Here is a 72,089-nt window from a genome sequence, read left to right on the forward strand (position 1 = left end):
TTTGTTCCTTGTTTTCCTATTTCTTGTACCCTTTCTTATAGTATTAAGAATTGACTTCTAGTGTTGACTTTTATACTTTGTTAGACATGTCCAATATAGCTCCAACAAAGTTCTTACCATTTTATTTATGTTGAATATTCTTTTTCAACTAGATGATCTTACTAGAAGCTTCTAAAGTGCTCTAAGCATCGATCTATTCGAATGTCTAGGGACTAGACTCATTCGAGAATTAAATGGAAAAAGATATTAGGTTGTTAACCATTGGTAAAGCTGAGCGTTTAAACTCAATGCTTTATGATCTCAAAACTACATTGTATTTTGAATTCACAAACTCCAATCGGTTTGCCATTCGACTTTGAACTCGAAAACAACCATAAAAGTCGCTAAAAGAAACGTACATTTTAAATTGCTCACTTTCTCTCATTTCCGTGAATCGTTCTTGGATTCACTACCAATCGAGGAAATTTACTGTTACCCTTCTAAAAGGATTTACTGCAGCGCAAGATATTTAATTATAAACAATAATTAAAACATATATTGAAGCATGCAAAGTCTAAACATTTATCATGAGTAATAACTTGAGAATTAAAGAAATCATGCAATTTAAACAAGTCATTGGCATTTTATTCGAATTTATTGTTCCGGAAGGTGTGAATAAAATGAATCCAAGATCCTTAAATCATTGAAGAATTAAGCACATTATGTATTTAGACTCAATTCTAAAATATTTTAGGTAAGCAAATCCTTTATTAATAGTCTAGAAACTACTCTTGGTTGATAGGTACGTCTAAGAGCTTATTAGGTAAACCTATCTCATTTGCCACGACATCAAAGGACTACTTACTTATATCGTTGAGTTTCACCAAAACTAACATGTACTCACAATTATTTGTGTACCTTACCCCTTTAGGATCAATAAGTAACACCTCGCTATGGCGGAAAACTATTACTAAGATTGATGTAAAGGTTATCCAAGTAAGTGTTATTTTGGCATGGCACCTTTTAACTCAATTTTTAAAGGGGGATGTGGCAAATAAGCCCCATAACTTAAGTCTAGTGTGCAAATAAGCCCCATAACTTTTAATAGTAGCAAATCAGTCCCATACCTTCATAAATTAGTGCAATCAACCTCCACATGACATTTTCCGGGCAAATTAAACCTGAAAACCGCTCCTCTTTATAATTTCGCCGAGAAACAGCCACAAATTACCACTATACAATTTTTATACACCCCAAATACCAAATAAATACTTAATATATAAAATATTAATAATTACAATTCATTAAATCCATATTGAGAAAAAAAAATCAAGAGAAACGAGAGAACTGCAGTCTGCAAATACAACGTTCAAGGCTCTCCATAACTGTTATCTACCATGTCTTCCTCATCAGGTAATTTGTTTTCTTCTTCATTGAAACCAAAAGTATTGTTGACAGACTAATTAATATTGTCGGCTAAGTCTGAATCTTGATTGAAACCAAACCCTAATTATTATCTGCAAAATGAAATCAGCATGTTATATGATTGGATAAACCTAATTGTAAAACTTATAATAATTAGTATACATGTAAAGTAATTTGTTAATGGATTTGAACAATGGATACAGAATCCGACAACCAGAAGACTTTGGCAGACATACATAATCTTCCAGTAGCAAGCATATGAACTTCTTCACCAATTTGAGTTCATTTGTTTCATTTATATACTGATAAAAATTCATTATTTGATGATGCAGAACCTCCGAATGTTGTTAACCTCAAATGTTTTCATGGAGGAACATTAATTGATGGAAGTGATGATGTAATATACAAGGGTGGTTCATACATAGAAGGAGAAATAGACATATGTACATTCAATTTTAAGAGGGTAAAAATATTGATTGAGTGGTTGGGTTACTCTCAGAATTGTGTTTCTGTCCTTTATCTAGCCTCCAGATTTTATGTGATGACGAAACAATGGAGGAACTTAAGATTGAAGGGGCTATACATAGGGTTGTGGAGTTGTACCTTTTTCACGAGTTTGAAGAAGGAGAAAACGGAGAGCTTTTATATTAAGTGGATATCAATATTGATTACTCAGAGGAGCTCAATAGAAAAACTGCACAAGTTCTGGTGGAAGTAATAGACTATGATCAGATTGAGGAGGAGAAATATTGGAGCGAACCTGAGAATGTAATAGAAGATGTTGATGCAGGAAGTAGCGATGAAGAATTCATTGACGTGCAAATAAAGAAAAAAGAATGGGTCTCTAAGAGAAATAATTCTGGAAAAAAGAAGGTTGCAGATGAAAAGGAAACAGAGAAGGACAATGTGAATACTGAGGAAGGTGGACAACCAGACAAGTCAATAAGAGTAAAAGATAACTATTGGGGTATAGATGAACATTTTGAAGGAAATAGTGCCCTTGGTCCAAGTATGCATATAATATTAAGTCTAATAAATGCGGTTCAGTATTAATTAACAAGTTAATAATTCAGTGATATCAAGTGAGCTGAATGCCTAGCTAGAGGCCGCTTCAGTTCAAGTGGAATTAATTATATTAATCCACAGCTTACTCTTGACTGAACCCGTAGGGTCACACAAAATAGTACGTGAACGAGATTTGAAGTATTCAAAGGTAAGATTTTTAAGCAAAAATCAGCCAAACATTTGCAACCCAAATAGCCGAAAATCCTAGTAACCTTAAGGGCGATTCTAGTTGGTCAAGCTTAAGGCGGATCCGGACGTACTGTGGACTATCTACGGAGGGACGACACTTGGAGTCCTAAAGACTTGTTCTTGTTCGGTTCGGGCGCAGCTAGGGAGGGCACGCTACAAAGTGTATGCACCTAAATTATGCTATATGATTATGTGTAAATAATATGTTTCCTGGCTTTATGGTTTTTCCGCATGATTTATGTTTATTCATATGTATCATAACCTAACAGTGGTATCACGAGCCTCTTATTATTTTCATAATCTAAATTGCATGAACATGGTTAAATTTTACAAATTTTCAAAGAATTAAAGGGGTGATTAATTTTCGTAATTAATTGCAAATTGCGTTTATTTAATTATATGTACGCAGTTTTTCGGCAGTTTCTTCGTTACTCATCCAAATCGAGTGATTTTTGTGTCAATTCCGCATGTAAAAGGCATTCTAAAATTTTGACAAAAATAGTTATTTTCGGCCGAACCCAAAATTCCCAAATTCGAAGTATAACTATGACTTTTCGGAGGTTTTAGTTTTTCGAACGCAAAAGTTTGTAAATTTAAGATGTTAAATTAAGTATTTGCGATTCTTGTTGATAAATCTTGAGTTTTTGATTGACCTACTGTATATGTTTAACAATTATGAATGCCTAGACTTGTTAATTATACAACCTAGTTTGTAATTATGATTAATTTATTGAAATTCGAATAATTTAGAATTGATTTGATTTTCATGATTAATAAATAATTTAATTAGGTACCAATGATTAAAATCCACCATAAAAATTGTTAATTTATGTTAAATTTTTATGACCTAGATTTGAATCCATGTTAATCGGAAATTAATTGATTAATAAATTTTCGATTTTTCGCCCTAAAATTATGAAATTAATATGATTTATTAATTTGTCATTAATTTTGGAAATAAAAGTTTTAATTTTTATGCAATTCGCTCATAAAACTTGCACGCACAAAGCAATGGACGCTACGTGTTACCCTTAAGGGGTGTTGTATAGTGCGGGCATGCGACGACGAGCAAGGGAGCTTGTCGCCCATGCGGTACGATGCAACGAGCAAGAGCCATGGCACACGAGCACAAGGCAGCACGCTGCCCTGTGTCGAGTGCCGTGCGCATATGGGCGAGTGGGCAAGGGCGAAGTGCCAAGGCGCAAGCCTTCGGGCAGACGCGTGTGGGCAGCAAGCGTGCTGCGCCACAGCGCGCGCTGCCAAGCCTAGCAAGCAAGCAGACACAAGGCGACGAGCAAGCAGGCACGCGCAACGTGGCCTGCAGTGCTGCGTTGCGTGTGGCCTGCAGGCGCGACGAGCGAGCAAGCGCGCGCGCAGCGTGGCCTGCAGTGCTGCGTTGCGTGTGGTTGCTTACGTGTTTCTATACGAACAGTCGAGGGGCACTAAGCCTCGTGCACTCGATGGGGTTTGGGCGCAAGCTCAAGTGCCTCGTCGTGTTACGATTGAGTCGTTCTTAAATTTAATATTGAATTTTCAGTTCGGAAACGTTTTAATTAATTTTAAATTAATAATTTAAATTGTTTTCTCGGGTTTTAATTTTGAATATTATAATTATTATAAATTCTATTTATACTAATTATTTTACTAAAATTAAACCTTGAATTAATTTAAATTCATTTAATTCAGCTGAAAATAAATTAAATAAAATGGATTCAATTATAAATTTATATGAGCTTTAAATTTTAATTAAATTTGTATGTTTCCGGTTAGACTAGAAATACATTTTTATGTTTAAAGTTAGTAAAGCATATGAATTTATTGGTTTAAGTGGGAGCAATTTTAGTCATAAACTCTTGATTAGGTCTACAAATCCTTTAAGGTTAAACAACTTGATTAGAATTAATAAGGACTGAATAATTGGTAGATTATTGGTGCCCTTGATTAATTTATGCAAATATTTATGTGATGCATAACGTGTTTTACTAACCAACTATGTGGGACATTCATGATAATGAATGGGTGAATGGTATATATTGTATATGTACTGTTTTGCAGGTTATGAAGTGACTAGTATGGCCCAAATAGGATAGAAAATATGGTCTGCGTACCATTAATTTGAATGTAATTGGTCTAAAGCACCAAATTTGTTTTTCAATTCAAAAATGGTCTGCGTACCATCAAATAGTTGTAATTAGTTTAATTATAGCTTATCCTATTTGAAGAAAATGGCGCCTCCCGCGGAGATTTTCAAGACGGACTTTGAAGTTGAAGTTTCAAGATGAAGTCGGGCCATACTAGATCACATTTATCTTATGCATGCTTTAAGTTAATTATTGCTTTTAAATATGTCTTAAATATGCATGAGATCGAAGCTTGATTATGTTGCATGATTAAGGATTTTAGTTCACTTAAAATCTAACCAACATAATAAGAGCCTTAAGTTCCAAACTTAAAAATTGAGTTAAAAGGTGCCATGCCAATAACACTTACTTGGATATCCTTTTTTCATCGATCTTAGTAATAGTTTTCCGCCATAGCGAGGTGTTACTTATCGATACTAAAGGGGTAAGGTACACAAATAATTGTGAGTACATGTTAGTTTTGGTGAAACTCAACGATATAAGTAAGGAGTCCTTTTATGTCGTGGCAAAATCGATGGGTTTACCTAATAAGTTCTTAGACGTACCTATCAACCAAGAGTAGTTTCTAGACTATTAGCAAAAGGCTTTTGCTTACCTAAAAGATTTTAGAATTGAGTCTAAATACATAATGTGCTTAATTCTTCAATGGGTTTTAGGATCTTGGAATCATTTTATTCTACCTGCCGGAACACATAACTTGAATAAAATGCTAATGACTTGTTTGAATTGCATGATTGCTTTAATATTCAAGTTACTATTCATGATAAATGTTTAGACTTGGCATGCTTCAATATATGTTTTAATTATTGTTTATAATTAAATATCTTGCACTGTAGCAAACCCTTTTAGAAAGGTAACAGTAAATTTCTTCGATTGGTAGTGAATCTAAAAACGATTCACGGGAATTAGAGAAAATGAGCGATTTAAAATGTACGTTTCTTTTAGCGACTTTTATGGTTGTTTTCGAGTATCAAAGTCGAATGGCAAACCGATTGGTGCTTGTGAGTTCAAAATACACTGTAGTTTTGAGATCATAAAGCATTGAGTTTAAACGCTCAGCTTTACCAATGGTTAACAACCTAAAATCTTTTTCCATTTAATTCTCGAATGAGTCTAGACCCTAGACATTCGAATAGATCGATGCTTAGAGAACTTTAGAAGCTTCTGGTAAGATCATCTAGTTGAAACAAAATATTCAACATAAATTAAAATGGTAAAGAACCTTGTTGGAGTGACATTAGACATGTCTAACAAAGTATAAAAGTTAACACTAGAGAATTCAATTCTTAAGACTATAAGAAAGGGTACAATAAATAAGGAAACAAGGAACAAATGAAAGAAATTTACGATTCCGTTTCTACCTATAAGTTTATGTTTAAAGAGAAGTGACCTAGCAATCAAACTTCCTTGGTATCATATACCGCTTGAGGTTCTTACTTCGGTAATAACTCAAACAATGGAAGCTAGGATACACTAATGACCTACAAGTGGGAAATGAAGCATGGCAATGCTACATTAGTTGTAGGGTCTTCGATCTAGTTTGTTTTAAGTCCTTTCAAAGGCTGGAACATAATGGCTATTTTGTTCCATAATCAGCATACCTAAATTTCCGCCTCAAACACAGAAAGACTCACATTCAGAAGAACAAAAACAATGCTTGTTTGTTTGTCTATTTGAATAAAATGGTCAATTACGGGTTGAGTCAATATGCTTGATTAAAAACAAACAACTCTTTAAACTTTACTAGGTTCAAATCAATCTTTTGATATGAGTTCCACTAATCTTTGGCATTGTAGCTTAGACCATATCAACAAGTTAACATTTAAAAACTCTATTTTGATGAACTTTTGAAAGTTGATTGATTTCTAGATCAATTCAAGACAAGCTAGTCTTACTTGTTGAAAGTAACAAAAGATATGAACTATTGTTAGAACGCCTAGACAGTAGAGTTCAAAGTTAAAGAAAGGTTTTATGACTTTATTATTTCACACAGATTTGAGTGAATATTGGTTTATTTACTCAAAGTGATATAAGTTTGAATCCATTTGGCTAGTTCAAAGATTCAAAAGTATAAAATCCACATGGCAAGAAATCATTAAGATCTAGGTTAGATCATGACGATGATTACTTTAAGACCAAATATGATCATCAATGATTGTGTGTTGTAATTTCACAAGCTAGCTCCAGAAGATATGGCATACCTAAGTTAGAATGGTTGAATTCAATTTGTACTTGATTCGATCAATGATGAATCGTAAAAGCTTTCCTATAATTTCTAAAACAAAATGCTCAACTTCCACCAAACTCAACCAAATTCGTCAAAGCTATTGAAAAGTAATTTCAGGATATCTTTTCAATTATATATATCTAAAGAGTTGCTAAACTCAGTGGGAGCTTAGTGTTTGTTATTCAACAAACTAAGGCCCAAGTCTAGATATATGTTTCATTGTGATTTATTCAAATGAGACACAAGGGTATTGTTTATACCACGAATTTTTGAGAACATAATGTTTGTTTGCTCGAAATAATGTCCTTTTGGAGATTCGTTTCCAAAATGACAAGTGGGAGAAAATAGACCTCGAAAGTCTTCGAGGCGAACAACAAACATAAACGGACATTCCGGAGGATTTTCGAACTTCTTTAGAAAATCCGAACACATATTCTTTAAGGACTTTAGAAGTGGCCTTTAAAGAATAGCCATCTCTTAGAAGACTTTACAAGTGCTTCAAGGAGAACAGAATATTCAAAGGACTTTCAAGTGGCTATTGATATTCTATTGTTTGATGTTCTATACCCAAGTAGGCATAGGGTTCAAGTCACTGAAACTATGAGATTCTTCTATTAGATAGTAAAGAAACATGGAGTTCAGGCCACTGAAGCTATGCGATTCTTCTAATTAGATAGTGAAGAAACCTACAACTTGCAGTCAAACTATTATCATGTAGATTAATGAGTTTGTGACCTGTAAGAAAGCTATGACGAAACCCAGATTCCCTAAAATGGTTAGAGGCCATATATAGACTCAAATGTTTTAAATGGTTAGAGGCCATAAAACATACTCAATGTTTTGATGACAAAATTGAAATTTTACTGATTTGCAAGAATAGTTTCACACCTATTGGTTGCAAGTTTGTTTTAAGGATAAAAACCATCAAACATGAAATTGTGTTAACACACAAAGCTAGATTAGTTGCTAAAGGTTACAAGCAAATTCATGGCATGGATTGTTTTGAAACCTCATGCATAATCGTAATGCTCAAATCTATAAATCAAGCAATGATTGCATATTGGTAATTATGGCAATTGGATGACAAAACGTATTCCTCAGTCAAATGTTGGAAGAAACTATGTACATGGTATGTCATAGGATTTGTGGATCCAAATAAATACTTGAAAAGGAAAGCTAGCTTATGAAATCTAAGTACAGATTTAAGCAAGCAATTGTGAATTAGAAATGTATTTTAGTGAAGCTAATAAGTATTTTAGTTTCATAAAATGTACATGACTCTTATAGATATATAAGAAGTTTAGTGGGAGTACGTAAAACATAATTGGTCTTATGTGTATCACACACATATCTCTCTATTGTGAAATAACATTCAAATTCTAATGACTTAAATTTGAAATTATTTATCAATGATGGACCATGGCGAAACTTAGTACATACTGGGTATTAAGAGCTAGTTACAAAGATCTTATAATATTGTTTTGGATTAAGTAATGGCATTTACTAAATCAAACACGAAAGACTCAATTGGAGATATTCGACCCATATGAATAAATCTAAGTAAAAGATGTTTGAACTATGTATAAGCATTTACTAAGTTAAACATCAAAGGATCTAAGTGAGATTCTTAACCTATATTATATGTCAAAGAATTTAGCTGGATTCAGTATCTACTGAAACTAGAATGAGCTAAAGTTACATGATTAGAATTCAATTGGGAATTATTCTGCAAAAGAATTTATCATGTATGATATAATATGAGGATCGCCAAAAACGTATCGTATGACTTTAGGCATGACGAACATATACCAATCTCTATTGATCTAAGTGAAGATCAACTAGATTGAGATCAAGAATACTTATGGTACTTGAAAAGGTACATAGGAATAGTTCTTGATTCAAGGAAATAAAGATATGCTAAATATTGATGCTACACGCATAAACACTAGCAAAGGATCAAGCAAGACCCTTTGGAGTTAACCATTTACAAGGACGAGGTAAAGAGCATCGTGTTTTCGAAATGGCAACATGGATTGGAGACCATGAGTTGTTGCGTGGGAAATTAAAATATTAATTTCTATGTTCTAAGATACAGCTGGAAAGTCTTCAACATATCTGTGAACTGCTTGGATAAGCAAATCCAAACAAAGCATCACTAGCAACCTAAACAGTTGAAGTAAAAGTACTTATTGCCTAAGAAGCAATAAAACAGGGTTGTTTATGTTAAAGAGTTCTTCACTGAACTTGGGAAGATCACCTATCTGCTGGCTTGATGGTTCTTCATTGAAAAAATGCGTAGAACCACTCTTGAAGCAAGAAAAAGGTCTGCTAACTTGATGGTTCTTCATTGAGAAATGCGTAGAACCACCATTGTAGCGAGAAAGACTAGATCACAAAATAAACATACTCAAAAGATCTTATCATCTATCTCGAAGAACATTCGATGAAAAGGATATTAAGATTGGCAAAGCATGATAACTAAACCTATGCAACAAGTGAGAAGCAACACTTACATTGTAGCACTGGAAATCAAGCATAGCTTTGAATTCCATGAACTGTTTTAAAGATGGGTTTAAGGCCCATGGTTATAAAACACTGGGGTTGAAACATTTATCATATATGAAATGTATTTTTCATATTCCATTTAATCTTGGTTTAGTATTAAATGATGAGTCCGTTCAATTTGACGATATATTCAAGATAGACTGTCAGGACCAGTCCTATGACTAAGAAATGTCTATGAAGTGAACTTGAATGTCAAAAGTTGAAAATGGTCCCTGGTCGGAGTTTTCTATAAAATTGGACGCATAGAAAACGTCAGACGACTAGAATGCAAGATGACTAGTAGTTCTGTTTCTTGAACTATGTGGACATGGCAATGTCATAATCATTTGCATAGATACTTACTTTGGGAAGACTAGTATCGGACAGACCTATGAAACTTTACTGTAAGAGATGGAAATCTGTCATAAGTAAATTTCATTAAAATTATTAGACACTAAATCCTCAATACCTAAGTGATTTGAGATTGCTTGTTTGAGAAATGGTTACTTTGACGTTGACCAACCGTCGCACCGTAAAAGGAGGCTATAAAGGCAACGCTCAGGTAATCACCTATCAAACGAAGTCTAATCTCAAGATCGCAAGATTGGGATTGTCCTCCCATAAATCGGGATGAGATGCTTAAAAGTTGTACAAGGCCACTCGGAGAGCTAGAAACTGTAAAATGCATGGTCGTGCTCGGATGAATCATAGGCTATGATTATCTGTTTATTTGATCAGTTGAACTCTGAAACCGAGAAACACCTCTGGACATAATAAGGATGACAACTCTTACCTTATGTTCAAGAGCAAGCATCGAGCGATAAACAAATTAGGAAATGCACACTTGTCCCTAAGGACAAGTGGGAGACTGAAGAAAATATTGCCCTTGGTCCAAGTATGCATATAATATTAAGTCTAATAAATGCGGTTCAGTATTAATTAACAAGTTAATAATTCAGTGAGATCAAGTAAGCTGAATGCCTAGCTAGAGGCCGCTTCAGTTCAAGTGGAATTAATTATATTAGTCCACAGCTTACTCTTGACTGAACCCGTAGGGTCACACAAATAGTACGTGAACGAGATTTGAAGTATTCAAAGGTAAGATTTTTAAGCAAAAATCAACCAAACACTTGCAACCCAAATAGCCGAAAATCTTAGTAACCTTAAGGGCGATTCTAGTTGGTCAAGCTTAAGGCGGATCCGGACGTACTATGGACTATCTACGGAGGGACGACACTTGGAGTCCTAAAGACTTGTTCTTGTTCGGTTCGGGCGCAGCTAGGGAGGGCACGCTACAAAGTGTATGCACCTAAATTATGCTATATGATTATGTGTAAATAATATGTTTCCTGGCTTTATGGTTTTTCCGCATGATTTATGTTTATTTATATGTATCATAACCTAACACATTTTGAGCAAGATGACCAAGGCGAGGAACATAGTGAAGTAGATTCTAAGGATGAATGCCCACTTAGCCGTAGCGATGATGAGGAAGATCCTCAAATTCAATCGAAATGTGATTGGCCTCTCTATGATCCCAATACTCCATTTGGTTCCGTTCAAATAGAGTTGGGGAAATTATTCCAAAATGTCGACGAGTTAAAAAAAGCACTCATCTTATATAGTTGTCAAACACACAGGGCATGGAACTATTGTCATAACGAACCTCAAAGACTACTTGTAAAATGCAAATTTTATGGGAGTGAATGTCGTTGGAAGTTTAGTGCGAGGTACACAAAGGAATTTGGATGCTTAGAGATACGATTTCTAAAAGATGTTCACAGTTGCACACCCACTATGAAAAATAAAAGGGTGCATGCAGACTTTCTTGCCGAGGAATACCAAGAGAAGCTTCTCAAACATCCTACTTGGAAACTGAAGTTGTTCATTAAGGATGTAGAAGACACATATGGTGTCAAGATTAATAGGTGGAAAGCTGTTAGAGCTAAAAAATATGCGTTGTCTGCATGTGCTACGGTTGTGGAAAAGCAATATAAATCTCTTAGAAGTTATATGCATGAGTTGAAAACGTCTAATGTGGGTACTAGTGTGTTCCTAGTTTTGAAACCACACGTTTCACGCACAATTCCTCAATTTCATATGCTCTATATCAATTTTGCAGCTTTGAGACAAGGATTCCTCCATGGATGTAGAAGGGTGCTTGGCCTAGATGGGGCATTCCTTAAAGGATATTGTAAGGGTGAACTACTTAGTGCCACAGCAAGGGATGCCAATAATCAAATATTTCCGGTAGCATGGGCAATTGTAGAGTCTGAATCTAAAGAAAGCTGGTCTTGGTTTCTTAAACATCTTATAGATGATCTTGAAATGCTAGATGGGAAGGGATGGACTTTATTATCAGATCAACAAAAGGTATGTTCTAAATTTAGGTCTTTAATTATATTGTTTAATAAGAAAGAAGCCTTTTTTTAGGAAATTAATACATAGACTAGCTACTATATATAATTAAGTCTTTAATAGCTACTTTAGAACAACTACTGTCAATAGCTAACTGTATATACTTAGGTCTTTAATAGCTACTGTAGAACAACTAACAACTACTGTGAAAAGGCAGACATAATTCATTTTTTACGCCTAACTTGTTCAAAATTATTTGCAGGGATTAGTGCCTGTCATACCTTAACTTCTCCCTAAGGTTGAGCATAGACTATGCGCTAGACACATATTCACAAACTGGACCAAGATTACAAAAGGGGCACCTTTACATAAGCTATATTGGAAGGCAGTGAAAGCATATACTAAAGTTGACTTCGAAGATGCTATGAAAGACTTAAAGCAACAAAGTCCTAAAGCTTATGAAGAGATGTGTGCAAGAAATGTGAATAAATTTTGCAGATGCTTTTATAAGACTTGGGCAAGTACAGATGTTACTTGCAACAATATGGCAGAAACATTCAACTCATGGATCCTTGAAGCTAGGGAGAAACCAATTCTGACAATGCTAGAAGAAATAAGAAGACAACTTATGTCAAGGATGGTGGACAAGAAAACACAAGCCGGTAAATGCATAGGCATTGTTAGCCCTAGAATCCGATTGAAGTTAAATGATTTTAGAGAAGCTATCAGAAATTGGAGGCCGATCGAGGCAAACATTGATGCATATGAGGTACAACACGCGCATAACAACAATTTGTCATATACAGTTCGCTTAGATCAAAGGAAATGTGCATGCAGATATTGGGATTTGAATGGGATCCCATGTGAGCATGCAACTGCTACATTATGTGCTAAAAATGAGACTCCAGAGAATTATGTGGCATTTTGGTACAATAAAGAATGTTATGAAGCTGCTTATTCATCATGTATGGAGCCCGTTAACGGACAAACACTATGGAAGAAAGTTGATGAAGGTCCAATCTTACCAAGTGACGCAAGAGTGAAACATGGAAGGCCCTCGAACAAGAGAAAGAAGCCCTATGGGGAAGTTAAGAGGAAAACACATCTATATAGAGTTGTTAAAAGTGGTCAACAACGTTGTTCTAATTGCAAAGAACTCGGGCATAAAATAAGGACATGCCCACAAAGAGTTAAAAGTGGTTAACATATGTGTCTTATGTTGATGCCATCTTATTTGTTTAGATAGAATTGGGTTGATTCTATTGGACTACAGTTTTTGGTCTTGGTTACCTTTTATTTCTTTTTCATCTACATTTTTAAATGACAATATTTTTAGGGTACTTATTAAGGGTAGACCAATGTAGTTTTGGCATGTATGTAATGGTATTCTACTCCTCTCTAGCACATTTCTTTATATTACATTGTAAATTCAATTCTCTTTTTTAAGTTAAGACAAAGCAAACGAGAATCAAATGAAAAACCGTTATGACTTATGAAGCAATAAGTAAATTGGCAAGGACAAGTATTGCATACCTTCTGAAACACTGTAATCTAGCATCTGTAGGGGGGAAAAAAACAAAAAAAGGATCACGTAAGAATCATATATAAAGCAAACACAATAATAATTTTCAAAAAATCAGACAAGCCAATTGTCAATTTTGGATTTAATGGTTGAAAGACTAACTTAGACAATACATAAATTTAGTACTTGCATTCTAGTTTTAAGTGTTTAACTACCAAAACCCTTAAGTGCAAGAACCCCACTTTCTATTTTATGACTTCCTTTACAATTAGGCATTGCATTCTTAATTCATGGCAGCAGAACAGATACAATGGACAAGATATGGCTTCAGCTTAGATATGAACTAATACAGTAGATAGGATTAAGTTTGGTGATGGTCAAACCTGGAGTAATTAAGTTCTTCCTAGTTAAAGTGTTACTCTAGCTATATAATACGAATATTCATCTAGTTGCAACCATATAATACGAAAAAGACTATAGCTATATAATACGAATATTCATCTAGTTGCAACCATATAATACGAATAAGACTTTAGCTATATAATACAAATATTCATCTAGTTGGAAAAGTATAGTAAGCTTATAGCTAAATAATACAAATGTTCATCTAGTTGCAACAATACAATTTGCAATAATAAAATTAGGATTACGGAGTACTTTATTAAACATTTATATGGGTCAGAGGTGTTAAGATAGAATTGGATTAGGACTTTATCTTATATGTATACTTTGAGTATGCATGGTATTAAAGTAGTACTAGGAGTATGTTATTGGAGTGAACATCTAAGCGTGCTGTTGTAGCAAGTGTGCTTACCTGCATAAATTATAATTCTGAAAACATCATTGATTGTCAGTGGTATAATACCGGGACAACTTTGATGCCCTGTAAATAATAAGAGAAATCAGTCAATGACATTGTTCTGTGACTACGAGTTTGGGTAATACGAAGTATTTGTCAAGAGGATGATTAAACAACTCATGAAAGGAATTCTAGAGACAAAGAAGACCGGTTAAGATGCAAACGTTGAGGAACAAAACACAGAGAAGGCTAAAATGTCTTGTATTACAGCCTTACTAGTGCCTAATAAACTCTGTGAAAGAGATCCTGTTAAAATAAAATTAAGAATTTCAGCAATTAACAACTTCTAAAACTAAAACGGGCACCACACTAAAACTATCAAAGTAAAGGCGTGAACAAATTTCAGCATCACCTAATCTCAATCGAAGATCTGAGCTTTAGTCTCATCAAACTCAAATAATTTAAGAGTTCCACTTACGAGAATTGATTCATTCCTCTCCCTTGATGAGTTGAGCCCATATGTTGTTGTTAAACTTCCTCCAACAACATCAGGTAGTCAATTTTTATCTTCATCGACCTCTTTCTCTCTACTCTAGATAAATCATGCATCCACCGCCTACCTCATCTACCTCATGAAACTGAAGTTCTTCTCTGGATTTTACATCTTACCAACTTTCTAATGGCTATTTTATTTGTGATTTGTATAGATTATTTCAGAAATTGGGTCAGTAATAGTGAGTGGGAGATGGTGATGATTTCAGAAATTGGGTGAGGAAGATGAGAGAGGATGAAAGGTAGGTGAAGGGAACAATGGAGTTGCGTGGTGGTAGGTGGAAGGGGGTTTTCCAGAAGATGGTACATGGAAGAGTACAACAGGTGTCTTAAATTCTAAACTATACGAATTAAAATATATGTATTTCGTATTTTGTGTAAATCTGGTTTTCTGGTAGATTTTAAAGTATTCAGACTAAGAGTAATTGGAATATACTACTTAATAATTAAATTGCACAATTAAAAAAGATATGGGGCTAATTTACTTTAATCAAAAGTAAAGGGGTTTATTTGCACATAAGACCTAAGTTATGGGGTTCTTTTGCCGCATTTCCCATTTTTAAAGTTTGGAACTTAAGGCTCTTACTATGTTGGTTAGATTTTAAGTGAACCAAAATCCTTAATCATGCAACATAATCAAGCCACAATCTCATGCATAATTAAGACATATTTAAAGCAATAAATAACTTAAAGCATGCATAAGATATAATTGTGATCTAGTATGGCCCGACTTCATCTTGAAGCTTCAACTTCAAACTCCGTCTTGAAAATGGATTGGAAACTCCGTCTTGGATTTCACCATGGGAGGCGCCATTTTCTTCAAATAGGATAAGCTATAATTTAATCTAAGTACAACTATTTGATGGTACGCAGACCATATTTAAAGCAATAAAAGTTTGGTACTTTAGACCAATATTACATTCAAATTAATGGTACGTATACCATATTTTCTATCCTAATTGGGCCATACTAGTCACTTTCCATAACCTGCAAAACAGTACATTTACAAAATACCATTCACCCATTCATTTATCAAAGAATGGCCCACATAGCTGGTTAGTAGAACATGTTATGCATCACATAAATATTTGCAGCAATTAATCAAGGCTTCCGATAATCTACCAATTATTCAATCCTTATTAATTCTAATCAAGTTGTTTTAACCTTAAAGGAATGTAGACCTAATCAAGAGTTTATGACTAAAACGCTCCCACTAAAACCAAGAAATTTACATGCTTTACTAATTTTAAACTTAAAATTGTATTTCCTAGCCTAACCGGAAACATACAAATTTAATTAAAATTTAAAGCTCATATAAATTATTATTTGATTCCTTTAATTTATTTTCAGTTTATTAAATTAATTAATTTAAATTTAATTAAGGTTTTAATTTTAGTCAAATAATTAGTATAAATAAAATTTATAATAATTAAATTATACAAAATTAAATTCCGAGAAAAATTAAATTACGAATTTTAAAATTAATTAAAATCGTTCCAACTAAAAATCAAAATTAAATTAAAGCGTATCAATCTAGTCAAGACGAGCCCATGGGCTTGCGCCCATGCCCCGTCGAGTCCACGAGGCAGCATCGCCCCACTCGAGTGATTGCACATCAAGGCACGAGCAGCCACGCGCAAACGCAACAAACCAAGCAAGCCACGCTTGCGCGCAACAGCTTGCTCGCTGCATCGTAGCAGTGTTGGCTGGGCGAGGCAGCGCTCGCTGGTCGAGCCAGCTCTCGCTCCCTGCGCGCGCGCGCCTCGTCTCGCATGGTGCCTTGCCTCTCGCCCCATCCGCCCATGCACGTCGCAGCACTCGACGCAAGGCAGGGCTACTGCCTTGTGCTCACGTGCCACATGCTTGCTCGCTGCATACGTACCGCATGGGCGACGAGCTCCCTTGCTCGTCGTCGCATGCCCGCACTATACAACACCCCTTAAGGGTAACGCTTAGCGTCCATTGCTTTGTGCGTGCAAGATTCATGAGAGGATTTTATAAAAATCAAAACTTTATAATTTAAATTTATAGACTAATTAATAAATCATATTAATTCCATAAATTTAGGGCGAAAAATCAAAAATTTTATTATTCAAATTAATTTCCGATCAAGTTTATTTTCATGGATTCAAATCTAGGTCATAAAATTTTTAAATTTACCAAATTTAACGAATTTCATGGTGGTTTTTATTCATGGATTCCTAATTAAATTGTCAATTAATTATGAAAATCAAATAAAATTCTAAATTATTCGAATTTCAACAAATTAATTACAATTACAAATTAGGTTGTATAATTAACAAGCTTAGGCATTAAAATTGTTAAACATATACAGTAGGTCAATCATAGATTCAAGATTTACAAACAAGAACCGCAAATATTTAATTTAACATCCTAAAAATTATAAATTTTGCGTTCGAAAAACTAAAACCTCCAAAAAGTCATAGTTAGGATTCAAATTTGGGAATTCTGGGTTCGGCATCAAATCTAAGATTTTAGTCAAAATTTTAAAACGCCGTTTACATGCGAAATTCACTATAAAATTATACTTTTCCGACCATTATTCACTAAACTGCCGAAAATTCTGCGAACATATAATTAAATAATCGCACGAATTTGCAATTAATTACAAAAAACGAAATTAATCACCCCTTTAATTCATTGAAAATTTATAATTGTTCGGGAAAAATTGAGGTTGATATTGTAAAATAAAATAAAAGATAGAATGTTGTTTAAAAATTTATTATAAATTTGTCAAACGATACTCGCTACCTCAGACGCTACCAATTTTAACGTTTAACAAAAGCTACCAAACCGCTACCTCTACCGCTAACTAAATCGAACACTTACCAATTTTACGAGTAGCGAATTGATTAGATCAAAACGCTACCCACTACCTCAAACGCTACCGCTGAACACACCCTTCCTCCGTTATCTAATGATATTCCAATTTCCACTTTTCACGTTTGATAATGCAAAATTTATACTGTATCAATTTATCACTAATTTTACAATAGTAAAAATTCTAAACTTTTAATATTATAAAATACTCATTGAAATAGATCAAACAAGACCCAATCACATCCGTTTGAGAATATAGAAACACGTACCTATAGGCTATAATGATGTGATTTAAAACAATGGTCAAAATCTAGATTATCAACATGGTAACAAAAAAATTCAATTCATAATTTCTAGATTTGATAAAATAATAACACATCGTCCTTCTAATTTGAACTTTGATTCTTAGAAAGAAAAATAACTAACAGCAAAAAAAAAACAAAAAAGCAAATAATCAAGACTAGCTTGTCTAAGGCAATGAAAATGGAGAAGCAAGAGTCTCCACATAATCCAACATGTAACGAACATCCTCTATTAGGTTATGATACATATAAAGCATATATATTTCATGCGGAAAAACCATAAAGCCAGGAATCCAAATTAATTGCCACATAACAATTAGCATAATTTAGAATGCATACATTTGTAGCGTGCCCTCCCTAGCTGCTCCCGAACCGAACAAGAACAAGTTTAGGACTCTAAGTGTCGTCCCTCCGTAGATAGTCCACAACACGTTCGGATCCGCCTTAGATTTAATTAACTAGAATTCAACCTAAGGTTTCAAGTTATTAGAATATAATTGTGGCAAATTATTATCTTAGTTTTAACCTTAAAACTATATGAATACTTGAATTGGGTGATTATAAATTGTGAATGCCATCACCTATTTATAGGGTTGGAATAATGGAATTAGAAGTCTACTAGGTTTCAATTAATCTAATCCTATTAGAATTAGACATTAATTAAAACTAATAAGTTAATGTTTAATTCAACAACTAACTCTAGTAGCTTTAGGAAATTAATCTTTAATCTAAACCTAATCGCTTAAGGATTCGATGCATGCACGAACTCAACGCACACACGCACGCACATCCCAAGAGGGGCGCTGGCAATGCGCGCGCGCGGAGCAGGCTCGGCCCACAGCGCTGCACGCAGCCCATTGCTTGGGCGCGCCAACCTTGCCTTGCTCACTGGCCTGGCCTTGCGTGCTGCTTGGCTGGGCCTGCGTGCCTTGGCGGGCTGCTGTGTTGCCTTGCGCGCATGGGCTTGCTAGGCGCAGGCCTGGCTTCGTGCTGGGCCTTGCGTCTAGCAAGCTCGTCCGATGTTTATTTCGTACGACGCGCTTCCGATTAATTTTCCGATTCCGGAATTCATTTCCGATTCGAACAATATTTAATATTTCCGATTCCGGAATTAATTTCCGTATCGAACAAATATTTAATATTTCCGATTCCAGAAATATTTTTCGATTCCAATAATATTTCCGATTCCAACAATATTTCCATTTCTGGCAATATTTTCCATGCCGGCAATATTTCCATTTCCGATAATATTTTCCGATACGTACCATGTTTCCGTTTCCGGCAACATCTACGACTTGGATAATATTTATATTTCCGATACGATCCATATTTCCGTTTCCGGCAATATCATCGTTTCCGGAGTATTCATAATTTTCCTTTTGACGATTTCAGCTCCCATTGGAACCGAGATCCGTCGATTCTGAATATGCATAAATGGAGTTTTTTAATTCACTTAAATACTTGATTCGTTCACGTACTATTTGTGTGACCCTACGGGTTCAATCAAGAGTAAGCTGTGAATTAATATTATTAATTCCACTTGAACTGAAGCGGCCTCTAGCTAGGCATACAGTTCACTTGATCTCACTGAATTATTAACTTGTATAATAACTTAATACTGAACCGCATTTATTAGACTTAGCATTGAATGAATACTTGGACCAAGGGCATTATTTCCTTCAGTAATACCGACTTTTCCATTCCATATTTCAAACCTCAAATTCGAAGTTCTAAATTCAATCTTTCAAATTTCAAGTCCTATACTCAAAAGCTTCAAATTCCAAATCCATGATGGCGTAATGCCGAAATTTTCCTCATTCAATTTCAAATTCAAAATTCCAGGACCAAACACTTCAAAATTCCAAGTCCACGGCGGCATAATGCCGGACTTTCAAAATTCGAAACCCAATGTCTCAAATCCATGGTGGTGTAATGCCGGGATTTTCAAAATTCAAAGCCTCATACCCTATACAAAAATGCGTCTTTTCCATTTCAAAGTTCAAACTCCGAGTCAAATTCAAATTTCAAATTCATCTTCAAGCTACAAAAATCCTTGCCTTCCATTACTCCCAAATACAAAATTCGAAGGCGCTTCTCAAAGGGTTGAAATCCCCCTAAAATACTTCGAATATCAAAGGGTTGAAATTCCCCTAAAATACTTCGAATTTCAATGGGTTGAAATCCCCCTAAAATACTTAGAAATCCAATGCGTTGGAATTCCCCTAATATATTAACCGGTTGAAACTCCCCTAAAATATTCCAAATTCTACTTCGGGTTGAAACTCCCCTAAAATATTCCAAATTCTACTATGGGTTGAAATTCCCTTGAAATATTCCGAAATCCAATGGGTCAAAATTCCCCTAAAATATTGACGGGTTGAAATCCCCTTGAAGTAATACAAAATCAAATTCCATTTTAATCGGGTTGAAATCCCCTTGAAATAATACGAAATTCAATTCCCTTTCGATCGGGTTGAAACTCCTTGAAATACTACAAAATCCAATCTCCTAAAATATTTCCAATGGGTTGAAAATCCCTTGAAATAATACAAGTCCAATTTTCAAATTCCAATGGGTTGAAATTCCCCTAAAATAGTCCAAGTTCCAATAGATCGAAATCTTCTTTCTCGATATTTCAAGTTCTAGTACAAGGAGATAACTTCCACAAAAGAATGAAGCCCCTCTCAAATATTTCCAACGGGTCGCAAATCCCGAGTACAAATACAAAATCCAAAATCCCGAATCTCCGGAGTGGCACTTAGAGTCAAGTCTAGGTCTCATTCATTGCATGCATATCATATCATATGTCGGGAAGTCCAATTTCTAAAATTCAAATCATGTGGTAACGAGGTGCTCGGACTCATTCTCTCAGAATCCTATTCAAGATGACTTCACTAGCAACGACCGTAGCGGAGCTCTATGAACGTGTTGAAGAAGCTGAGGCTCGCATAAGGGCTCTCGAAGACAATCAGAAAACTCTTTTCCATGTTGTGGGTCCTTTCGAGGTAGAGGAAATCTTTCATAATCAAAGGCCTGTGCCGCACCTCGTGAAACCAAGTGAAGGTTCGGAGTCTGGGTTTGTTACCGGATTACCCCAAGAAGACATTTGTGGGATATGGGCCAGCGACGATGAAGACACATACCAAGACCCGCTTATTGAGAAAATTTCTGACGACGAATGCCAAGAAATTGTGAACGCCGACTGGTGACCCTAAGGCAGAGAACAGTGTTCAGGTCATGACTAGATCTGGTCGAATTCAAGAGCCAGTCAACAGGACGACACCGGCAACTAATATCCCTCTACCCACCGAGGAGAATCCTTTGATCAAGGAATTGAAGCGCACAAAGGCAGAGGTTAACATTTGGCAAACCATGGCTTCCTCCGTGGAACATCGCACTGCTCTAATCAATGCTCTTGTCAAGTTGAATGTCACCCCAGAAGTCACTCCCGACGAGCTGATCGGGTTACTTACAAATCTGGAAGAAGGAATTACCTTTACAAATGAAGACCTCCCACCTGAGGGGGCAAGCCATCACAAGGCTCTCTATCTGACCGTTGAATACAAAGACAAAATCATCCCCATGACTCTAGTGGATAATGGGTCAGCCATCAATGTGTGTCCTCTTCGCACTGCTGAGAATTTGGGTTTCACTCCTAGTGACTTTTCTATTTCCTCCCAAGTTGTTCGTGCCTATGACAACACTCGTCGGGAAGCAATGGGAACTCTCACTCTTCTACTCCGAACAGGCCCAATCGAGCGCAAAGTGAGCTTTCAAGTGCTCAATATCAAAGCAAGTTTCAATCTCCTTTTGGGGAGACCTTGGATCCATGACCTCAAAGCGGTGCCATCCTCACTCCATCAGAAAGTCCGAATGGAGGTCCAAGGAAATGTCATTACTCTAAATGCATCCCATCCAAGAACCAAGATATCCGACAAGGCTCTGATACTAATAGAACATGATGACAATGATGAAGACCTTTGGGGGTTCAGTGCTGAAGTAGGAGCCATTGAGTCAAAAATGAATCCCATGGCAAGGCACATAATGATTAAGTGTGGGCGCTTCTTGGGCACTACTCTGCCACCGCCTACCGAGTCTCCTTTCAAGACCCATGGTCAGACTAACTGTTGCGGTCTGGGATACAAACCGACTAAGCACGACAACAAGCAGCAAGAGGCTAAGCTAAGAGCCCGTCGAGCTGGTAATGATCAATTCAAAATACCTCCCTATCAGCGTACACTCAATGGACAATTCATAAAGGAGGGAGAGGATGACCTATACTTTGACTTCCCATAGCCCTTCTATGATACTACAAAAGGGGTTCTCTATCCAGGGTTCGAGATCTTTCAAGACTGTCACTTCCTCGGGGATGCCCCTCCGATACAAAACAAGGCTACCCCTAAATGCCTTGATTCATCATCTTTTGGTCTCTTGTTCGGCCAAGAAGTAACACCGATCATTCCTGAAGATACTATGGTTCAAATGATCACTCAAATCGAAGATTTTAACCCATCTAAGCTGATTACTCCAAGTGAGAAGATGGTCAAAGGCTGGAGGAAATCCCTCAAGATCTCTGCTCCAAATGGCAAAATGTTCAAGATTACTGTGGGCGAAGGATCTATGATGAGCGAGTCCGAGTCATAGGATGAGTCTGGATCCGAGTCTAGTGATGAGTCTAAGAGTCTAGGGCTAGAGTCTTGCATCAATCAAGCGCCTCTAAAGGCCGACCTTCAAGATAAAGTTATCGATGTAATGATTGCCAATTTCAATAATATTTCAATTTCCTCCTACTCTTCAAGTCCAATTTCAAAACACACCTCTAATCCAAAAAACTTTGCTTCACAATAAACTGACCTTGAAATACTAAAAGCTATTGAAAATCATGAAAACAGGACGCCCATAATTGAGGAAACAGAAAAAGTTAACCTTTCTAATAGCAGTGATCCAAAACTAGTTCAAATTGGTCTAACTCTACCTCAAGCAGAGCGGGATGATCTTATCAAGCTACTTTCAGAGTACATAGACGTCTTCGCATGGTCCTATCATGATATTCCAGGGGTTGATCCAAGCATCGGTCAACATACAATTCCCCTCATCCCAGGTTCAAAGCCAATCAAGAAGAAACTCCGTCGCATGAAACCGGATGTTTCCCTCAAATTCAAGAAGAAGTCTCTAAGCAGCTAGAGGTCGGGTTTATTCGAGAAGCCAAATATCCGGAATGGATCGCAAACGTCGTCCTAGTTCCAAAGAAAGACGGCAAAGTACGAATGTGTGTTGATTACAGAGATCTTAACAGGGCTAGCCCTAAAGACGGCTTTCCATTGCCTCACATCGACATCTTGGTCGACAACACCGCAAATCATGCCTTACTCTCTTTCATGGACAGGTATGCAGGCTACAATCAGATTCCCATGGCAGAGGAGGATATGGAAAAGACAACCTTCATCACTCAGTGGGGTACATATTGCTATACAATTATGCCGTTCGGACTGAAGAACGCGGGGGCTACATATCAAAGAACAACCACAACCATCATGAGCGATATGATTCATAGAGAAATCGAGGTATATGTCGACGACATGATCGTCAAATCCAAAGAGCGACATGAGCATACCTCGGTACTCCGAAAATTCTTCGATAGGCTCAGGCAATACAATATGAGGCTCAATCCTCAAAAATGTGCATTCGGGGTAACGTCAGGCAAGTTGCTCGGATATTTCATCAGTTCTCGAGGCATCAAGGTTGATCCTTCGAAAATCAAGGCCATTCTAGAGATGAAACCGCCAACGAATGAGAAAGAAGTTCGGGGGTTCCTCGGCAAACTGCAATACATCAGTAGGTTCATTTCAAACCTCACTATGATCTGTGAACCGGTATTTCGAAAGCTCAGCAAAAGTGAGCCCAAAGCCTGGGACGAGGATTTCCAACATGCGTTCGACGCTATCAAAAACTACCTCTCTAACCCGCCAGTTCTAAAGTCGGCCATGCCAGGGATTCCCCTTTGGCTTTACCTTACAACGACAGATTCAATATTAGGGCCCATGCTCACCACTAGATTGAAGGCAAAGAGAACGCCGTATACTACATAACCAAAAAGTTGATCGAGTACAAAACCAGGTACACTCAGCTCGAGAAACTCAGCTTTGCCTTGGTTTGGGCCACAAAGAAACTACGACACTACATTCCCTCCCATACAGTGCATGTAATTAGCAAAGCGGATCCTCTCAAGTACTTATTCGAAAAACCAGCTCTCAACGGACGGTTGTCCAGATGGTTGGTCATGCTAGCAGAATTCGACCTCAAGTACATCCCTCAAAAGTCTATCAAGGGTTCAGCATTCTTAGACTTCCTAGCCGACTGTCCCATCGAGGAAGAAGAGGAGGATTATGAGTTACCCGACGAGAAAATCCTAATGACAAGCGATGACAGTTGGTCGCTGCACTTTGACGGTGCTTCAAATCAGAATGGATGTGGTGTTGGAGTAATTCTAGTAGCCCCAGACGGCGCCGACATTCCCATGTCAGCAAAACTGCAATTCAACGTCACAAACAATCCGGCAGAATATGAAACATGCATTATGGGCTTGGAAGCCGCCTTAGCATTGGGTGTCCAGAAACTTCGAGTCTACGGGGATTCCTCCCTGATCATCAATCTAATTTCCCGCAAATGGAAAGTAAGGAGCGAAAGCTTAGCCCCATACCAATCATATCTTGAGAAGTTGTCTGAGCAAGTAGAAGAGCTTCGCTATCCATACCTCCCGAGAGAGGAGAATCAAATCGCCGATGCACTAGCAAAGCTGGCTTCAATGATCAACATTCCAAATGGCAAGGCTGAAATGCCACTTACAATTGGATTTTGTACTATTTCTAGGGATTTTCAACCCATCGAATTTGTTTTAGGAGATCGAATTTGTATTATTTCCGGGGATTTTCAAGCCGTTGGAAATGAAGTTGGATCTTGTATTATTTCAAGGAAATTTCAACCGGATGGTAATGAAGTTAGATTGTATTATTTCAAGGGAATTTCAACCCGTTGAAAATGAAGTTGGATCTTGTATTATTTCAAGGGAATTTTTACCCGTTGGATCGAATTGGGAAGTTGAATTTGTATTATTTCAAGGGATTTTCAACCCCGGATAGAATGTGGAAATTGAATTTGTATTATTTTAGGGGACTTTCAACCCATTGAAATTGTTTTTGAATTTTGTATTTGGGAGCAACGATAGACAAGAATGTTTGTAACTTGAAAGAGAATTTGAAACTTGAGTTTGATTTGAAGTTTTAACTTGGAATTTGAAAAGAGGAGTTTGTATAGAAGATGAGGCTTTGAATTTGAATTTTGGAATTTTCGGACTTGAAAATCCGGCATTGCACCGTCATAGGTCTTAGGCATTTGAAATTGGATTTGGAACTTTGATTTTTGAAAGGGTTTTGAATAGAGATTTGAGACTTGAAAAACTGGCATTACGTCATCATGGATTTGAAAACTTGAGGTTTTGAACATAAATCTAGAGATTCGAAAGATTGAATTGAAGAACGTGGATTTGGAAATTCGAACTTGAGGTTTCGACAATAGAATTTGAGATTTGGAGGATTGAATTGAGAATCCGGCATTGCGCCATCATTAGTTTGGAAATTAGAATTTGAGGTTTTAATGATTGAATGGAAAATTCGGCATTACGCCATCATGAGTTTGGAAATTTGAACTTGAGGTTTTGAACATAGGACTTAGAATTGGAAGCTTGAATTAAAAATCCGGCATTACGCCATCATGGATTTAGAAATTTGAACTTGAGGTTTTGAACATAGGACTTGGAATTGGAAGTTTGAATTGAAAATCCGGCTTTATGACGCCGTTGGATTGAGTTTTTTGAATTTGGCATTTGGAAATTGGACTTGAAAATCCGGCATTATGACGCCGTTGGATTGGGTTTTTTGAATTTAGCATTTGGAAATTGGACTTGAAAATCCGGCATTATGACGTCGTTGGATTGGGTTCTTTGAATTTGGCATTTGGAAATTGGACTTGAAAATCCGGCATTATGACGCCGTTGGATTGGATTTTTGAATTTGGCATTTGCGCGTGAGGCGTGTTTAGGGGTTTTTGAATCTAATGGAGTGGCACTCCTAAAAGACCCTAAATCGACGATTTTATATGCATGAGGTTTGAATGATGCTCCTAGGGGCTAGGTTTCATAGTTGGAGGCTAATGGTATTGGCAAAGCTAGAACTCGAGGTTAGCCATTCACGCATGCAAAGACGCCCACATAATGCACAAATAGCACGTTGTCACACTAACATGTATATGAATGCGACATGCAAAGTTCTCAACCTAGGGTTGGTCTAAGTTTTGTATGATGCAAGTGGTCGGCTTTGGGTGTCGAAAGGGTGCTTGACTAAGAGGCGGATCCGGTAACAAGTATTTTACCTCCTCAAGGGGGAGGTGTTAGTTTGCGGACGACCTCCATACTTGACATCAGGAATGTCAAGCAAGTGTCAAGTTTGGGTAGGCGCGGAAATGGTCATACACTTTGGTCAGGAACCGTATGGGTGAATCACCATTTCGTTGCCCCAGGGCTAACCCGAATGTAGAACACATTCATATTGGGCAAGGTAGAAATTCGTTTTGCACAAATATGGTTTTCGAAAACATGCATGTCATGCCTAGAAATTGAAAATTGTACTCGAAAATTGTATTTGAAAATCTCGTTTTTCAGCATTCGTTCTCAAGGTTTGGAAGCGTTCTTCGAAATTCATTCTCTGAACTGAACTCCCACTCAAAAACTTGGGCTGCATGGCCAACCAGCCACTGGAAGCCACTGCGCTGAATGCAGGCAGCAGCGCCTAGCGCAGGGGCCTGCGCCCAGCGATACTGCTGGCATCCAAAACTTGAGCGTGGCAGTGGCAAGTTGCTCAAAGTTTGCTCGTATAATCGAATTGAAAGTTAGAACTCCCCAGTGGAGTCGCCGAAATGTAGGGGGTTTTTTTGTACCTTTTTTCCCTATGGGGTTTTGAAAGATTTTGAATATCGAAGGAGTCGCCACCAAACAATTTAGGGTCCGGTTTGGAAAGACCAAAGTTGACTCTATGTGGATAAGGCATTGAATCTTAGAAATGGATGGGTGAGATCCGGGCAAGGGAACGAGATGCTTATTTTGCGAGCTTTAGAAATACATTCGAGTGCAAGACAAGGATTCTTTTCGGATAACCCTAATCATGACACTAGGTTGGTTTAAACATGCATTTAGGACATGGAAATCGCTACTTGTATGTGATCACTTTGCTTTAAAGTTAATTAAAGGAACCTAAGGCCGGTTTGTCCAAAAATTATCTTCGTTAAGCGTGATGTTGTAAGAACCCTGATTTTTAAGAAACCCTTAATATGATAAAAAGAGTAATTACTGCCTGAATTATGTTGTTAGAATTTCTCTTAAACCTAAATTGAGATTAAGACCTTGAAATTTTATCAAATTGGTGAATGACTTTGAATTTTTTTATGATTATACTTCCTCCGTTCCAGAAATATCGCACCATTTATTTTTTACACTATTCATACTATGACTTTGGCCATTTATTGTGATTCGTACGTAAGACAATTTTAGTCATGTGAGGTCATGTTAGATTCATATCGATAAATATTTTCTAATATTAATTTTTTATAATTTTTACTTGCACACGATTTAAGATATTAAGAGTCAAAATAATGGTTAGAAGAGTAAAAATCAACCATGGTGCGATATTTCCGGAACGGAGGAAGTATTTAATTTATTCTCCAAATTAATTCTCGAGTTTTACCTCGAGATAATTTAAATTTTGTTGGAAATGTAATCGTTTAAAGAGTTTACACTTCGTTAATTTGTTTTCCTTGGTTAAATATTTCCTAAACATAAATTTATACTTTATAAAAATTGTTAAATATTTAATTGGGAATTTACAAATTTGGTTTTGTTGATTAAATAGACAATCAATTTTTTATTTTTCCTTGGTTGTTAAATTTCCATTACTCTTTTACTTATGTGGCAAAACCTTTTCTAGAGAATATAAGGACAACTACCACGCAAATTTTTGGCTATACCCGGGTACAGTCAAAGCTGGCTGTACCCCCATTCAAAACGATGTCGTTTTGTGTTGTTTAAAATGAACATTAATATACTGGTACAAAAATGAACATTTACTATTTCGGAAATGAACATTTATTTATTTATGTGGAATGAACATTTACTATTTTGGAAATGAACATTTATTTATTTATTTGGAAATAAACTACAAAAATGAACATTTACTATTTCAGAAATGAACATTTATTTATTTATTTGGAATGAACATTTACTATTTTGGAAATGAACATTTATTTATTTATTTGGAAATAAACAATATAGGCGCTTGTAAAAACATAAAAGACCAATGAAGTGAACAATTTCATTATGAACATTAACCATATATGTATTGTGAACAAACAAATAAACAAGAAAGAACAAATATTTCAACAAAAAAGAACAAACAATATAAAAAATAACATAAAATTCCAGAAAAAAGAACAACCAATACAACAATTATGAACAATTTTATGATGAATTTTAAAGCCAACATGAAAGAACAAACAATACAACAAGAAAGAACAAATACTGGTACAAAAATGAAAATTTACTTTTTCGGAAATGAACATTTATTTATTTATTTGGAATGAACATTTACTATTTTGGAAATGAACCTTTATTTATTTATTTGGAAATAAACAACAAAAATGAACATTTATTCATTTATTTGGAATGAACATTTACTATTTTGGAAATGAACATTTATTTATTTATTTGGAAATAAACAATATAGGCGCTTGTAAAAACATAAAAGACCAATGAAGTGAACAATTTCATTATGAATTTTAAAGTCAACATGAAAGAACAAACAATAAAGCAGATAATTATTATGAACAAACAAATAAACAAGAAAGAACAAATAATTCAACAAAAAAGAACAAACAATATAAAAAAGAACATAAAATTCCAGAAAAAAGAACAAACAATACACCAATTATGAACAATTTTATGATGAATTTTAAAGACAACATGAAAGAACAAACAATACAACAATAAGTTTGATGAATGATTTTAAAAAACAACAAGAAAGAACAAACAGTACAACAAGAAAGAACAAACAATACAAAAAGAAAGAATAAAAGATTAATGAAGAGTTTAATTATGAACATTAACCATATGATTATTATAAACAAACAAATAAACAAGAAAGAACAAACAATATAAAAAAGAACAAAAAATTCCAGAAGAAAAAACAAAAAATACAACAACTATGAAAATTTGATGATGAATTTAAAAAACAACATGAAAGAACAAACAGTACAACAAGAATGAACAAACAGTACAACAAGAAAGAACAAACAGTACAATAAGAATGAACAAACAGTACAATAAAAAAGAATAAACAGTCGACAAGAATGAACAAACAATATAAGCGCGTCGTTTTGGGGGGTACAGCCAGAGCTGGCTGTACCCGGGTACAGCAGTTAGCGATTGCAACTACCAAGCCATTATTTCATTTACTAAAAGAAACCAAAACCCAAAACCCAAAACCCAACCCAATCTTCTTCATTTTCCCTTCTCTCTCCTCACGGTCAGTCTCTCTCCTCCTCCTTGCTCTCTGCTCCACTGCACCACCGGCGCTGTACTCTCTTCTCCTATGTCGGCGGGGTTGTTGGTGTGTGTTGCTAGTGTTGTTGTCGGTCTGTCTCTGCCAGTTCCTTGCTCCGCCTCCCTCTCCTCCTCCGCGTCACCGCTGCCGCCAACGGTGGCAATAGAAACCACACCGATCTATGCACCATCTGTAATTGGTAATTTATCCTACTTCCTCTTCTAGTTGATTAAATTCAATTGAAATTCCCAAATTCATGAACCCTAACTTCTCTCTTCTGCATGTGGTGGTGCGGGCCCATCTTACGCCCGACGCGGGGGTTTGCCGGCTCCCATTGTTGTTGTACTCGCCAGAGCTTCGCCGGAGCTCCGTGGCCCTGCCGGAGCTACTGCTCGATGTTGTTGGTTGTGCCTAATGTTGTCTCTTGCGTTCCTATTTCTCTAAGGGTATAACTCAAGCCTAATCTCTTCTTATCTACTTCAGTTTAGCCCATTTCAACTGTAATAGCCATATAAGATCGAATTACCTATCCAGTTATTAGTTTGATAATATAGAAACGATTTCAGAAATTAATATCAACTTTTGTAAACAAGGAATTTGAAAGTATTAGTTTATTTCGAGAAAGTTTTTGAATAGCTGTGAAATTAAGATTTTCAATTTTATAATTTGATTGATTAATATTCATTAAGTATGAATTTTATGTTTTCAATCACGAATTATGGTTAGAAAATCCAATATGGTTTTCCTTAAAATAAAATATGTGCTATGTTATTTCTAAATTAAGTTCTTCGAAAATCAATTGAGATTTCAAAAACAATTCATTAAGTTCTAGTTACATTAGAGTGAGTAGTTTATTTATTAACTTAAGTCGTTTTTGTTGAGGTAAATTGATGGAGGATGGTTTAAGAAGATTTGAGTCATGAAGTTAAGCGAAGGATGATGATCGAGTATGTAGCTTTGGGATTTATGAATGGTTATTGAAGGTACACATCGTCCAACCATCTTCAATGTTTGAAAACATATCTTGTGTTTAAGTATTATGCATATATATATATATATATATATATATATATATATATATATATATATATATATATATATATATATATATATATATATATACATATATATATATATATTGAATGTTGTTTTGCGAATTGAATGTTATTTTGCGAATTAAATTGTGTTTTGCAAAACTGAATTGTATTTGCAAATTGATTTGTTCTTTGCAAATTGAATTGGATTGTAATGCTTTTAAGAATCATGATTCTTTTAAAACGAATGTTAGTGTCAATGAGAACCCAAGTGAGAGATGGTTAGAGTTGAGGCATTGAGCGGCTTGAGAATTGAGTTCATTGAGTATGTTGAGGTCGAACTTGGGAATCGTGAGATATGTGAAAGAGTCAAAAGGTTAAGGGAGTGTCAATTAAGAGTTAATCATAAGTGAATACGTTAATGATCAGGTAAAAGTCCTTGCATAATGGAAGTAGTCCTACTTGAGTTTATAAGGATTTGAGGTCTTAGTGTTAAACTATATAAGACATCCTAAAGTAAGATTTAGTGGAACCAAAGACACCACTTTTAATTCTAAATTCTTGTTTTCAATAAAGGCTTATGCTTTCTTTCAACTTGGTCATACTTATTTTTAATTTTCTTAAAAGACGCTTGTTTTCTTAATCAAGTGTTAATAATAAAAGAATTCTTTTAATGTAGTAAATGGGAATCTCTAAACTATTTTAAGTATAACAAAAGCAGAGATTTTAGTGATTCTTGAATGAGTCGTTTCAAGGTTTTATAATCTTTCCTAACAAGCCATATCATTTTAGAATTTCCTAAAATTCACATGTTTTTCCTAAAACTATGGATTATGGAACTTAAACTAGCTTTGAACAATATTAAAGTGTTTAATGAACTTAAAAGTTGGAAAGGTTATAATGAAAGATATTTTCAGACTTATTTTGATTTCTTTAAATGACAATAGTTTGCAAATAAAGAAATCATTAACAAGTTTTAAAAAGATTTTATTATAAAGAATGAAAATATACTTTAAAATAAGTAATCAAGTCTTCATATTTTTTTTTATAACCTAATAGTTTGAAATCTATCGAGAGGACATTTCAATGAATAATAAAATTATGTTTGAGTAATTATGTTTTATATAAATGTTTATAAATATATTTCAGGCACACTAAGCTATTAAATAATGAATTCGGATTCGAGGAAAGTATACCCTATTGATAACTTGGGATCTTAAATGAGTATCACTCACTAGCAGTCAATTATTAATCAATGGTCTAAGAGTATAACTAAGGGTAAAGAGTGATTCTAAGTTAAAAGGGAATAGTTGAGAAGAGTGTCCAAATTTAAATTAGATCATTACGGTTTTCTTAAGTGTAAGAGAAAGTGTCAGCTAGTCTTGAGATTGATATTTAATTGGGTTCAGGATTTATTCTGAAAAGAAATTGAGTTGAAATATAGTGAGAATGAAGCTAATACACGATTAAGGGAATGTGAATTATGTTTTGAGATCGAATCATATACACAAATTGATAATAAAATGCTTAAGTAGGGGAAAGTAGCCGTGTATGTGTTGCATAGTGCCCACATGCATCGGTGATGAAAAACATTGGAAGGGAGTGCTACAATAGTAGACTCGTGGTAAATGGGCTTGACCCATATTTGGAAGCGAGTGCTACATCAGTAGACTCGTGGTAAATATCCTGACCCATATCTGGAAGCGAGTTTCACTCGTGGTAAGCGGGCTTGACCCGTATTTAGGGACATGTCCTAGTTAAGTCTTGCAAGCGTATGTTTATCAGGAGGGTGACGACCCCCACCAAATAGAGACATTTGGTTGAATAACCCCTCTCTATTCGTGTTCACTTTCCCCAACAGTAAGCTAATATTTGTGACCGTGTAAGCTATTATGCTGAGTTTGAGTTGTGTGTTTTCGCAACGAGTTATAAATTTCTTATGAATTCTATATCTGCATTTGAATTATTATGAGAACTTTATGAAGAGAATTATATGTCTTCGGAAATGTTGTACCAATGAGTTTCCCCATTCAGTTAGGAATAATTGTATATATTGAGTTCCACCTTGCGACATAAATGATGGTTTGGGAAAAATTTACTTCTGGAGAAATACTTGAGCTATCTCTATGATTAATTGTCAATTAAGCTATGGAATGAAAACGATTAAGAGTATGAGATTAATGACGAATCTTAGTTGCGAGCCTAATTATGTTGTTATGAATGTGAATTTAGAAACTTTGTGAGATGATAGTAAGGTGTGAAGCTTTTGCGAGTAAAATTATTGTAACGTTTTACCGTGTAATGCTTTCGAAGCGAGTTTGATAAGAGAAGTTGGTTTTCAAAACAAAATATAAAACTAAAACTAAAACTATTTTGAGCCACCTATCAAATGCATTTCAGGTTGGATGTGTGTACTCAGATTTTCGCTGATTTTGTTCTATGAACCTGTCCCGGTGGGGGAAGAATTAAAATGTTTTGCAGGTAGTAAGGGCGAGTCTCAAAACAGATTCAAGGTTCGTAGAGTTCTCCAATGGCCTTATATGTCCAAGGTTGGAATGTGGATTCGCCAAATGTAATTTAGTTTTCTAGAGTTTGATAATGGGTTGTATAATTTCTTCTTAAGCTCTGGTTTATAATTTATGGATTATATATCTGTATTGGAGTTGTATTTAAGTTAAGTTTTTTTTGGTTAAAGGTTAAGTGTGCTTAGAAGTAGCTCATTAAGTGTGGGCTGTTAAAGTGACACCCTTCTGGTGTTGATTTGGGAATGTTATATGTTGGAATGTTGTAATTGAAGCAGGTGAAGGAAAATCTGACGTAATTTCCTAAACAGTATTTTAGGTTGTCCATATTTAGGGGAAGTGCTGCCGAAATTTTCAATAATTAGGTTAAGTTTAAAACTTAATTAGTGTCTTTAGGATAGGCTAAGTACGTGATTAAATATTTGATGTTGTTTGAGGAGTTAAGTTTGTTTAGCAGGGTTAATTGTAATTTGCAAGCGCACGTTAAGGGCGGGCTGTTACAGATGTGACCTTTTGTATGTTGTTGAATTTAACATGTGAGGTGATGAAACAAATAAACAAGTAAAGCATCATCACAATAAGTAAAGGAATTATTGAAAGTGCGTACAAAACCACCTCACGTTAAAATAAGGTGAGTAAAGAGTGCGGAATTGAAATTCCAAGAATAAAGGTGCTATATTGAAATGCGATATTGAAAGGTGCAATATTGAAATGCGGTATTGAAAGGTGCGATATTGAAATGCGGAATTGAAATTGCGGAATTGAAATTGTATTATTGCATTTGAAATCCGAACGCCAAACGAATACTTAATAATAAGTGCGCCCGACACGGATTCAATTCTAAAAATCTCAACTTTAAGATGAGTTGCTCATCATAAAACATTCTTGATTTTGGTTATTGAAATAGAACTTGAAATAGAACTTGAAATAGAACTTGAATATTGAACTTTGAATATTGAAATTAGGAGTTTTGAATCTCAAAGATTAGATCTTTTAATGTTAAAAAGGCCTCACCTTTAATGTGCTCCTTAAACATCATGGAATCTTGAAATTTGACTTGTATTTGAATCATGAAATATTTAGAAAAGTGTAGGGGGTATTTTTTCGTGCTCATTTCCCCTACGGAAAAGGCTTGAAGCTTTGTATGTTTTTGGATTTCGAAGGAGTCGCCACCAAACAATTTTAAGGGTCCCGTTTGGAAAGACCAACGTTGACTCTTTAGTGGATAAGGCATTGAATCTTAGAAACAGATGGGTGAGATCCGGCAAGGGAACGAGACGCTTATTCCGCGAGCCATAAAAATTGTATTCGAATGCATGGCAAAGAGCATTTTCGGATAACCCTAGTCATGAAACTATGTGGGTTTGAACTTGAAATTTTACCACATATAATTTCTACTTGTATTGTGACCACTTCGCTTTAAAGTTAATTTAAGGGAACCTAAGGTCGGTTTGTCCAAGAAATTATCTTTGTTAAGCGTGGTGTAACTTTGCATTTTGTTGTATTTAGCATGTGAGGTGATGAAAGCAATAAACAAGTAAAGCAACATCACAATGAATAAAGGAATTATTGATGGTGCGTACAAAACCACATCATCTCAAAGTGAGATGAGTAAAGAGTGCGGAATTGAAATAGAAAATAATAAAGGTGCGAAATTGAAGTGCAATATTGAAAGGTACGATATTGAAATGCGTTATTGAAATTGCGATATTGAAATGACGATATTAAAGTTACGATATTGAAATTGAACTATTGTATTTGAGATCCGAACTCCAAACGACTACTTAATAATAAGTGCGTCCTGCACGGATTCAAGTCTAAAAATCTCAACTTTTGGACAAGTTGCTCATCCAAAAGTATCTTAGATTTTGGACATAGAAATTGAACTTGAAATATTGAATCTTGAATATTGAACTTGAATTTTGAACTTAGGAGTCTTGAGTCTCAAAGATTAGACCTTTTAATGTTAAAAAGGTTTCATCTTTGATGTGCTCCATAACTTGAATTGATTCTAGTTTAAGGAACTGATTACAAACAACCTTAGACATCATAGAATCTTGAGAATGAAACTTGCACTTGAATATTGAAATGAGGAGTCTTGAATCTCAAAGATTAAACCTTTAAATGTTAAAAAGGTTTCACCTTTGATATGCTCCATAACTTGAAAATGATTCTAGTTTAAGGAAGTGATTATAAACAACCTTAAACATCATGGAATCTTGAAAATGAAACTTGGACTTGAATATTGAAAAGAGGAGTCTTGAATCTCAAAGATTAGACCTTTAAATGTTAAAAAAGACCTCACCTTTGATTACTCATTATTTTTAAAATGATTCTAGTTTAAAGAAGTGATTACAAACAACCTTAAACATCATGGAATCCATAACTTTGTATTTGAATCATAGAAAGTTTTGATTTTGTAAAAAATGTGATTGTTGTAAGTGACACTCTTTGAGAGAAAAAGTGTCAACTTTACTAATCATTTTGAAAGAGAAATTGTAGAAAACATAGTAGATTAGGATTGGGATTCGGAATTACCTAGTTAGGTTTAGGTTAGAATTCCTCTTGGAGCTCGCTCTGTTTTGTGGGTCGGCGCCCGAATTTGGATTGCTTAGTGTCATTTTGTCTGGAAAAGGTCTTGTATAACCAATGGAGAGGTCCATTGGGTGAGATTGTGTTTGGATTTTGAAATTGATTTTCGGAGATTGAACTTTGTACCGAGTTTCGTAATGGGAACGATCTCGGGATTTGGACTTTAGATCTTGGACTTTGGAATATATTTTAGCAATTGGGACTTCCGCACGGAGTTGTACCAACCACCTAGCAAGGATAATAATATCGGCATCATCCCAAAGGGGAGACACGATTTAGGTGTCTACAAAAAGGGATTGCACTTTTCTAAACACCATTGAACTTTTTGAAAAGGTTTTGATTTTGTAAAAATGTGTGATTGTTGTAAGTAACACTTTTGAGAGCAAAAGTGTAAACTTTACTAATCGTTTTTGGAATTAAAGATTGAATCTTGTATGACACAATCAAAATGGTGTTTTGGACAATTATTTGGAGAAGATTTCAAGAGTGAAACCTCCCAAAGATAACACCTTTGGCATAGTTTTCCTAGTTAATCAAGGGTATGAACCCTAATGATAACATCATTGGATTTTGTATTTAGAAATGTAGAAGAGTATAAAGCATTGTAGATTTGATTAGGAATTCGGAATTACCTATTTAAGGTTAGGCTATCTTTCTAATTAGTGCTCCCAATTGCTTAAATGCTTGAAATTGTATAGGAATTTGTAGTTTAGGATTTGATTTTTGTATTTGATTTTGAGAGAGGATTTTGAAATTACGACGATGTGTTAATGATTTGCTGCCCCCAAATTTTTTGGAAATGAGGGTTTGAATAGGGGATTAATCAGCTAAAATCCAAAAGCCAGTTGCGCCTGTCGCGGGTGACGTGGCCCAGAATCCGCCAAAGCAAGGACGATGACACCATCCTTGCCTTTGTCTTGTATAGTTGTACCCATGCACCGTTTGTACAAACTTGGCACGTAGTGATTTCTTGAGGATTAAGACTTGATTTACGTCTAAAAATAAGCCGTTTTGAATTTCGATTTCGTATTTGGACTCGGTTTTACGGGATGGGGCCCGGCATGCTCGGTTTTGTGGGTCGGCGCCTAAATTTGGATTGCTTAATGTCATTTTGACTGGAAAAGGACTTGTAAAACCAATGGAGAGGTCCATTAGGTGAGATTGTGTTTGGATTTTGAAAATAATTTTTAGAAATTGAATTGTGTACCGAGTTCCGTAATGGGAAAGGGCTCGGGAATTGGACTTTGGATTTTGGAATGCATTTTAGCAATTGGGACATTCGCACAGAGTTGTACCAACCACCTAGCTAGGATAATAGTATCTTCATCATCCCATTAGGGGAGACACGATTTAGGTGTCTACGGAGGGGGAGGAGAAAGAAAACGCCGGTGGAAGGGATTGGAGAAAAGGTAGTCGGCGACTCGGCAGTAGAGGCTGAAGATAGAGAAAAAGAAGGTGAATGAAATGTCCTTGTTCCAAGTTTGCATTTAATGCATTTACTGCAAAGTCTAATAAATTCGTTTCAGATTAATTAAGCAAGTTAATTATTCAGTGAGTTCAAGTGATCTGAATGCCTAGCTAGAGGCCCCTTCAGATCAAGTGGAATTAATATTATTAATGCCACAACTTACTCTTGACTGAATTTGTATAGTCACACAAATAGTACGTGAATGGATCAAGTATTTAGGTGAATACATTATTCAGTAAATACTCTAATATGTAGATACTCGAAAATAATGGATGATGGTTTAAGTGGGAGCTAAACAAACCATCAAAAGAAAAAATCGATAATATTGTCAAAAACGAAGATATTGTCGGAAACGGAAATATGGTTCGTATCGAAAACATTATCGAAAATATGAATATCACCGAAAAAAAGGACATTGTCGGAAACGAAAATATGGTTCGTATTTGAAATATAAATATTATCGGAATTGTAGATATTGCTGGAAACGAAAATATGGTTCGAACCGGAAATTTTTTCCAAAATCGGAAATGTTGTCGGAATCAGAAATAATATCAGAAACAGAAATATTGTTCGAATAAGAAATATTACCGGAATCAGAAATAATATCAGAAACAGAAATATTGTTCGAATAAGAAATATTACCGGAATCAGAAACGAATCGGAAACGCGAAACTCGAGGCAAGCCCACGCGTTGAAGGCCCATCGGCGTGCCACAAGACAGCGTGCAATGAGTGACAAGCCAACAAAGGACAAGCGCGCCAGCCCATCGCCCATGGCCCAGCGCGCGCCAGCCCACGAGCAAGCGACAAGCTCCAACGCACAAGGAAGGCCTAGCACCAGCCCACACATGCAAAGCCCAGCACCAGCGCTACCGCGCACGCGCTTGGATTCATTGCAGGCCAGCGCGCTTGGAGGCCAGCCCACATGCATAGCTTGGGCGCCAAGATTGCTTGCACAACCAGAAACTTGGGCCACAAGCAATGTTTTGGCTGGCCGTTTTTGCCTAGGATTTTAGGAAGTTTTCCCTAAAACTTCTTAAACCTAAATTAGGGTTTGGCATCCTGGAGTTTTCCTATTTCCAACAAATATGTGTCTTATGGTCACAATATATATACATGTGAGGTTTCACACTTTTCCTATCACATAAAATTGAGATCCGGATAATCATAAAACCTTATATTGATATTCTAGTTGGTCGAATTGAAGGGGGATCCGGACGTGCTGTGGACTTTCTACGTAGAGGTGACATTTGGTGTCCTAAATTTGTTCTTGTTCGGTTCAGGAGCATCTAGGGAAGACATACATCATTAATTGTATGTATACTTTAATTATTCTAATTGATTATGTGAATTTACTTAGAGTCTGGCAATTATGGTTTTTTCGCATGTCAATTAGATTGTTCATAACCTTACAGTGTATCACGAGCCTCTTGTATAATTGCATAATAAATTAAAACATGGATAAAATTTATAAATTTGCAATGAATGCAAAAGGGGTGAATTGATCGGTGTAATTAATTGCAAATTCTAAGCGATTATTTAACTGTTTTTTCATGAAATGCCCCTGAGCTAAGGTTTAACAAAATGCACCAAATACCCCTAACTTTTTCAAAATACACTAAATACCCACAAGGTTTGTAAAAATGCACCAAACACCTCTATTGACTAAGCACCGTTAACACCGGTAACCAATGAAACCCTAATCAATTATTTTGTTATATTATCCCTAACATTAAGTCCTAACTAAATAAAATTAACCCCTAAAAAAGTTAACTATTTAAAAAAAAAGTAAAGTAATCCAGAACTTATGTTTTTGTTTGTTCTTCACTTCTGCTATGTCGCCATCATCATCATCTACGATTTTGTAAGGGAAAGGTTTGGCAAGTTACTTCATTTTGCCTCAAAAATATCAGTGTAATTGCGAGAAATTCATTCCTCTATAGGTGAAAAACCAATTCCAATATGGATCGATAATAAATTTCGCTCTCCCCTTCTTCATCATCATCATCATCACATTAAAATCCCCAATTATCGCCCCCAAGAACTACCAAGCATTTGCTTCCTCCTCTTTTCTCCTTGCTTTCTTTCAAAAATCTCAAAACCCAACCATTAAACCAAACAAAAACCAACCATTAAATATCCCACAAAATTTGTTAAAATTTTCCTACACATTCTCATCAAAATCCGGAAAAACAAATCACAAAATTTCCAACTACCCCGATTTTTGAAAATCACACTAAAATAAAATTAAATAAAAAACACCCAAAATTTTAAAGTACAATTGAATTAAGGGGCGACCATGTGGGCAAACACAGGCAGGGATTGTGGTTGGGCTCTAATGTTCACGGTTGTGCCAGGTTGAGGAGTTTTGTCATTTCCATCATCATCTTGGGTTGTGGAGTGGCATTCACGACTAAATGCTTCAAAAATTGAGGCCTAATTAGGGCGTGGCTGCTTCAGAGATTGGGTAAATTCGACCACCATACATTCTAACTCAACAATGGTACTAGTGTCGGGTATGGTGATCATGAAGAGATTGTGGTAGTTTATTTTTAGCAGTCACGAAGGGAAGATGGTGATTGAAGGATGTTGGTTGGGTGTATGAGATGAGAGGGGGAAAGGGACTTCCATGGAGTGAGCAGGGGCTTCCAAGGTCCCATTATAATATCTCGTATTTTTCTATAATTATAAATATATTTTATTATATTTATAAAACATTTCGTGTATTTTTATAAATTAATTTCATTTAATGAGAATTAAATGCGCTTTTGTTTTTAATTAATTGAAATATCAATTATTTCGAAAACCGGATTTTTATTAAATAAATTCAAGGAATTTATTTAATCGGGAATTGTTGGGTCGTATTTCAAAAATGAATTTAATAAACTTAAAGCCCGGTCGTTTTGTTTTAATTAAACCCATCAAAGCCTGCAAGAAGTACACTTAAATGAGCCCGGTAATGAGCCCAACTCAAAATTACCCTAACCTAACCCACAAGGGAGAGAAATACTATAAATAGACCCTCTCATTAAACCCTCACAAAAATTTCAGCACTCCCTCTCTCTCCTCACTTTCTCTCTCCTTGCGGCACCCTCTCCTCTCCTCTCGTCTGACCAGCCTTGCGTGCAGCCCAAGGCATTCCTGCCCAGCCCCGTGTCACGCAAGCCCTCACTGCCCCTCTCTCTCGTCGCGCGCCTCGCAGCGAAGCGCCCTCGCTATTGATGTGTGTCGCGTGTGCGTCCTCCCGCCCAACAGCCACGCGAGCCTCGTGCCCGCTCGTCGCTGTGTCGCGGGCCCAGCGCCTGTCCCTCTCGCTCTTCGTCGAGTGCTCGTGCGCACTGCCTGCTGCGGTGCGTGTGTGTGTTGTTGTTGTTGTTGCGTTGTTTGTTCGACGCACACACACACACCACAATTAATTGTTGTGTGTGTGTGTGTTGTTGAATTGGGAGAATCAAATTATGTTTTCAAAAATATTAATTTTCAGTTTTAAATTGATTAAATTATTGTGATTAAGTTTAATTATTGGATTGTTTAGATTAATTAAAACGGTTATGAACACCGTATTGGGTTAGTTGTATTTTTTAATCAAAGAAATTGGTTTTGATGATTGAGTTTATAATTTTCAGATTTTATATGTTTATAAAGTGTTGATTTTTGAAGTCAAAACACGTTTTCGGATTTAAACCGTTGTTAGGGTTTTGGTTTCAAATTGATTGAGCAATTGATTCACATAATTTAATGACAATTTAAATTATGGGAATCAATCTAAATTTTCAGAATGTTTATAAGCTTTAAAAGGTTGGTTTTTAAGGGTTTTAAAGCTAAAAAGTCAATGTTTTTATGCTAGGACTTGAGTTGACTATTTGAGACTATTAAATTACCATTTAATGAATGATTTTTAATTAAACTAAGGGTTTTAGTTTCTTAAATAGTTGCTGGAAATTTAGTAAGCATGGATAATAATTTAGTTCTCTTGTTTGTTTATAGGAGTTGATTTCTAGTGAGTCGTGATTCGCACAGTGGCCCCCGTACTTAGGTATTCCAGGTACGTACAAGACTAGGGTGACCACCCATCCCTTGAGGACTTTGTGAAGTGTATTGAATGCGAATCATGTGAACTTATATGGTATTTTGAATTCATGTTTGATGATTGGGAATAAATATGTTTTTATGAATTCATGTTTAATGTTGAGAACGAGCATGTTATTATTGTTGTTGAATCTATGTGAACGAGCATGTTATTAATTGAATTATGCTTTATAGATTCTATTGAACTATCATGTTATGGACTTTTATAATCGTGGAATTATGTCAAGCATGTTGTTCAAGTTGGTTTGCATGTATGAGTATTGCGCATGCAAGGTTGTTATTATTATTATGCTATAGTACAGGATGTCTAGCATAATTTTTGAGCCAGTCGAATATTGCCAGTGAGCAATATATATTCTACCAAGGGGTAGAATATGTTAGGGAGTCTATGTGAATTGAATTAAGGACAATTCGTGCTAAGGGCACACCCCGCTTGATAATAGGCAATGTCAGGTTATCTCAAACAGTGTTTTTGAGAAGGAACAATGGGAGTAATTTCACTTATGTCTATGTTTGATCACAAGTCGTAAAGAAGTAAAATAATGAAGTGTCATTGTTGAATTCTTTAATTGTTCAATTGTTTGTATGTTGTGTCTTGAGTAGAGTCTTGAGTCGCCTTGAACCTAATATACTAATTAACGTAAAGTGTAACTCAAAGAGCTTCAAAACTCTTGGAACGCATATACCTTGAGTATGAACAATGGGGGGAGTCTTGCCGGAAAACTTGTACTCCTAGAATGATACAAGACGTTGTTTCATTCTCTTTTATGCCGTTGTGCATTGGAATTCCTGTCGGTATGGCCCGACTATCGGTAGTAGCCCGACTTATCTTGGTGTATGGTTGGATCCCATCACCCTTTCTTTCCTTTTGAGGATACTTTACTTTACCCGTTCGAAGCTACTTTTTATTAATCTGTGAGTCAAGAGTCGTGTCATGTGTCGAGTCTTGTCTTCATGATTGTTTGATTATTACATGGCTTTTGCATGTTGACTATTTAATTGTCGAGTGAAACATGTTAGGATAGAATGTTATTCTAGCTTGTTCGTATTCATCTTTTGCTGACTTCGTGCTTCATGTCTTCTGGTCATGGCCTTTGCCTTAATGACCCTATGATGATCCATCAATTGCATTTGCGTTGTTGGGGAGTAGAATTTCAATAAAGAAGGTTCGTAGAGATAACTTGCGGGAGAAGTTATCATGGGATTCGAGTTGAGAGTTTATTCTTCCGTACTTTATAAACTCTATTTTATTTTAAAGTCATGACTACTACTGTTTCAGTTAATGGATTTTAAATGGTTTAATACTTTGGTTTGGGCCGTTGTGGTTCCAACTTGTTTTAATGACCATTAATTATTTATTTAATATGTTTTGAAAGTTAGTTAATTCCGCTACGTAATTCTGGTAAATAGCCTTAGCCGCTATCACGGTGGCGGTAATATCTTGGTAATTCCTGTGTTTTAAGTCGGAAATTTTTTTATAAAAAGCAAGGAATTATTAGGGTGTTACAAAGTGGTATACTAGAGCTTAGTTTCATTCCTTCTTTGTAGTAAGTAATACTACAAAGTGGTAATCGGAGACTAAGGCTGCTTCGTAGTAATGTATACTACAAAGTGGTATTTGCGGATCTTTAGGATTTTTGAAAATTGTTTTCCTAAAGTCAAAATGCTATTTTGAGTACTCAATATTTTGAAAAGTCAAATACTAATTATTTTAAGTTATTTGAAAATTTATCGATTTTAATCATATTTTTTTTCGGATTTATCAAATTCGAATCAAGTCGAATTAAATTTTCAAAATTTCGAAATTTTTTTTTTTTTTTCGGATTTGTTTTGAATTTTCGGACTTTTCTGAATTTTTAAAAAAAATATATATAAAAAAATATATATTTTTCGAAAATTCCGAATTAATTAATTATTTATTTACTTAATCCTTTTAATTATTTTGAAAATAATCGAATTAATTAAATTATTCAATTAATTATTTTATATTTTCGATTTTAATTTCTAATAATTTCGTGAATATTGTAAGTTATTTATTTAAATTAATTTTGAAATCTTTTATTTCTTTTCTAAGTGAGGAATGGGTAGAATAAGAAGGGTATGATTAGTCTAAGTATGTGTTGTTTAAGTATGCCTTTCTAATCAAGTGTTTATGTGATTATGCCTTGATTTTTGTAATCTTTTAATTAAAATATGATCATGTTTTGTTTTGCTTTATGTGATTAATTCCATCACGATTCATGATTAAGCATGTACTTGTGCATTGAAATTGAAATTGTGTGGCTCAACGAACTTACTTTGTTTTTGGAACACTTTAGTAAAATTTTGTAGTTGTTAACTTTCAAGGTTAAGATGTTGATTTCAAAGTACGCAAATCTATGAAACCTAGAGAAGCTAGACTGCGAGACCCCACACATTTATGTCAAGAAGATTGAGTTTGCCTGCAATTTCTTTGCTACAGTGAAGAACCTACCTGAATTAAGGAAGAAAGATGTTATGGCAGAGATGGTTATTCATTGCTTACCTTCCAAGAACCCAAACATAGAGCTTAAGAACCGATTTCGGGATATGCATATGGAAAATGGTATTCCCAATTACTACAAGTATGGTACTCCAGATGGTAGATGGAGGTATGATTTGGAGATTATGACTACGATTATAGAACTTGCGGAGGAATGCTTTGATGATGGTAAGACTGTAGAGAACATCAACCTTACAGGATTAGATCATGATACAGAGACTCAGATGGATGAGGATAGTGATGATGATGTTGTTGAGATTGAGAAACTTAATCCTATCATTCCTGTACCCACTATTGAGATCTCAAGTGACACAGAAATTGAGCCTGAAATCAACAAAGATGAAGTGAACAGTGTGCTACAGCAAAACAATGAGGATATGGAGTATGAGTCTGATCCGGAGGAAGACTTTGATGACTTTGAAGACCATGAGCACTCTTCACCAGTTTGTAGAGGTGGTTGGATAGTAGAGTAGGATTTTAAGCTTTTGTAATAGCTAGTGCCTAGATTTAGTGAAGCAATAAAGTAGTACACTACTATTTATGGTTTTAGTAGTTCAGTTTTGTGGTTTCCGAATAAAGTACGATCCAAAGGATGTATCATCTTTTTCCATTGAAGTAATAAAATCTAGAATTCCTTCTTATATCCTTAATTCTAAGTCTATGCTATCTTTAAGAGATTATCGCGAAAGGAATTTTATGCATTTCTTCAATGAAATTGTACTTGCAAGGCGGTCCAATCTTTCACCACTTGAACTTTGTGATGCGGACTAAGGGGATAAGCGGCCCATAAACAGGCGCCTATCCTGCTTAGGGTCCGAATTTTTTGTGTGTATATGCACCAATTGAATGACTAGCTAGTGCAATGTGATAGTAAGGCAGTGTCCAACCTCAATTGTTAAAGTTAGTCTTTTGTTTCATTCAGGAGAAGGGAAATGACTACCCAAGGAATTGCCGACGTGGTCAGGCAACTAGCTGAAGTAGTGCAGATCTTAGCACAGAATAGGAATAACCAGGGAGTTGATCCAGCTGGTGAAATGTTTAAGAAGGTGGCCCAAAGTAAGCCTCCTTTGTATCAAGGGGAGATAGACCCAACTGTACTTGAGAATTGGCTAAGGGAGTTCGATAAGCTTATCGTAGCTGTCAATTGCCCAGAGAACCTTAGGGTCAATAGTGTTGTTTATTACCTTAGGGGAGAAGCCGACTTATGGTGGCAAAGATGTGAGAATGCTTTGAGAGCTACACCTGGATTTGGATGGGAATCATTCAAGGTAGCCTTAAGGAACAAGTTTTACCCACCATACATGAAGAAGCAGAAAGCTCAAGAGTTCATCGAGTTGAAAATGGATGGTATGTCTGTGACAGATTACTATTCGAAGTTCATCGAGTTGTCTAGGTTTGCACCGGAAGTGGTGGCAATGGAGGAGCTTAGAGCCCAGAGATTTGAGAGTGGATTGACTATGGACTTGCAACTAATGCTTGCTGGAGAGACCTTTACATCTCTTGACACCCTATATGGAAAAGCTGCCCATTTGTATGGTCTGCAGCAAAGAAAGAATGGGATTGGTGAAAAGAGGAAGGATGTTGGTAACCCTAACCAAGGTAGTGGTCAGAAGAATCAAGGGAATTTTAAGAAAAACAAAGGAAACAATTATTTCCAGTTCAGTGGAAACCAGGGAGGAAACAGGAACAACTTCCACAATAACCATGGAGATAAGAATCATTCTGCAGGGAATGGAACGAGAGTCTATGAGTGTAGACATTGCTATACTAATCACCCAGGTCGAGACTGTAATGGAAACCAAGTTGTCTGTAGGTTTTGTGAGAAGCTAGGCCATAGATAATTTGAGTGTTGGGCCAAGAATGGGAAACCCAACCAAGTCAACCAAGGCAACCGCTAGAACAACAACCGGAATAACCAAAACCGGAATGGAGGGAATAATGGTGGAAACCAAACAGGTAAACAGAGTGGAAACAATGGCAATAGTGGCCAGGGTAATGGAAAGCCCGGAGGGAACTATCAGCAAAATGGGAACCGAAATGCCAATGGAAGTGCCAATGGAGGTGGCTATAACAAGGGAGTTGCCCAAGGGAAGCTGAATGTGATCACTAGGCAGGAAGCCGAAAACTCGTCTGACATCATAGCTGGTACTTTTTCTATTAACTCCGTTTTAGTTAAAGTACTATTTGATTCTGGTGCGACTTATTCATTTATATCAAAGGGTATATTAGAGAAGTTAGGATTGAAAGAACCTGAAGAGATAGAAGTACCCATAGTGATACCAATAGGTGAGATCGTGAAATGCACCAAGATCCATAGGGATGTACCTTTAACCATAGCCAAGACCATATTCTTGTCTAGCCTAATTGAGTTTGAGTTAGGAGATTTATATGTGATTTTGGGAATGGACTGGTTTGCCATGTTTAAAGCTAAGATTGACTGTGAGAAGCAGAAGATTCACTTGAAGTCTAGTCTAGGAAAGGTTGTATCATATCGCCGTTTTGGGATGCCTAGGAGTGTAGGAATCATCACGACAATGGAACTTGTGAAGCTAATACACAAGGGGAACCCTGTTTTCTTATGACATGTAAGAGACTTAGACCATGTAATGAAAGAGCAACCAGGGGATATTGCATTGGTGAGTGAATTCTTGGACGTGTTTCCGGAAGAGATCCCGGGAATGCCGCCCAATCGACCAATCGATTTTACCATAGATTTAGCACCCGAAACTGCACCTATCTCGAAACCCCCATACCGGATGGTTCCAGCAGAAATGAGTGAGTTAAAAGGTCAACTTGAGGAATTGCTAGAGAAAGGTTATATTAGACCAAGTGCATCGCCTTGGGGAGCGCCAGTCTTGTTTGTGAAGAAGAAGGACGGTAGTATGAGACTCTGTATAGACTACAGGGAGCTCAATAAAGTCACAATCAAGAATAAGTATCCTTTGCCTAGGATAGATGATCTATTTGACCAGTTGAAAGGAGCAGGAATGTTTCGAAGATTGACTTGAGGTCAGGTTATCATCAGTTGAGAATCGCAGAGCACGATATACCAAAGACTGTATTTAGGACTAGATATGGTCATTATGAGTTCACAGTTATGCCATTTGGGTTAACCAATGCACCTACAATCTTTATGGACTTAGTGAACCGAGTATTCCATGCATTCTTGGACAAGTTTGTAGTGGTTTTCATAGATGATATTCTGGTCTACTCTAAGAATAAGGAGGATCATGCAGAACACTTAAGGTCAGTTTTGAGTACCCTAAGAGACAATCAGCTGTATGCCAAATTCTCGAAGTGTGAATTCTGGCTGGAAAGAGTTGCGTTCTTAGGACATTTTGTATCTAAGGAAGAAGTTGCAGTGGATCCTGCAAAGATAAAAGCTGTTAGTGAGTGGCCTACACCTAAAAGTGTCAGCGATATTCGAAGTTTTCTTGGTTTAGCGGGTTATTATAGACGCTTTGTGCAAGACTTTTCTAGAATCGCCAAACCAATGAAAACCTTGATGAAGAAAGAAGCGAAGTTTGAGTGGAATGACCAGTGTGAGGAAGCGTTCCAAGCCTTAAAGATGCGATTGACAACCGCGCCAGTGTTAACTTTTCCAGATGAGAGCGGTACTTATGATGTGTATAGTGATGCCTCTAAGAATGGTTTAGGGTGTGTGTTGATGTAGAACGGGAAGGTGATTGCGTATGCATTGAGGAAGTTGAAGCCATATGAATCCAATTACCCTACCCATGATGTAGAGTTAGCCGCCATAGTGTTTGCATTGAAGATATGGAGACACTATCTGTATGGTGTGAAATGTAGGATATTTACGGATCATAAGAGCTTAAAGTACATTTTCACACAGAAGGACCTAAATATGCGACAACGAAGGTGGTTGGACTTGATCAAGGACTATGATCTAGATATTCAATACCATGAGGGAAAAGCCAATGTAGTTGCAGATGCCTTGAGTAGGAAATCAAGCCATGGTGTAAATGCGTTAGTAGTTGCTAACGAGCTGTGTAAGGACATGCAGCGATTGAATTTAGAGATAGTGAGTGGAGAATGCCTTGAGAGTATGATGAATGCCTTAACCATCCAGTCGTCAGTATTTGATGAAATCAGGGAGAATCAGGCTGGTGATGTTAAGTTAGAGCGGATCAAGGAAAAGATTTCGCAAGGAAAGGAGATTGATTTTAAGGTCCATGAGGATGGAAGTTTGAGGTATAAAGGACGATGGTGCGTACCTCAAAAGTGTGGTGAACTAAAAGAAAACTTGATGAGAGAAGGTCACAATACACCATATTCTGTTCACCCGGGAGGTGACAAGTTGTATAAGGATCTGAAAAAGGCCTATTGGTGGCCAAGGATGAAAAGCGAAGTGGCTGAATTTGTGGCAAGGTGTTTGACTTGTCAGAAGGTTAAGATTGAGCATAGGAGACCTCAGGGAAAGGTCCAACCTTTAGAAATTCCGAGTTGGAAGTGGGACTGTATCTCAATGGACTTCGTCACTTGCTTACCCAAGTCGAAAAGTGGAAATGACACCATTTGGGTAGTGGTCGATAGGTTGACTAAGTCAGCAGTGTTCATACCAATGAAAGGAACCTGAAAAATGGAACAACTTGCCAAAGCTTACATCAAACATGTAGTGAGATTACATGGAGTTCCTAAGGATATCGTATCAGATAGAGATTCTAGGTTCCTTTCGAATTTCTGGAAAAGTGTGCAGAAGAACTTTGGTACTACATTGAAAATGAGTACATCGTTCCACCCAACCACAGATGGACAAACAGAAAGAACCATTCAAACCATATAAGATATGCTAAGAGCTTGTGTGATAGATTTCCAAGGTGGATGGGAAGATAGCCTAGATCTAATTGAGTTTTCATACAACAATAACTATCATGCCAGTATTGGAATGGCACCATTCGAAGCCCTGTATGGATGAAAATGCAGAAGTGACATTAGTGAAACCGTTGTACTAGGTCCCCAATTGATAGAGGACACTATGACTCAGGTTAGGACTATTCAATCCCAAATACAAGCCGCGCAAGATCGCCAAAAGAGCTACGCATATTTAAAGCGTAGGGATGAAGAGTTCCAAATAGGTGACAAAGTGTTGCTAAAGGTTTCACCAATGAAAGGTGTAATGATATTTGGGAAGAAGGGAAAGCTTAGCCCAAAGTAGGGATGAGATCTTAGAACGGATAGGGAAGGTAGCGTATAGACTAGCCTTGCCCATGGACTTGCGTAGAGTGCATAATGTGTTTCATATATTGTAGACACCTACTTTTGTCCCCATTCCCGAAAGGGAAGGTTCGATGATGAAAACGTAAATCTCCACTTGACAACGCATCTCCTATAAAATAACGAATCTCAATTCCCCTTTTCATTTCACCCGAAACCTGCTATTTATAGAAACCTGCTATTTATGGAAACCTGCTAAAATAGTAACTGCCGTAATGGGTAGGTTTTAAAAGTGGCAAGTCATAAAAGATAGAAACTTGTCAGAATTAGGTGTTGCACTCCAACATAAATCCTAAATGAGATAGAAATTGCGAGAGAATCCTATTCCTAATACGATTCGAAAATAAGAGTTACGTATTAATTAAAATCCTAACGAGCCTAGAGTTCGTAACGGGCCCAGACGCATCCCGTCACAAGGTTAATACGCACTAAAAGACTCAATTAAATCTCAAATACTCCGGATTCTAGGAATACGAATCTGACAAAGAAACGGCTCAAACATCAATTTCAGCGCCCAGCCCAGCCCTGGGCGCTGAAATTGCATGGATCCTATTTTCAACGCCCAGAGCTGGGCGCCGAAATCTTTGACGCCCAGCCCTGGGCGCTGAAAATACCTAGGTACGTGTTTTCTCCTAATTCTTCGTGGATTAGAGTTCTACAATTCTATCTTTCCACGAACTCTTTTCTATAAATAGGGCCCTAAGTTCGACGTGAAAAACAAAACAACACACAACACACAATTATATTCTGAGTATTGACTCTAAACCCATAAGCCTAAGCCTCACGCTGCAAAACTGATCACGCGTTCTGTCGCAATCGATCCATAAATCGAACAGAACGTATCCCGTCCCATAATTTGAGATTCATTAAATAAAAGGAGAAATAGCAAAGTCAAAGTGGTTAGTTTTCTGAGAACCGTGACGCACCTCTCAAGGGTGCGTCGTAATGTGTCCCTTTTCCATGGTTTAATTGCTTTCCTCGCCCTTTTATGAACGGTTAAACTAACTAAAATCTGATTGTTCGATCACGCTTAATAAATATGATATTTTTGGGAAATTGGATTATCATGCTAGGTCCCTTAAAACAATCTAAATCAGATAATCGCGTTCGATCTAGTACTATATGTTGCATATTGATAAAATCAACTCAGATTAGTTTAATAGTTAACGCATGTCCCTTCAATTATTTATGCTGAGCTAGTAAGGATATCCTGCCTCTGGAGTTATCGAAGAGCGAGTACTCCTCTCGGTAGTTACAGTCCCCCGAACCCTCAATCTCTACCCTGCGGGTGTACGTTGAGCGATCCCCACCACCAGGGATCACAAGGGAACCTACGGCCGTCGTGGTCAAACATAATTGCACTCCCTTTATGTCACGATAACCGGGTTTTGTCAGTTTTTCTCATTGTCGTTAAAAACTGAATGGCGACTCCTATATTACTAGTCAATTGGGTGTAAACTCACAGGAAATCCAATTACACTTGATTTGACAAAAAGAAGCGTCACACCCACGAGGGACGAGGTCACGCAATAGCCTCGTGCTTTTTCGACCCCCTCACAGTGGCGAATCAACTGGGGATAGTGAAGGAAATACTCGTGCTTGTAGGTAATCAAAATAGCCGAAGGGTGAAACGATCCTACCCCGCGTTTATTTCCCAATCAAGTCGGGACGACCTGAAAATCAGCATATTAATGTGAACGGACAGAACCGCATAACGAATCTCGGCTCCCTTGGCATGTTTCATCTCAGGAGTTGGGACTAAGGATACCCATCGCCAACCGGGGGGTGCATACGCTTCGAATGTTGTCCACTCGGCACTTTCGCTAGTAGTACACCCGTCCCAAACCCAATCGCTCGCCCATTAGGTCCCTCTCGCCTGCATGCCCCCTTGGCTTGCACTTGCGGGTTGGCCTCTTAAGCGAAATTCATCTGCTGAAGACACTACCTCGACCGGGGCATGTGTTGGATCTACGATAGAAGCGGTACCAAGCCAGGCGCAAATAACTACCCATAGAAGCCTATCGTAAACTACATGACATGTTATTATTGCCTCATGATGGAATGTTATTTATGTGTAGCGAAATATATGATTGTGTGTGACAAAGTATCCTAGAAAAACCAACGACCTTAAAAATTGCCCAAACATTCATGAACCAATTTGCCAAAAAGTTATACCGAAATACGTGTTCCGCAAACCCGAACGATCGCCACAAAAATAAGCGACGCTCGGGATGGCCCGTAACGAATCCCACAAACGCTGCACAACGCGTAAAGTGTTAGGTTATGATACATATGACAATTCATAAATCATGCGGAAAAACCATAAAGCCAGGAAAGCATATTATTTACACATAATCATTTAGCATAGTTTAGATGCATACACTTTGTTGCGTGCCTTCCCTAGCTGCGCCCGAACCAAACAAGAACAAGTCTTTAGGACTCCAAATGTCGTCCCTCAGTAGATAGTCCACAGCACGTCCGGATCCGCCTTAAGCTTGACCAACTAGGATCTCCCTTAAGGTACTTAGAATTTTCGGCTATTGTAGGCAATTATATGACTGAATTTTTTCTCTCAAAAATCACTTTGAATACTTGAATCGTATATACAAATAATGACCCTAGGCCCTTATTTATAGAGGTATGGAAAAGGAATTGTAATCCTACTAGGATGTGGATTTGTTAATTAGAACTTTATTAGGACTCTAAATAACAAAGCAAATCTAATAGGATTAGGATTTTAATCTTCGCACGAATCCTAATAGGATTAGGATTTCCCGCACACGCATCGTACAAGCCGTGCACCCGCGCAGGCCTTGCGGCCCACGACAAGCGCACAGCCCATGTGCGGTGCTGCGCGCGCGCGCCCTTGGCTGGGCCTGGCCTTGCGCTGGGCCTGGTCGAGGCGTGCGTTGCTGCGTGCGGCTCGCTGGGCGATGTCCTGGCTTCGTGCTGGGCCTTCGTCTAGCGGGCCTCGTCCGATGCTAATTCGTACGATACGCTTCCGATTAAATTCCCGATTCCGGAATTCATTTCCGTTTCGAACAAATATTTAATATTTCCGTTTCCGGAATTATTTTCCGATTCCGATAATATTTCCGATTCTGACAATATTTCCATTTCCGGCAATATTTTTGATTTCGGCAATATTTCCATTTCCGATAATATTTTCCGATACGTACCATGTTTCCGTTTCCGGCAACATCTACGACTTGGATAATATTTATATTTCCGATACGATCCATATTTCCGTTTCCGACAATATCATCGTTTCCGGAGTATTCATTTCTTGCTTGTGACGATCTCAGCTCCCACTGAAACCAAGATCCGTCGATTCCGAATATCCATAGATGGAGTATTTAATGCCATTAAATACTTGATCCGTTTACGTACTATTTGTGTGACCCTACGGGTTCAGTCAAGAGTAAGCTGTGGATTAATATAATTAATTCCACTTGAACTGAAGCGGCCTCTAGTCAGGCATTCAACTCACTTGATCTCACTTAATTATTAACTTGTTAATTAATACTGAACCGCATTTATTAGACTTAATATTATATGCATACTTGGACCAAGGGCACTATTTCCTTCAGTCTCCCACTTGTCCTTAGGGACAAGTGTGCATTTCCTAATTCCTTTGTCGCTCGATGCTTGCTCTTGAACATAAGGTAAGAGTTGTCATCCTTATTATGTCCAGAGGTGTTCCTCGGTTTCAGAGTTCAACTAATCAAATAAACAGATAATCATAGCCTATGATTCATTCGAGCACGGCCATGCATTTTAATGAAATTTACTTATGACAGATTTTCATCTCTTACAGTAAAGTTTCATAGGTCTTGTCCGATACTAGTCTTCCCAAAGTAAGTATCTATGCAAATGATTATGACATTGCCATGTCCACATAGTTCAAGAAACAGAACTACTAGTCATCTTACATTCTAGTCGTCTAACGTTTTCTATGCGTCCAATTTTATAGAAAACTCCGACTAGGGACCATTTTCAACCTTTGACATTCAAGTTCACTTGATAGACATTTCTTAGTCACAGGACTGGTCCTGACAGTCTATCTTGAATATATCGTCAAATTGAAGGGACTCATCATTTAATACTAAACCAAGATTAAATGGAATATGAAAATACATTTCATATATGATAAATGTTCAACCCCATTGTTTTACAACCATGGGCCTCAAACCCATCTTTAAAACAGTTCATGGAATTCAAAGCTATGCTTGATTTCCAGTGCTACAACGTGAGTGTTGCTTCTCACTTGTTGCATAGGTTTAGTTATCATGCTTTGCCAATCTTAATATCCTTTTCATCGAATGTTCTTCGAGATATGATGATAAGATCTTTTCGAGTTTGTTTATTATGTGATCTAGTCTTTCTTACTTTGATGGTGGTTTTACTCATTTTGCAATAAAGAACCATCAAGTTAGCAGACGTTTTTCTTGCTTCAAGAGTGGTTCTACGCATTTTTCAATGAAGAACCATCAAGCCAGCAGATAGGTGATCTACCCAAATTCAGTGAAGAACTTTAAACAACCCTGTTTTATTGCTTCTTAGGCAATAATTACTTTTACTTCAACTGTATAGGTTGCTAGTGATGCTTTGTTTGGATTTACCTATCCAAGCAGTTCATAGATATGTGGAAGACTCTCCAACTATATCTTAGAACATAGAAATTATTATTTTAATTTCCCACGCAACAACTCATGGTCTCCAATCCATGTTGCCATTTCAAAACACGATGCTCTATAGCTCGTCCTTATCAATGGTTAACTCCAAAGGGTCTTGCTTGATCCTTTTCCAGTGTTTATGCGTGTAGCATCAATATTTAGCATATCTTTATTTCCTTGAATCAAGAACTATTCCTATGTACCTTTTCAAGTACCATAAGTATTCTTGATCTCAATCTAGTTGATCTTTACTTAGATCAATAGAGATTGGTATATGTTCGTCATGGCTAAAGTCATACGATACGTTTTTGGCGATCCTCATATTATATCATAAATTCTTTTGCAGAATAATTCCCAATTGAATTCTATTCATGTAACTTTAGCTCATCTAGTTTCAGTAGATACTAAATCCAGCTAAATTCTTTGACATATAATATAGGTTTAAGAATCTTACTTAGATTCTTTGATGTTTGATTTAGTAAATGCTTATACATAGTTCAAACATCCTTTACTTAGATTTATTCATATGGGTCGAATATCTCCAATGGAGTCTTTCGTGTTTGATTTAGTAAATGCCATTACTTAATCCAAAACAATATCATAAGATCTTTGTAAATAGATCTTAATACCCAGTATGTACTAAGTTTCGCCATGGTCCATCATTGATGAATAATTTCAAATCTAAGTCATTAGCATTTGAATGTTATTTCACAATAGAGAGATATGTGTGTGATACACATAGGACCAATTAAGTTTTACGTACTCCCACTAAACTTCTTATATATCTATAAGAATCATGTATATTTTATGAAACTAAAATACTTATTAGCTTCACTAAAATACAATTCCAATTCCCAATTGCTTGCTTAAATCTGTACTTAGATTTCATAAGCTAGCATTCATTTCAAGCATTATTTGGATCCACAAATCCTATGACATGCCATGTACATTTGATTGAGGAATATGTTTTGTCATCCAATTGCCATATGTACCAATATGCAATCATTGCTTGATTTATAGACTTGAGCATTACGATTATGCATGAGGTTTCAACACAATCCATGTCATGAATTTGCTTGTAACCTTTAGCAACTAATCTAGCTTTGTGTGTGAACACAATTCAATGTTTGATGGTTTTTATCCTTTAAAACAAACTTGCAACCAATAGGTGTGAAACTATTCTTGCAAATCAACAAAATTTCAATTTTGTCATCAAAACATTGAGTATGTTTTATGGCCTCTAACCATTTAAAACATTTGAGTCTATATATGGCCTCTAACCATTTTCGGGAATCTGGGTTTCGTCATAGCTTTCTTACAGGTCACAAACTCATTAATCTACATGATAATAGTTTGACTGCAAGTTGTAGGTTTCTTCACTATCTAATAGAAGAATTGCATAGTTTTAGTGAAAATTTTAGAATGCCTTTTACATGCGGAATTGACACAAAAATCACTCGATTTGGATGAGTAACGAAGAAACTGCCGAAAAACTGCGTACGTATAATTAAATAAACGCAATTTGCAATTAATTAACAATTACGAAAATTAATCACCCCTTTTTAATTCTTGCAAATTTGTAATATTTAACCATGTTTATGCAATTTAGATTATGAAAATAATAAGAGGCTGGTGATACCACTGTTAGGTTATGATACATATGACAATTCATAAATCATGCGGAAAAACCATAAAGCCAGGAAAGCATATTATTTACACATAATCATTTAGCATAGTTTAGATACATACACTTTGTTGCGTGCCTTCCCTAGCTGCGCCCGAACCGAACAAGAACAAGTCTGTAGGACTCCAAATGTCGTCCCTCCGTAGATAGTCCACAGCACGTCCGGATCCGCCTTAAGCTTGACCAACTAGGATCGCCCTTAAGGTACTTAGAATTTTAGGTTATTGTAGGCAATTATATGACTGAATTTTTGCTCTCAAAAATCACTTTGAATACTTGAATCGTATATACAAATAATGACCATAGGCCCTTATTTATAGAGGTATGGAAAAGGAATTGTAATCCTACTAGGATGTGGATTTGTTAATTAGAACTTTATTAGGACTCTAAATAACAAAGCAAATCTAATAGGATTAGGATTTTAATCTTCGCACGAATCCTAATAGGATTAGGATTTCCCGCACACGCATCGTACAAGCCGTGCACCTGCGCAGGCCTTGCGGCCCACGACAAGCGCACATCCCATGTGCGGTGCTGGGCGCGCGCGCGCCCTTGGCTGGGCCTGGCCTTGCGCTGGGCCTGGTCGAGGCGTGCGTTGCTGCGTGCGGCTCGCTGGGCGATGGCCTGGCTTCGTGCTGGGCCTTCGTCTAGCGGGCCTCGTCCGATGCTAATTCGTACGATACGCTTCCGATTAAATTCCCGATTCCGGAATTCATTTCCGATACGAACAACATTTAATATTTCCGATTCCGGAATTAATTTCCGTTTCGAACAAATATTTAATATTTCTGTTTCCGGAATTATTTTCCGATTCCGATAATATTTCCGATTCTGACAATATTTCCGTTTCCGGCAATATTTCCATTTCCGATAACAATGCCAAAGATTAGTGGAACTCAAATCAAGGGGTTTATGGGATGTCATAGGATTTGTGGATCCAAATAAATGCTTGAAAAAAAGAAAGCTAGCTTATGAAATCTAAGTACAGATTTAAGCAAGCGATTGGGAATTGGAACTGTATTTTAGTGAAGCTAATAAGCATTTTAGTTTCATAAAATGTACATGATTCTTATAGATATATAAGAAGTTTAGTGGGAGTAAGTAAAACTTAATTGGTCCTATGTGTATCACACATATCTCTCTATTGTGAAATAACATTCAAATGCTAATAAATTAGATTTGAAATTATCCATCATGACGGACCATGGCGAAACTTAGTGCATACTGGGCATTAAGATCCTTTTACAAAGATCTTATGATATTGTTTTAGATTAAGTAATGGCATTTACTAATTCAAACACGAAAGACTCCATTGGAGATATTCGAACCATATGAATAAATCTAAGTAAAGAATGTTTGAACTATGTATAAGCATTTACTAAGTTAAACATCAAAGAATCTAATGTGATTCTTCACCTATATTATATGTCAAAGAATTTAGCTGGATTCAGTGTCCACTGAAACTAGATGAGCTAAAGTTACATGAATAGAATTCAATTGGGAATTGTTCTGCAAAAGAATTTATCATGTATGATATAATATGAGGATCGCCAAAAACGTATCGTATGGCTTTAGGCATGACGAACATATACCAGTCTCTATTGATCTAAGTGAAGATCAACTAGATTGAGATCAAGAATACTTATGGTACTTGAAAAGGTACATAGGAATAGTTCTTGATTCAAGGAAATAAAGATATTCTAAATATTGATGCTACACGCATAAACACTGGCAAAGGATCAAGCAAGACCCTTTGCAGTTAACCATTGACAAGGACGAGCTAAAGAACATCGTGTTTCGAAATGGAAACATAGATTGGAGACCATGAGTTGTTGCGTGGGAAATAAAAATAATAATTTCTATGTTCTAAGATACAGTTGGAAAGTCTTCCACATATCCGTGAATTGCTTGGATAAGTAAATCCAAACCAAAGCATCACTAGCAACCTATACAGTTGAAGTAGAAGTACTTATTGCCTAAGAAGCAGTAAAACTGAGTTGTTTACATTAAAAGGTTCTTCACTGAACTTGGGTGGATCACATGTCTGCTGACTTGATGGTTCTTCATTGCAAAATGCGTAGAACCACTATTGTAGTAAGAAAGACTAGATCACATAATAAACAAACTCAAAAGATCTTATCATCTTATCTCGAAAAACATTCGATGAAAGGGATATTAAGATTAGCAAAGCATGATAACTAAACCTATGCAACAAGTGAGAAGCAACACTCACATTGTAGCACTGGAAATCAAGCATAGCTTTGAATTCTATGAAATGTTTTAAAGATGGGTTCGAGGCCCATGGTTGTAAAACATTAGGGGTTGAACATTTATCATATATGAAATGTATTTTCATATTCCATTTAATCTTGGTTTAGTATTAAATGATGAGTCCCTTCAATTTGACGATATGTTCAAGATAGACTGGCAGGATCAGTCCTGTGACTAAGAAATGTCTATCAAGTGAACTTGAATGTCAAAGGTTGAAAATGGTCCCTAGTCGGAGTTTTCTGTAAAATTGGACGCATAGAAAACGTTAGACGACTAGAATGCAAGATGACTAGTAGTTCTGTTTCTTGAACTATGTGGACATGGCAATGTCATAATCATTTGCATAGATACTTACTTTGGGAAGACGAGTATCGGACAAGACCTATGAAACTTTACTGTAAGAGATGAAAATCTGTCATAAGTAAATTTCATTAAAATTATTAGACACTAAATCCTCAATACCTGAGTGATTTGAGATTACTTGTTTGAGAACTGGTTGCTTTGACGTTGACCAACCGTCGCACCGTAAAAGGAGGCTATAAAGGCAACGCTCAGGTAATCACCTATCAAACGAAGTCTAATCTCAAGATCGCAAGATTGGGATTGTCCTCCCATAAATCGGGATGAGATGCTTAAAAGTTGTACAAGGCCACTCGGAGAGCTAGAAACTGTGAAATGCATGGCCGTGCTCGGATGAATCATAGGCTAGGATTATCTGTTTATTTGATCAGTTGAACTCTGAACCCGAGAAACACCTCTGGACATAATAAGGATGACAACTCTTACCTTATGTTCAAGAGCAAGCATCGAGCGACAAAGGAATTAGGAAATGCACACTTGTCCCTAAGGACAAGTGGGAGACTGAAGGAAATAATGCCCTTGGTCCAAGTATGCATTTCAATGTTAAGTCTAATAAATGCGGTTCAGTATTAATTAACAAGTTAATAATTCAGTGAGATCAAGTGAGCTGAATGCCTAGCTAGAGGCCGCTTCAGTTCAAGTGGAATTAATGATATTAATCCACAGCTTACTCTTGACTAAACCCGTAGGGTCACACAAATAGTACGTAAACGGATCAAGTATTTAATGGAATTAAATACTCTATCTATGGATATTCGGAATCGACGGATCTTGGTTTCAGTGGGAGCTGAGATCGTCACAAGCAAGAAATGAATACTTCGGAAATGATGATATTGCCGGAAACGGAAATATGGATCGTATCGGAAATATAAATATTATCCAAGTCGTAGATGTTGCCGGAAACGGAAACATGGTACGTATCGGAAAATATTATCGGAAATGGAAATATTGCCGGAATCGAAAATATTGCCGAAAACGGAAATATTGTCAGAATCGGAAATATTATCGGAATCGGAAAATAATTCCGGAAACGGAAATATTAAATATTTGTTCGAAACGGAAATTAATTCCGGAATCGGAAATATTAAATATTGTTCGTATCGGAAATTAATTCCGGAATCGGGAATTTAATCGGAAGCGTATCGTACGAATTAGCATCGGACGAGGCCTGCTAGACGAAGGCCCAGCACGAAGCCAGGCCATCGCCCAGCGAGCCGCACGCAGCAACGCACGCCTCGACCAGGCCCAACGCAAGGCCAGGCCCAGCCAAGGGCGCGCGCGCGCGCAGCACAGCAACATGGGCTGTGCGCCTGTCGTGGGCCGCAAGGCCTGCGCGGGTGCACGGCTTGTACGATGCGTGTGCGGGAAATCCTAATCCTATTAGGATTTGTGCAAAGATTAAAATCCTAATCCTATTAGATTTGCTTTGTTATTTAGAGTACTAATAAAGTTCTAATTAGCAAATCCATATCCTAATAGGATTCCAGTTCCTTTTCCATACCTCTATAAATAAAGGCCTAGGGTCATTATTTGCAGGTACGATTGAAGTATTCAAAGGGTAAGTTTTTGAAATATAAATCAGCCATACACTTGCAATAAGAGCCGAAATTCCTAGTAACCTTAAGGGCGATTCTAGTTGGTCTAACTTGAGGCGGATCCGGACGTACTGTGGACTATCTACGGAGGGACGACATTTGGAGTCCTAAAGACTTGTTCTTGTTCGGTTCGGGCGCAACTAGGGAAGGCACGTTACAACATGTATGCATCTATTCTATGCTAAATGATTATGTGTAAATAATATGCTTTCCTGGCTTTATGGTTTTTCCGCATGATTTATGAATTGTCATATGTATCATAACCTAACAATAGTATTTGCAAAATGGAAACAGTCACATTCTGAAAATCATTCCCCCATAGTCGCACAACCCCCAAAGTGAACCTAAGGTGTCAATACCATTAGCAAAAAATTAATGGCCTCAAGGCTTATGATCACATTGGGTCACGACTATCATAGTCCTCTCGAGCCACTCGCTCCTTTAAATACTCCTAAGTACGGACTAAAAGATTTTCCATGAATACAACATGACGAACCATGAAAATACCCAAATCGGTATGCCATAAGGCTACCATTGGGGTAAAGCAATACACACTAAGAGAGAAGCCGCACTAATGATTCTAGTCTTGCAAAAATAAAAATTCGATCTCCCCAATTAACTACCTTGCCAACATTACGCAAAATGGCGCATGACAAATGAACACCCAAGGGTTAAAATCTAAAGTGTCAACCAATGAAAGTTATGGTCCAATTAGCCTAAGTCTGAGAGTCGCTTGGTCAAGTGTTATAGGCTTACGCCACGTCATTATTTTGAGTCTAGGCCACCTCCTTGTATTCATACACGGGTTATAATCAGAAAAATTAATGAAAGTTTGAGTCTAAATCACAACTTCCAATTAAATCCCTGAAACTGGAGTTTGAAAAGAAACAAAAAAAATCATTTTCGATGTAATTCTTTCGTTAAATTTCAATAAGGTAAAAACAACATTTTGAATTTACGCTATTTGCACATTTTGAGAAACGACTAAATACGCTTGCAAAGTAAGACAATTTAAAAGGTCCACCCTAGGCCTACTAAAGCTAAAGGTCGACCCTAGGCCTACTAAAATTAAAGGTCCACTATAGGCCTACCAAACGAGGCTCACTCAGTCTCGCCTCGTGACTTAAAGACCACAACCATCTACCTTTTAGCCCAAATAAAAAATTGATTGAAGGATTTATGTCGGGGAGAAATCCCAAGCAAAAGGAAAAAATAGAAAGAGAAAAGGGAGAGCGAAAAGAGAGAGCCATGAAATACTTAGCCCGTACCGCCCAAAGTGCGAAATTTAAACAAGTAAACGAAGGAAAAGAATTGAGCCAACCAATCCAAATCATAAAGTTCTACGATGTCTACCCTTTCCAATCCTTATGTTCTTAGACGCCTTCGCCCTGGGGCCCCTGTTCAGCTCATTTAACCCATCCATGTTCTCATTGCCATAACCCAAGAAACCATTACCTCGACTCTTGTTCTTGAACTTGTTGTCAACCGCAAACCACGCACAGCCATTGACACGTGCATCATACCCATTATTTCCAAAACCTGCTCTTACACCACCATTAGCATAATGACCATATAACTTGTGTGGATACATCCTGTTGATATACCCTTGAGCCGTCCCCATGCTACTCATTAGCCTTGGTTGATGTAAACTCGTGACACTAGCACGAAGCTGCAAAGTGTGAGCCCTAGCAGATATAATCCTCATGCTTGACCAACACCTATAAAAATTATCCTATCTCATTCAACCCATCTTTCAAGCCGTCTTGAGTCACAAACAAAAAAAGGGAAACAAATGAAAAGTGCAAAAAAAAAAAAAATGTGAATGATAAAAAAAGAAACTTTGAAAAGCGCCTCTGAAGTTAGTCTAAAAAGAAAAAAAAGCATTTAGCGCACCAAAAAAAAAAAAAAAAAAAAAGATCCGCCCAGAAATCATTTTCAGCGCCCACAGCTGGGCGCCGAAATCTTTAGCGCCCCAGCCTGGGCGCTGAATCTCTCTGCTTGCTAAAATTTGTCCAGAAGTGCTCGTCATTTTATCCGCACATACACGGAACAATAACGAACACTTGGGGCAAAGCGGCAGATTAAAATAATAATAAACTTCACTTATTCTACCGTTTCAAATAATATGTTTCCACCTCAAAACGTACTTGTTTAAAATCGGCATTCTAAGAAACCATTTTCTAGGCTAAGAACTACGCAAGACCTGATTCCAAATTAAATCTATTTAAGGCGGATACGTAGGCAATCCATGATTCGGTCCAACCAATTTGCAAAAATATTAAAGCCTATAGAAAAACAAGAATAAAAATAGAAGTCCCTTATTGAAATTTAATTACTTGTAATCCAAGTCGAAAGAAAAATTTAAGTCAAAGGAAGAATCCAAGTCATCAAGATGCGAAAACGAGCACACATCGAAAAATAATAAGGGCACGTACCCTTGCCAGAAGGAGCACTCACACTCCTAGGCACTTAGCCAAGACTCAAAAGATCGCTTTGCCTCAATTGAATTGGGGCTAGTGTAAGCGTCCATGACCTCTAAAGTACTCAACTTGACCCTCCCTAAAAGCGAACTAACTCACTTAAAGACTTTCTTTCACCACTAGACATAGTCGTTCGCTTAAAGACCTTCTTTCACCACTAGACACAGTCATAATCGCCAACAAGTAGTAAAGGCAGTAAGCTTGCAATAAAGAGGATTGTTCCACGGCGTCGCCCCATCGTTCCTTCGAGCTCAGGGCACCCATTCATGGTAACTCAAATGCTCGCGAATCCCCTTTTTTTTAAAAAAATCAGACATTGTCAATAGGACTTGGCACTTAACCAAGGCTCACCCTACTCAGACATATGACACGGGCATCTAAAATCGAAATCTGAAAACATCATTAATGGGAAGACATAACAACAACCGGGGGCTAAAAAATTGAAATGAAAGAGCTAGGGAAAGAACTAAGTATACCTTGACCTTTTGTGCAGACATACACCAAGTAAATCTAAGTCAATTTGAAAACGGTTTATATTTCCGCAATTCTGGAAAAGATGGCCCTAAAAGCCTAAAGCATATGCCAAATGGGCACAAGTAATACCTTGACGCCTGCACCCTGGCTTCCAGCAAATCCTTAGACAGCATTCCAAAAATCGTAACAGTATTTTGATTCATTCATGTAATCCTGTACGAACCCTTCTATAAGTCAACTTACTTAGGACACCTCGGACTGTACACAGTAGGATTCGGATTTTAAATAATTTCCAAATAATTTTCAAAGACTTCTTCGAACATAATAAAGAGTCGTCGGTTTAATCTAAGTATGCGTTTATCCCGATGTTGCAAGTGAGTCAAAAATATTTCTAAATATGATTATGGGTAAAGAAAGGCACCTAACTTTTGGTCAAGGCACACTTCCACATGTTACTACCTTGACCACGGCGATGTCGCATAATACGACATTTACAAGAGAAGTAGTAGGTCACTACTCGAACGTACCTCGCACTAAACGAGTCTGGTTCAAACTATTCATGATCCATGTCACCATGAATGCATAAAGACGTATGCAAAGCAATATAGCACCAAGCCAATCCCGTAGCTACAATTGGGGGCTTGAGAAAAACACTCTAAAAATGCTCGAAATGACGATTTTATCGCAAATTCTCGACGCTAATGCTATACATACATCACAGGGGCACAATCCTAAGCTTTAATCGTGTAAAACGAACCTTAGAATGGCTACAACCCCTCCCAAATTCTAAAGCACTACTTAGAATATTTATAAAGTCACCCCACTAACAAGGGTAACTGAAAATCGCGAGTCACCAAAACTCCGATCAAACTACTGCACATAACGCTCGCCCTACAAGCGCCTGTTACATAGTCTACCTCGTTCCAAAGCAAAAGAGAAAGAAAAAAAAATCAAGGATAAGAACTGTCAAAATATACCTAGAAATCGTTTTCAACGCCCAGAGCTGGGCGCCTATATCTTTAACGCCCCAGCCTGGGCGCTGAATCTTTCTGCTAGCCAAGTTTTGCCCAGATATAAAAATAAGAAAAAAAAAAAAACACATATGAATCCTCGCATCGAACGAAGTGATAGGCCGTGCAAACCCACGCGGAAGGTGCTACACTTGTTCCAGCACCTGAACGAGGCGTGATGAAAGTACTCCAATGCAAAAATAATGATATCCCAACACCTGGAGAAATGTTCTAATACATTTTGTTAGGTCACACAAGCCTACGTCGCACCATAAGTTCAACCATCCCACGGTACAAGTCTAAAGAGAGAGAGTAAGGCATATTGCACTAACACGGGCACGACCAAGAGCACGTGTAAAAGAGGCAAAGACTACTTATCGCCCAAATTCAAAATGCAAGCCACACGACTTCTACATTAAGGATTAAAGGTAGCAAAACATTACCTACCACGGAAGGGATAGCTCGCACCTACACGAGCGGAACCCCAAGGCATCTATCTCGAAAGAACCTACAAAATCGTACGCCAAAAGGAAGCATCCCAACATGCATACTTGGGGGCTCCAAGCTACGAAACAACCATGGCAAAATAAAAAATCTCGAAGCAAATGTTTGAACAATCAAAAGGGCACGATGTTTGAACCCACCTCGTGAAAGGGCCTGAGCCCTATCAAGCTTCTAAGCAAACTATTCAAAATCAGTCATTGCTCAAAAAAAATTGATTCAAACAAACTGATTGATGGACCGCACACAACGGCCATTCTATGAACGCTCGTTCGCACATACATATCATCTTTTCTAAGTACCGAACATTTACGAACGCGTTCCAAAGAAAAAAGAAAACGAACGAACAAGAGGCCAACTGTGTCATCAAAAAAAAAACCTCGCCAGAAATTATTTTCAGCGCCCAGCGCTGGGCGCCGAAATCTTTAACGCCCAGGCATGGGCGCCGAAAATGATCCCAGACCCAAAAAGGCCCCTGACTTCTATAGGGCCCTGTCGTATCTGTTCGACTCGAAAATTACCGATTTCTGAAAGTCGCACCTCACGGCTTTGTTAAGAGTAGCACACCACTTCAAAGGTCGCTCGCACTTACGAGCATAATCCCAAACATAATCAAGGACATCACAAAATGCGTATCCCCAAGGAATCTCCTTGACAAGAACTGACCGTCAAGCACGAGTGCTTGGGGGCTCGAAAGAAAAAATATATCTTAAAAGAAAGTATGCAAAGTGAAAACAATATTCCCAGACTACGATGTACGAAGTCCCGTGTTTGGATAATCTCAAAAAATAAAACCGGATTACGACCTCAAAATAAAGGTCACCGTTGATACTTGTACATGGTCCCCTAATCAAGGACCTAGGTAGTGGCAAAATTGAGCCGTAAAGACTAGCTCAAACCATGAAAGAAGATGACCACAAGACAATGGTCCGTCTAAGCACATTGTCAACCCACATTCAGGTTGCAACTAAATCCGAGCATCCCTCGGAAGAATTCGCTCCTACAAGAATGAATAAGAAAAGAAATTCTCAAAAGAAATCACGATGAACAAAAGAAATAGGAACTTGCTCATCTTCAGCGGGCAAGATCGCGTCACGAACCACGCGAGTTCCAAATCAAAAAAAAAAACGGTATTTTAAAAATATCTTTAACAGAAATATACTCAGTGCGGGCCCACTTATAGGACACACCTAATCAGGAAATATTGCGACCCACCAACAGGTCGTAATAAAAAAAGCCCTTCCACATAGGCAAAATGAAAAGAAAGTAAGAAATTCAAAATGGGCTCGCCCACCTTCAACGGGCGGGGTCTGCATCACTAGCCGCGCAGGTCCTCAGGTTTCGAAAAATAAAGTCTTCAAATTCAAAATTGGCTCGCCATCTTTAGCCGGCGGGGTCTACGTCACAAACCGCGTAGGTCCTTATCTTCAAAATTCAAAAACAGATTCGTCCACTTCTATCGGACGGGGTGTCCACCCTTAGCGGACAGGCTCGCCATCTTTAGCCGGCGGGGTCTGCGTCACTAACCGCGCAGGTCCTTAGTCGCTGCAGCGATAACCTTTATCGGTTTTCCCTTTTTTCAAAAATTAAAGGATCGGTTTTCCCTTTTTCCAAAAATTAAAGGATCAGTTTTCCCTTTTTCCAAAAATTAAAGGATTGGTTTTCCGTTTTTCCAAAAAAGAACGATGTGATTGGTTTTCCCTTTTTTCCAAAAATTAAAGGATTGGTTTTCCGTTTTTCCAAAAAAGAACGATGTGATTGGTTTTCCCTTTTTTCCAAAAATTAAAGGATTGGTTTTCCGTTTTTCCAAAAAAGAACGATGTGCTGGATTTTCCTTCGTTTTATGTCCCATAAAAACAAGGGGGTTTTCTCGTTTAACTAGCCTTGAAAATGAGAATCTTTAAAAACATTTTTACCTCGTGGTTGGGCTTGGCCAGGCCCAATTACACTTTATAGCTTTGATTTCGAAAACATCTTTAGCTACTCCCAATGACAAAGTGAGGGAGTTTCTACACTTCTTTAGATCCTTCCAATGACAAAGTGAGGAAGTTTCTATACTATCCGTTGACAAATCCCAATGACACGTCAGGGATATGTCGACACTCCAAGTGATGACCCTTAAGTCAAATGTTATCACTCGGGGGCTCGTGAGACCCTCGCAAAAACAGGTCACCATGGCTTGTGTGGCGCACTCCGTCTAGTACTTTGACCATCGTCTTATTCCAAGACTCAGTCAAAGTGGGGGCTAACTGTAGACACCTACTTTTGTCCCCATTCCCGAAAGGGAAGGTTCGATGATGAAAACGTAAATCTCCACTTGACAACGCATCTCCTATAAAATAACGAATCTCAATTCCCCTTTTCATTTCACCCGAAACCTGCTATTTATAGAAACCTGTTATTTATGGAAACCTGCTAAAAATAGTAACTGTCGTAATGGGTAGTTGTTAAAAGTGGCAAGTCATAAAAGATAGAAACCTGTCAGAATTAGGTGTTGCACTCCAACATAAATCCTAAATGAGATAGAAATTGCGAGAGAATCGCATTCCTAATACGATTCGAAAATAAGAGTTACGTATTAATTAAAATCCTAACGAGCCTAGAGTTCGTAACGGGCCCAGACGCATCCCGTCACAAGGTTAATACGAACTAAAAGACTCAATTAAATCTCAAATACTCCGGATTCTAGGAATCCGAATCTGACAAAGAAACGGCCCAAACATCAATTTCAACGCCCAGCCTTGGGCGCTGAAATTGCATGGATCCTATTTTCAACGCCCAGAGCTGGGCGCCAAAATCTTTGACGCCCAGCCCTGGGCGCTGAAAATACCTAGGTACGTGTTTTCTCCTAATTCTTCGTGGATTAGAGTTCTACAATTCTATCTTTCCACGAACTCTTTTCTATAAATAGGGCCCTAAGTTCGACGTGAAAACACAACAACACACAACACACAATTATATTTTGAGTATTGACTCTAAACCCCTAAGCCTAAGCCTCACGCTGCAAAACTGATCACGCGTTCTGTCGCAATCGATCCATAAATTGAACAGAACGTATCCCGTCCCATAATTTGAGATTCGTTAAATAAAAGGAGAAATAGCAAAGTCAAACACTACAAAAAAGAGGTACATATTGAGACGGAATTATTGTGACGGTCTAACAAAGAGTCGCAAGGAAATTGGGGCGCGAATATTAATTTGTAAATTGCGACGCTTTAGAGAGCCGCAAAATATTTCGACGTTCTAAAGCGTCGCTATTTACAAAAAAAAAGACACGTGTGTTGCACGTGTTTGTGAGGCAGCAATGCAACTGAATTTTTGGGCAAAAAATCCCGCCTAACTCTCTGTTTTTTTCGCAGAATCCCGCCTAACTCTCAACCCACCTCCCACGTTTCTCTCAACCTCCTCCCACCGACATACCTTGCTGAAACTAACCACCCTCGTCAGATTTCCGATGAATTTGTATCTCTCCTCCTCACCTTCAGCACCGGCCATTAACGAATTCCATGAATTCCGTCTTCAACCTTTACGTTAGCAAAGTCAAATCTCCCAGTATAAGCTATCTCACTCCTCATCCTATAAATTCATGAAAAAGCCCAATTATTGAATTCACAATTCGCTCAACAAATTCAAGATAAATTCGTTGCTCTCTCTGGTTTTTAATTGGAGAAATTCAAGCATACTCTGGTTTCTTAATTGCTGCTTCATCCTCGGTGTTGCCGGATATATTCGCCAGGTATTTTTGGTCTGCTTCACGCCTTCACTATTTGATTTTTATCATATAACAATGTTTAGGTTTGATTCACTATTTTAATTTCCGTCATATATTGTTAATTCACGTTTTTTCATGTCAATTTCTAATGTCAATCATATGCCTTTAAGTTTTCCATGTTATATTGCATCCTTAATTCAAGAAAAAAACTAGAATGGGTCTTCTTAGTTTCTGTGATTTTCTATATACCGCTTACAGAGTGTTTGCTATTTCATTTATTTTAGTTTTCAATTGCAGATAGTTGGTAATTTGGACGATAGTTGGAAAGTGGTGAACGTCTGACTTCTTCTTCCGTGTTGTTACTACTGTAGGTATTGTCTATCTATTTCTAATTTTCATAGTTTTAAATTTGCAACTTTTAGTTGGCCTAGAATCTTTGAAATTTGGATACATGGCAATGCTTTGTATAAAGACACACAGACATTTAGTGAGATTTAGGTGATAATCTCTGACCAAGATATCTGGTACTTAGTATGAAAAATCTGTTGTCAATCTTTAAGACACCTAGCTGTACTTGGTTAGTTTAGGTTGTCTTTAGTGAGAAACTTGGTGCATCAAATGAGCATGTTGGATGAGTTTGCAAAATTATTTGTCGCTATAGAACTTATACTAATTATTTGAACCCTTTCACTTAGCATTTTCTACTGTTATCTATAACTTCTTTTGAGGCTACACTGTTTTCTGTGACTGATTATGTGAAATGTGTGACCGATGGACTGACTGTAAGTAGAAAAGAACTGAACAAACTTTGCACAAAACAGAACTGAGCTTTACAAAGCAGAACTTAGTATTAGGCGACTGATAAGCTCATTGTCTGTCTGTCATCGTTATGTTAAGCTACTGCATGCTTTCTATATGTCATAACTGTAGTATTAGGTAGTGGCAGTGTATCGCAGTGTTAAATATCTTATCTTATCAGCACTTTTCTTGTCTTTATTATAAATTTCTTTGCCTTTCCCTGCTTTAGTTGGCACCAAATATAGGTTTGACTACCAGTTGTATGGAGTAAGGAATAAACCTATGCAGTAAGCACCCTAATCTGAATATATGCAGTTCAAAACACAGAGAAGTGAGAGTAGCTTTGAACTATAGCTTAACTGAGTTAAGGGATAGAACATCCGGTTTTGATTTTTGAACTGTCATAGCTGGGATGATAAACTCAGATAACCATTTCTGAGTTTCTATCATCCGGTTTTGAACTGTCATAGCTAACCAAATATTATCTTATCAGCACTAGCTTATTGTTTATCTGGGTTTATCATGCCAAGTTGAGAGTAGCTTTGAACTATAGCTTATCATCCGGTATTATTTATCTGAGTTTGCAAAATTATTTGTCACTCTAGAAAGATCAAGCGCCAACTGGTGGACAACCTTAAAAGCTAGCTTCTTCCTTCGATTATCAATGAGGTATTTCTTTAGGGCACCTCTAGGAAGATATTTCACAACAACACATCAGATATTACTAGGGATGCTAATTAGGCCACTTTCTGTTTGTATTTGTAGTCCTGAGGCCCCCATCTTTGCCCCGATAAACTACAGCATGCATAAATGGTTTTTATGACTACGAGCTTTGATAATAACATATCAGTTAGTTTCAACATGTATCGAGTTAAAAGTAACAGTAGCAAATTTTTGAGATGGATGGTTTGGCTACACTTTAGGTTCTATTGTTAGAAAGAACGACATTGTATTCTTCTGTTGAATTATTTTGAACTTGCGAGTAAGGGTTTATGGAATTATAGTAAAGAGTCGTTACCTAGCTTTTTTTAGTGCTTCTCTATAGAGTTGTTTAGAGTATTTTTTATTACATACCTGAACTTTTTATCTCTATTGATTTTAGAAAATAGATCATGCATTACATGACAATAGATCATGCATTACATGACAATAGATCAGTCCTAGGCTATTTACGACATAGAAAATAGATCAGTCCTGCTCTGATCAATCCTGATCAGATCAGTCCTGATCGGATCATTCCTGATCAAATCAGTCCTGATCAATCCTTACTGATCCATCCTGATCAGTTCTGATAAGTTCACTTCTGATCAGTTCACTTCTTCTCCTGATTTGTGTTGGTGTTGTTTAGGTTTAATTACTTTATCCCACACATAAATAATGTAATTGGAATTGGAAAACATCCCAATTTATGTTGGTTTGCTAATATAACTATCGAACCTTAACTATATACATCATGTGTTGCGCATAACCGGGAAAAAATGGGAAACATTAACAGAAAACATTTTAGAGGCTATGCAATTGCACCGGATAGGAGTGTTTCACTAAATCAGTTCAAGCTCAATCATGAGATTATCGTTCTATTTGAATAACTCTATTCTTAACAAATTAATAGAATCTAATCCAAAATTGTGATTACTATTCTTATTTCATTATTCAAACAAACACTAGCTAAGAGCTTAAGAAGTGGAGTAATACATACTGATTGCTACGGTGTACAAGTTATAAATAATTGATCGTGGAATTGATGAGTCATAATAGAAGAGTAATCTATAATGACTAATATTTAGATTAGACATAACAAGGTAGGATTAATATTATTATAAAACTTTTGGGAGTCTTTTTAATTATGTGTTGTGTTCTGTCAACTTCCTTGAATATGAGATAATATGGCTGCTTAATACGGAGTATGGTGATCACTTTTGAGTAATAAATGGAATAGCTAGCTTTCTATGGACGGTGACACTTGCACTCTCAGACGACATAGAAAATAGATCAGTCCTGATCAGATCAGTCCTGATCAGATCAGTCCAGATCAGTCCTGATCAGATCAGTTCTGAACAGTCCTTACTGATCAATCCTGATCAGTCCTGATCAGTTCACTTCTGATCAGTTCACTTCTGATCAGTTCACTTCTGATCAGTTCACTTCTGATCAGTTCACTTCTGATCAGTTCACTTCTGATCAGTTCACTTCTGATCAGTTCACTTCTGATCAGTTCACTTCTGATCAGTTCACTTCTGATCAGTTCACTTCTTCTCCTGTCCCTCTACGTTCACCACTATCTCCTTTCTCTCTCCTCTGGTATTTTTGTCGCCCCACAATAACGACTTTCGTAAACTCAATTGCTTGATCCCCTTATCGCGGAGTAGATTGCAGATAATATTTGCTTTTACTTTCCATGTAGAAAAAACACCCTTCTTTGACCTGCGCTTAGCACATTGCTTCCCTACATTTGTTCATTTTCATGGAGCATTCATGGTCATGAATTGATATGTTTGTAGTGTTTTCTGTTTAAGTTGATAACTTCATCTACTATATTTTTTAGATTTTAAATTCCTGATAATGTTGTTGTCCTTATATTTTGACCATAATTTATCAACATTATCAGGTTTCGCCGACCACACCGGTTCAAGGTTTCCTGTGATTCTTTAGCGTTGTTCGTAGGTTCGTGCATCAGTTCGTGCGTTGCTACACCGGTTCAAGGTTTCCTGCAAGTCTTTAGCGTTGTTCGTAGGTTCTGCATCGGTTCGTACGTTGCATATGCTCTTTGATACTAGAGGTATGTATACTATAAAGTCCCTTTTAGGTTTTTTATTGGACAATTGTTATTTCCCTAATTTTGTATGGACAAGGGTGGGCTACAACTCTGCAAGTTAGGTTTGTTAAGTGTTAGAATATAATTTCCGTGGCTTTACATTTCCTCGATGTCCAATATATATACAATGAGCATATACCGACGTTTATTGTGCTATCATAACTTACGTCAATCATGCAAAAGTTGGATCTTTCTATTGTATTCCTGTTGATTTAATTTCAAATGTTTTGATATAATAGCTTCAAATTTGTAAGTACGTATTTTTGTTAGCTTTGGCATTTTGTGTTGGTATTGTTTGTCTAATTACATTATCCCCACTACATAATTTTGCTTAGCTTAATTACATTTAATCCAAGAAATTTTACCATAAATTCTGATTATGTGATGCCACGTTACTTAAGGTACTCTTACTCTTTTTAAAAAATGGATTTATATTGTTGTCTTCGTGTGAAGTTGAAAATATCACCTTGTGCGCTAAAATCACATGCTTTATTTTCCTTGCAAATTCATGTGAAGTTGAAAGTATGATCTTGTACGCAAAAAGAAAATATAATATGGAAGTGATATAGGGTAATAACTTTTAGAAGATGAAGATAGATCACAAATATTAGTCACTAAGGAAGAATGATTAAACAAAAAACCATAAGTTATGGTATGAATTAAG

The 72,089-nt window shown here is 37.0% G+C and overlaps 1 protein-coding gene and 2 long non-coding RNA genes across 6 annotated transcripts in view; 2 read left to right on the top strand and 1 right to left on the bottom strand.

The window, feature by feature from the left end:
- Nucleotides 1-1,154: 1,154 nt before the first annotated feature.
- LOC110777189 (uncharacterized) lies at nucleotides 1,155-15,130 on the bottom strand. Its single transcript, XR_002530356.2, has 4 exons — nucleotides 14,728-15,130; nucleotides 14,265-14,333; nucleotides 13,462-13,486; nucleotides 1,155-1,496 (listed from the first exon to the last, which is right to left on the bottom strand). It is a non-coding gene; the product is annotated as an uncharacterized lncRNA (long non-coding RNA).
- A 13,110-nt stretch (nucleotides 15,131-28,240) lies between these two features.
- On the top strand, nucleotides 28,241-33,485 carry LOC130463768 (uncharacterized). Its single transcript, XR_008923906.1, has 3 exons — nucleotides 28,241-30,035; nucleotides 30,472-30,572; nucleotides 33,087-33,485. It is a non-coding gene; the product is annotated as an uncharacterized lncRNA (long non-coding RNA).
- Nucleotides 33,486-67,583: 34,098 nt separating this feature from the next.
- The window catches only part of LOC130464054 (uncharacterized), an 18,854-nt gene continuing 14,348 nt past the window's right edge, over nucleotides 67,584-72,089 (top strand). Inside the window, exons 1-3 of one of the 4 annotated variants that reach the window (XM_056833430.1) lie at nucleotides 67,584-67,836; nucleotides 68,097-68,183; nucleotides 71,219-71,389. The gene's annotated coding sequence lies outside the window, so the exon portion shown is untranslated. The remainder of the gene's footprint in view (nucleotides 67,837-68,096; nucleotides 68,184-71,218; nucleotides 71,390-72,089) is intronic. The other 3 variants (XM_056833429.1, XM_056833431.1, XM_056833432.1) reach the window with 3 other exon arrangements.

This window comes from Spinacia oleracea, chromosome 6 (genome assembly GCF_020520425.1).
Source record: "Spinacia oleracea cultivar Varoflay chromosome 6, BTI_SOV_V1, whole genome shotgun sequence".
NCBI lineage: Eukaryota > Viridiplantae > Streptophyta > Magnoliopsida > Caryophyllales > Amaranthaceae > Spinacia > Spinacia oleracea.